This window comes from Glandiceps talaboti, chromosome 17, assembly GCF_964340395.1.
Source record: "Glandiceps talaboti chromosome 17, keGlaTala1.1, whole genome shotgun sequence".
NCBI lineage: Eukaryota > Metazoa > Hemichordata > Enteropneusta > Spengelidae > Glandiceps > Glandiceps talaboti.
In genome coordinates, this window is record NC_135565.1 from 2497642 (window position 1) to 2569730 (window position 72089).

The window sequence follows — 72089 nt, forward strand, 5'->3', positions numbered from 1 at the left end:
GTGTGTCTACATGTGTGTAAGTGTGTGTGTGTGTGTGTGTTTGTGTGTGTGTGTGTGTGTGTGTAAACGACTTAAAGTAAAAAACCGCTAGACCAATTGCTTTGATATTTGGTGGTCATGTTACTTCTGGTGTCTAGTTGGGAAATTGTTCAAGTGAAAATGATTGCATCAGAGATGTGGGTTTGGGTCAAAAAATGTGATTTTTGGTCAAAAAACTTAAACTCCCAAAGTACTGTGCAGATTGGTATGAAATTTAGTGGAAACAATCTTAGATATGAGTAAATTAAGATTTATTCATGACATGATGATTTCCTTAGTAATATGCAAATTAGGGCTAAAAGTGCGTCTTTTTTAGTCAAAAATCTTTAATTCCAAAACTACTGAGCAAATTGGGCTGAAATTTAAGAGGGATGCATCTGTTGGTGTATAGATGAAGAAATATTAAGCATATAATGATCTCATCAGTAATATGCAAATTAGGTGTTAAAATGTAATTTTTGGTCAAAAATTTATATATCAAAAAGTGCTTGGTCATTGAGACTGAGACTTGGTGAGATGTTTCTAGAAGTGTTATTCTGCAGATTTTCTCCAAAATATTTTGACACAATTGACCCTAGCAACCATGACCACGCCCTTAGCAACAACCAAATGGCAGTATATTCTGGTCAAATAACATCATCAGGTAGGCAAGTGAGTAAACATTCAAAAATGTATGGAAATATCCCTAGCAACCATGACCACACCCATAGCAATGGCCAAATGGCCGTGTATTTCACAAAGATAACAGATTAATAGACAGTTGAATAAACATTCATAAAATGTATGCAAATGTCCCTAGCAACAAGACCACACCCATAGCAACAGCCAAATGATCATGTATATTGCAAAGATAATAGCAGGAATTCATACACAAGTGAACAAAAACATACAAAAATGTATGCAAATATATCTAACAACATGACCATGCCCATAGCAACAGCCAAATGGTCGCATATATCGCAAAGATAGCAACAGGTTGGATAGGCAACTGGATAGTCATTCAGCAAATGAACACCTATTGCTAGCATGGACTAGCATATGGATAAATATTTTTAAAAACTGTACAGTTGTGCTACAACACCATTGGCAATATTTTTTTCATTGTGCATGTTGTACACAAAGGCCATTGAAATTTTTGTATCATCCTAATTTTGATGCCTCCAATAAATTCATCATATTGGTACAAGTCTTAATAGTACACTGTATTATCAGTTTAGTCCATCATATTAGTACACGTCTTACTACTAGTACATTGTATTATCTTTGTTTAGGATTTGATGTCCAATCACAGGAAGCACTCCTAGCTCAAACTTATGAAGACTTAGTTCGAAAACATGTGGTAAGTAACTGTATTTTGATTTCAAAAAACATATACAATGTCTGTAGACTACATCATATACAATGTCTGTCTGTAGATTACATCATATACAATGTCTGTAGACTACATCATATACAATGTCTGTAGATTATATCATATACAATGTCTGTAGACTACATCATATAAAATGTCTGTCTGTAGACTACATCATATACAATGTCTGTAGATTACATCATATACAATGTCTGTAGACTACATCATATACAATGTCTGTAGATTATATCATATACAATGTCTGTCTGTAGACTACATCATATACATTGTCTGTAGAGTACATCATATACAATGTCTGTAGATTATATCATATACAATGTCTGTCTGTAGATTACATCATATACAATGTCTGTCTGTAGACTACATCATATACATTGTCTGTAGACTACATCATATACAATGTCTGTAGACTACATCATATACAATGTCTGTAGATTACATCATATACAATGTCTGTCTGTAGATTACATCATATACAATGTCTGTAGATTACATCATATACAATGTCTGTAGACTACATCATATACAGTGTCTGTAGATTACATCATATACAATGTCTGTCTGTAGACTACATCATATACAATGTCTGTCTGTAGACTACATCATATACAATGTCTGTCTGTAGACTACATCATATACAATGTCTGTAGATTACATCATATACAATGTCTGTAGACTACATCATATACAATGTCTGTCTAGACTACATCATATACAGTGTCTGTAGATTACATCATATACAATGTCTGTAGACTACATCATATACAATGTCTGTAGAGTACATCATATACAATGTCTGTAGACTACATCATATACAATGTCTGTAGACTACATCATATACAATGTCTGTCTGTAGACTACATCATATACAATGTCTGTCTGTAGATTACATCATATACAATGTCTGTCTGTAGAGTACATCATATACAGTGTCTGTAGACTACATCATATACAATGTCTGTCTGTAGACTACATCATATACAGTGTCTGTAGATTACATCATATACAGTGTCTGTAGAGTACATCATATACAATGTCTGTAGATTACATCATATACATTATCTGTCTGTAGATTACATCATATACAATGTCTGTCTGTAGATTACATCATATACAGTGTCTGTCTGTAGACTACATCATATACAATGTCTGTCTGTAGACTACATCATATACAGTGTCTGTAGATTACATCATATACAATGTCTGTAGACTACATCATATACAATGTCTGTAGAGTACATCATATACAGTGTCTGTAGACTACATCATATACAATGTCTGTCTGTAGACTACATCATATACAATGACTGTAGACTACATCATATACAGTGTCTGTAGATTACATCATATACAATGTCTGTCTGTAGATTACATCATATACAGTGTCTGTCTGTAGATTACATCATATACAATGTCTGTAGATTACATCATATACAATGTCTGTAGACTACATCATATACAATGTCTGTCTGTAGATTACATCATATACAGTGTCTGTCTGTAGACTACATCATATACAATGTCTGTCTGTAGACTACATCATATACAATGTCTGTAGATTACATCATATACAATGTCTGTAGACTACATCATATACAATGTCTGTCTAGACTACATCATATACAATGTCTGTAGAGTACATCATATACAATGTCTGTCTGTAGACTACATCATATACAGTGTCTGTCTGTAGATTACATCATATACAATGTCTGTCTGTAGACTACATCATATACAATGTCTGTCTGTAGACTACATCATATACAATGTCTGTAGATTACATCATATACAATGTCTGTAGACTACATCATATACAATGTCTGTCTAGACTACATCATATACAGTGTCTGTAGATTACATCATATACAATGTCTGTAGACTACATCATATACAATGTCTGTAGAGTACATCATATACAATGTCTGTAGACTACATCATATACAATGTCTGTAGACTACATCATATACAATGTCTGTCTGTAGACTACATCATATACAATGTCTGTCTGTAGATTACATCATATACAATGTCTATCTGTAGAGTACATCATATACAATGTCTGTCTGTAGACTACATCATATACAATGTCTGTCTGTAGATTACATCATATATAATGTCTGTCTGTAGAGTACATCATATATAATGTCTGTTTGTAGATTACATCATATACAATGTCTGTCTGTAGACTACATCATATACAATGTCTGTAGACTACATCATATACAATGTCTGTAGATTACATCATATACAATATCTGTCTGTAGATTACATCATATACAATGTCTGTAGACTACATCATATACAATGTCTGTAGATTACATCATATACAATGTCTGTAGATTACATCATATACAATGTCTGTCTGTAGATTACATCATATACAATGTCTGTCTGTAGACTACATCATATACAATGTCTGTAGACTACATCATATACAATGTCTGTCTGTAGATTACATCATATACAATGTCTGTCTGTAGACTACATCATATACAATGTCTGTAGATTACATCATATACAATGTCTGTAGATTACATCATATACAATGTCTGTCTGTAGATTACATCATATACAATGTCTGTCTGTAGACTACATCATATACAGTGTCTGTAGATTACATCATATACAATGTCTGTAGATTACATCATATACAATGTCTGTAGACTACATCATATACAATGTCTGTCTGTAGACTACATCATATACAATGTCTGTCTGTAGACTACATCATATACAGTGTCTGTAGATTACATCATATACAATGTCTGTAGATTACATCATATACAATGTCTGTAGATTACATCATATACAATGTCTGTCTGTAGATTACATCATATACAATGTCTGTCTGTAGAGTACATCATATACAATGTCTGTCTGTAGACTACATCATATACAATGTCTGTCTGTAGACTACATCATATACAATGTCTGTAGACTACATCATATACAATGTCTGTAGATTACATCATATACAATGTCTGTAGATTACATCATATACAATGTCTGTCTGTAGATTACATCATATACAATGTCTGTCTGTAGATTACATCATATACAATGTCTGGCTGTAGACTACATCATATACAGTGTCTGTAGATTACATCATATACAATGTCTGTAGACTACATCATATACAATGTCTGTAGACTACATCATATACAATGTCTGTCTGTAGACTACATCATATACAATGTCTATAGACTACATCATATACAATGTCTGTCTGTAGACTACATCATATACAATGTCTGTAGATTACATCATATACAATGTCTGTCTGTAGACTACATCATATGCAATGTCTGTAGATTACATCATATACAATGTCTGTAGATTACATCATATACAATGTCTGTAGACTACATCATATACAATGTCTGTCTGTAGACTACATCATATGCAATGTCTGTAGATTACATCATATACAATGTCTGTAGATTACATCATATACAATGTCTGTAGAGTACATCATATACAATGTCTGTCTGTAGAGTACATCATATACAATGTCTGTCTGTAGATTACATCATATACAATGTCTGTCTGTAGACTACATCATATACAATGTCTGTAGACTACATCATATACAATGTCTGTAGATTACATCATATACAGTGTCTGTCTGTAGATTACATCATATACAATGTCTGTCTGTAGATTACATCATATACAATGTCTGTCTGTAGACTACATCATATACAATGTCTGTAGACTACATCATATACAATGTCTGTAGATTACATCATATACAGTGTCTGTCTGTAGATTACATCATATACAATGTCTGTCTGTAGACTACATCATATACAGTGTCTGTCTGTAGACTACATCATATACAATGTCTGTAGATTACATCATATACAATGTCTGTAGACTACATCATATACAGTGTCTGTCTGTAGAGTACATCATATACAATGTCTGTCTGTAGACTACATCATATACAGTGTCTGTAGATTACATCATATACAATGTCTGTACACTACATCATATACAATGTCTATAGACTACATCATATACAGTGTCTGTAGATTACATCATATACAATGTCTCTAGACTACATCATATACAGTGTCTGTAGAGTACATCATATACAGTGTCTGTAGATTACATCATATACAATGTCTGTACACTACATCATATACAATGTCTGTCTGTACACTACATCATATACAATGTCTGTCTGTAGACTACATCATATACAATGTCTGTCTGTAGAGTACATCATATACAATGTCTGTCTGTAGACTACATCATATACAATGTCTGTAGACTACATCATATACATTGTCTGTCTGTAGAGTACATCATATACAATGTCTGTCTGTAGACTACATCATATACAATGTCTGTCTGTAGATTACATCATATACAATGTCTGTAGACTACATCATATACAATGTCTGTAGATTACATCATATACAATGTCTGTCTGTAGACTACATCATATACAATGTCTGTAGATTACATCATATACAATGTCTGTAGACTACATCATATACAATGTCTGTAGACTACATCATATACAATGTCTGTAGACTACATCATATACAATGTCTGTCTGTAGACTACATCATATACAATGTCTGTCTGTAGACTACATCATATACAATGTCTGTAGACTACATCATATACATTGTCTGTCTGTAGACTACATCATATACAATGTCTGTAGACTACATCATATACAATGTCTGTCTGTAGACTACATCATATACAATGTCTGTAGACTACATCATATACAATGTCTGTAGACTACATCATATACAATGTCTGTCTGTAGACTACATATACTATGTCTGTCTGTAGACTACATCATATACAATGTCTGTAGATTACATCATATACAATGTCTGTCTGTAGACTACATCATATACAATGTCTGTCTGTAGACTACATCATATACAGTGTCTGTAGATTACATCATATACAATGTCTGTCTGTAGACTACATCATATACAGTGTCTGTCTGTAGATTACATCATATACAATGTCTGTCTGTAGAGTACATCATATACAGTGTCTGTAGATTACATCATATACAATGTCTGTAGACTACATCATATACAATGTCTGTCTGTAGATTACATCATATACAATGTCTGTCTGTAGACTACATCATATACAGTGTCTGTAGATTACATCATATACAATGTCTGTAGATTACATCATATACAATGTCTGTAGACTACATCATATACAATGTCTGTCTGTAGACTACATCATATACAATGTCTGTCTGTAGACTACATCATATACAGTGTCTGTAGATTACATCATATACAATGTCTGTAGATTACATCATATACAATGTCTGTAGATTACATCATATACAATGTCTGTCTGTAGATTACATCATATACAATGTCTGTCTGTAGAGTACATCATATACAATGTCTGTCTGTAGACTACATCATATACAATGTCTGTCTGTAGACTACATCATATACAATGTCTGTAGACTACATCATATACAATGTCTGTAGATTACATCATATACAATGTCTGTAGATTACATCATATACAATGTCTGTCTGTAGATTACATCATATACAATGTCTGTCTGTAGATTACATCATATACAATGTCTGGCTGTAGACTACATCATATACAGTGTCTGTAGATTACATCATATACAATGTCTGTAGACTACATCATATACAATGTCTGTAGACTACATCATATACAATGTCTGTCTGTAGACTACATCATATACAATGTCTATAGACTACATCATATACAATGTCTGTCTGTAGACTACATCATATACAATGTCTGTAGATTACATCATATACAATGTCTGTCTGTAGACTACATCATATGCAATGTCTGTAGATTACATCATATACAATGTCTGTAGATTACATCATATACAATGTCTGTAGACTACATCATATACAATGTCTGTCTGTAGACTACATCATATGCAATGTCTGTAGATTACATCATATACAATGTCTGTAGATTACATCATATACAATGTCTGTAGAGTACATCATATACAATGTCTGTCTGTAGAGTACATCATATACAATGTCTGTCTGTAGATTACATCATATACAATGTCTGTCTGTAGACTACATCATATACAATGTCTGTAGACTACATCATATACAATGTCTGTAGATTACATCATATACAGTGTCTGTCTGTAGATTACATCATATACAATGTCTGTCTGTAGATTACATCATATACAATGTCTGTCTGTAGACTACATCATATACAATGTCTGTAGACTACATCATATACAATGTCTGTAGATTACATCATATACAGTGTCTGTCTGTAGATTACATCATATACAATGTCTGTCTGTAGACTACATCATATACAGTGTCTGTCTGTAGACTACATCATATACAATGTCTGTAGATTACATCATATACAATGTCTGTAGACTACATCATATACAGTGTCTGTCTGTAGAGTACATCATATACAATGTCTGTCTGTAGACTACATCATATACAGTGTCTGTAGATTACATCATATACAATGTCTGTACACTACATCATATACAATGTCTATAGACTACATCATATACAGTGTCTGTAGATTACATCATATACAATGTCTCTAGACTACATCATATACAGTGTCTGTAGAGTACATCATATACAGTGTCTGTAGATTACATCATATACAATGTCTGTACACTACATCATATACAATGTCTGTCTGTACACTACATCATATACAATGTCTGTCTGTAGACTACATCATATACAATGTCTGTCTGTAGAGTACATCATATACAATGTCTGTCTGTAGACTACATCATATACAATGTCTGTAGACTACATCATATACATTGTCTGTCTGTAGAGTACATCATATACAATGTCTGTCTGTAGACTACATCATATACAATGTCTGTCTGTAGATTACATCATATACAATGTCTGTAGACTACATCATATACAATGTCTGTAGATTACATCATATACAATGTCTGTCTGTAGACTACATCATATACAATGTCTGTAGATTACATCATATACAATGTCTGTAGACTACATCATATACAATGTCTGTAGACTACATCATATACAATGTCTGTAGACTACATCATATACAATGTCTGTCTGTAGACTACATCATATACAATGTCTGTCTGTAGACTACATCATATACAATGTCTGTAGACTACATCATATACATTGTCTGTCTGTAGACTACATCATATACAATGTCTGTAGACTACATCATATACAATGTCTGTCTGTAGACTACATCATATACAATGTCTGTAGACTACATCATATACAATGTCTGTAGACTACATCATATACAATGTCTGTCTGTAGACTACATATACTATGTCTGTCTGTAGACTACATCATATACAATGTCTGTAGATTACATCATATACAATGTCTGTCTGTAGACTACATCATATACAATGTCTGTCTGTAGACTACATCATATACAGTGTCTGTAGATTACATCATATACAATGTCTGTCTGTAGACTACATCATATACAGTGTCTGTCTGTAGATTACATCATATACAATGTCTGTCTGTAGAGTACATCATATACAGTGTCTGTAGATTACATCATATACAATGTCTGTAGACTACATCATATACAATGTCTGTCTGTAGACTACATCATATACAATGTCTGTCTGTAGACTACATCATATACAATGTCTGTAGACTACATCATATACAATGTCTGTCTGTAGACTACATCATATACAATGTCTGTATGTAGACTACATCATATACAATGTCTATCTGTAGACTACATCATATACAATGTCTGTCTGTAGACTACATCATATACAATGTCTGTAGACTACATCATATACAATGTCTGTAGATTACATCATATACAATGTCTGTAGATTACATCATATACAATGTCTGTCTGTAGACTACATCATATACAATGTCTATAGACTACATCATATACAATGTCTGTAGACTACATCATATACAATGTCTGTAGACTACATCATATACAATGTCTGTCTGTAGACTACATCATATACAATGTCTGTAGATTACATCATATACAATGTCTGTAGATTACATCATATACAATGTCTGTAGACTACATCATATACAATGTCTGTAGACTACATCATATACAATGTCTGTAGATTACATCATATACAATGTCTGTCTGTAGATTACATCATATACAATGTCTGTAGACTACATCATATACAATGTCTGTCTGTAGACTACATCATATACAATGTCTGTAGACTACATCATATACAGTGTCTGTCTGTAGATTACATCATATACAATGTCTGTAGATTACATCATATACAATGTCTGTAGATTACATCATATACAATGTCTGTCTGTAGATTACATCATATACAGTGTCTGTCTGTAGATTACATCATATACAATGTCTGTAGATTACATCATATACAATGTCTGTAGATTACATCATATACAATGTCTGTCTGTAGATTACATCATATACAATGTCTGTCTGTAGATTACATCATATACAGTGTCTGTAGAGTACATCATATACAGTGTCTGTAGACTACATCATATACAATGTCTGTCTGTACACTACATCATATACAATGTCTGTCTAGATTACATCATATACAGTGTCTGTCTGTAGATTACATCATATACAATGTCTGTCTGTAGATTACATCATATACAATGTCTGTCTGTAGATTACATCATATACAGTGTCTGTAGAGTACATCATATACAATGTCTGTCTGTAGACTACATCATATACAATGTCTGTCTGTAGACTACATCATATACAATGTCTGTCTGTAGACTACATCATATACAATGTCTATAGACTACATCATATACAATGTCTGTCTGTAGATTACATCATATACAATGTCTGTAGACTACATCATATACAATGTCTGTCTGTAGACTACATCATATACAATGTCTGTAGAGTACATCATATACAATGTCTGTCTGTAGATTACATCATATACAATGTCTGTACACTACATCATATACAATGTCTGTAGATTACATCATATACAGTGTCTGTCTGTAGATTACATCATATACAATGTCTGTCTGTAGACTACATCATATACAATGTCTGTAGACTATATCATATACAGTGTCTGTCTGTAGACTACATCATATACAATGTCTGTAGATTACATCATATACAATGTCTGTAGACTACATCATATACAGTGTCTGTCTGTAGATTACATCATATACAATGTCTGTCTGTAGACTACATCATATACAATGTCTGTAGATTACATCATATACAATGTCTGTAGACTACATCATATACAATGTCTGTCTGTAGACTACATCATATACAATGTCTGTAGATTACATCATATACAGTGTCTGTAGATTACATCATATACAATGTCTGTAGATTACATCATATACAATGTCTGTAGACTACATCATATACAATGTCTGTCTGTAGATTACATCATATACAGTGTCTGTAGAGTACATCATATACATTGTCTGTCTGTAGATTACATCATATACAATGTCTGTAGACTACATCATATACATTGTCTGTCTGTAGACTACATCATATACAATGTCTGTAGACTACATCATATACAATGTCTGTCTGTAGACTACATCATATACAATGTCTGTAGACTACATCATATACAATGTCTGTAGACTACATCATATACAATGTCTGTCTGTAGACTACATATACTATGTCTGTCTGTAGACTACATCATATACAATGTCTGTAGATTACATCATATACAATGTCTGTCTGTAGACTACATCATATACAATGTCTGTCTGTAGACTACATCATATACAGTGTCTGTAGATTACATCATATACAATGTCTGTCTGTAGACTACATCATATACAGTGTCTGTCTGTAGATTACATCATATACAATGTCTGTATGTAGAGTACATCATATACAGTGTCTGTAGATTACATCATATACAATGTCTGTAGACTACATCATATACATTGTCTGTCTGTAGACTACATCATATACAATGTCTGTAGAGTACATCATATACAATGTCTGTCTGTAGACTACATCATATACAATGTCTGTAGAGTACATCATATACAATGTCTGTCTGTAGACTACATCATATACAATGTCTGTAGAGTACATCATATACAATGTCTGTAGATTACATCATATACAGTGTCTGTCTGTAGATTACATCATATACAATGTCTGTAGAGTACATCATATACAATGTCTGTAGATTACATCATATACAATGTCTGTCTGTAGACTACATCATATACAGTGTCTGTAGAGTACATCATATACAGTGTCTGTAGATTACATCATATACAATGTCTGTCTGTAGACTACATCATATACAGTGTCTGTAGACTACATCATATACAATGTCTGTAGATTACATCATATACAATGTCTGTCTGTAGACTACATCATATACAGTGTCTGTAGACTACATCATATACAATGTCTGTAGACTACATCATATACAATGTCTGTAGATTACATCATATACAATGTCTGTAGATTACATCATATACAATGTCTGTCTGTAGATTACATCATATACAATGTCTGTCTGTAGACTACATCATATACATTGTCTGTAGACTACATCATATACAATGTCTGTAGACTACATCATATACAATGTCTGTAGATTACATCATATACAATGTCTGTAGATTACATCATATACAATGTCTGTCTGTAGACTACATCATATACAATGTCTGTCTGTAGACTACATCATATACAATGTCTGTAGATTACATCATATACAATGTCTGTCTGTAGACTACATCATATACAGTGTCTGTAGACTACATCATATACAATGTCTGTAGACTACATCATATACAATGTCTGTAGATTACATCATATACAATGTCTGTAGATTACATCATATACAATGTCTGTCTGTAGATTACATCATATACAATGTCTGTCTGTAGACTACATCATATACATTGTCTGTAGACTACATCATATACAATGTCTGTAGACTACATCATATACAATGTCTGTAGATTACATCATATACAATGTCTGTAGATTACATCATATACAATGTCTGTCTGTAGACTACATCATATACAATGTCTGTCTGTAGAGTACATCATATACAATGTCTGTAGATTACATCATATACAATGTCTGTCTGTAGACTACATCATATACAGTGTCTGTAGACTACATCATATACAATGTCTGTAGACTACATCATATACAATGTCTGTAGATTACATCATATACAATGTCTGTAGATTACATCATATACAATGTCTGTCTGTAGATTACATCATATACAATGTTTGTCTGTAGACTACATCATATACATTGTCTGTAGACTACATCATATACAATGTCTGTAGACTACATCATATACAATGTCTGTAGATTACATCATATACAATGTCTGTAGATTACATCATATACAATGTCTGTCTGTAGACTACATCATATACAATGTCTGTCTGTAGAGTACATCATATACAGTGTCTGTAGACTACATCATATACAATGTCTGTCTGTAGATTACATCATATACAATGTCTGTAGACTACATCATATACAATGTCTGTAGACTACATCATATACAATGTCTGTAGATTACATCATATACAATGTCTGTCTGTAGACTACATCATATACAATGTCTGTCTGTAGACTACATCATATGCAATGTCTGTAGATTACATCATATACAATGTCTGTAGATTACATCATATACAATGTCTGTCTGTAGACTACATCATATACAGTGTCTGTCTGTAGACTACATCATATACAGTGTCTGTAGATTACATCATATACAATGTCTGTCTGTAGACTACATCATATACAATGTCTGTCTGTAGACTACATCATATACAATGTCTATCTCATGGTTACAACCAATCACTGTTCATTCATGGTTACAACCAATCACTGTTCATTCATGGTTACAACCAGTCACTGTTCATTCATGGTTACAACCAATCACTTCATTTATGGTTACAACCAATCACTGTTCATTTATGGTTACAACCAATCACTGTTCATTTATGGTTACAACCAGTAACTTCATTTATGGTTACAACCAATCACTTCATTTATGGTTACAACCAATCACTGTTCATTTATGGTTACAACCAATCACTGTTCATTTATGGTTACAACCAATCACTGTTCATTTATGGTTACAACCAATCACTGTTCATTTATGGTTACAACCAATCACTGTTCATTTATGGTTACAACCAATCACTGTTCATTTATGGTTACAACCAATCACTGTTCATTTATGGTTACAACCAATCACTGTTCATTTATGGTTACAACCAATCACTGTTCATTTATGGTTAGTTCTGTTTTTCTTATGTATGATTCCCACTACCAGGACTTGTATGTAGACCATGCACAACAGTATATACAAGAAACCGATTTATCAAAACGTATCAAGGACTGGGAAGATAAAATGCTGCCAAAACTTCAAGTTGAGGTAAGTCAGTTTATGTGACCTGTTTTGCCAGTCCAGGTAAACAGACATCATATTTTAAGAAAAGTAAATTCCTAGTCGGTTGAATGTTTTCACAGTAATTCTATAGGTTCCGGTTGATGGCGACACTCTCGTTTCGGGGGGGGGGGGGGGGGGGGGGGGGGGGGGGGGTTGAAAAAGTAGTGTAAGTTGTTATACAGTGTTTTCAATTCATTGTTGACAAAATCTTGTACAACTAGTATTTTAAGAGCTGTCTTTTCCATGATTATAGTACAGTATGTACACAAGCATGGCATTCTGAGAATTATTATTTGTTACATGTACTAGTGTCTCCCACACTTTCGTTAAGGTTTTGGAACCCTGGTAACAATAAAAGCTGTTTCCCAGAGTGTAACAGTGTATCATAATTTTATTTAGGAACTCTGGTGAAATTGACTGGGCATATCAGATAAATGTTACTTACTTTACCACACCATTACAGCTGCTCTACGGTAGCTTCGACTGAATATTTTTTTGTACACCTCAGAACAGTATTGAAATCACCTATGGGTGAATGTACACCCTGAACAGTATTGAAATCACCTGTGGGTGAATGTAGTGAACTAGTGCAGTTTAACAGATTCAAAACCAAGATTAACAGTGACCACTAATTAACAGTGACCACTAATTAACAGTGACCACTAATTAACAGTGACAAGTCTTTTTATAAGTAGCTGACCAGGTTTTAGTGAATATATATTCTTACTTGATGAACAAATATATTTGAATAAAAAAAAATGTATACATACACACTGGTAGGGAACCCTAGTAAAATGACAGCAGAACTCAGGTAGATTTTACCAACTAACCACTCTTAACAAAAACACTGGTAGGGAACCCTGGTAAAATGACTGGGGAACTCAGGTAGATTTTACCAACTAACCACCCTTAACAAAAACACTGGTAGGAAACCCTGGTAAAATGACTGGGGAACTCAGGTAGATTTTACCAACTAACCACCCTTAACAAAAACACTGGTAGGAAACCCTGGTAAAATGACTGGGAAATTCAGGTAGATTTTACCTACTAACCACCCTTAACAAAAACACTGGTAGGAAACCCTGGTAAAATGACTGGGAAACTCAGGTAGATTTTACCTACTAACCACCCTTAACAAAAACACTGGTAGGGAACCCTGGTAAAATGACTGGGGAACTCAGGTAGATTTTACTTACTTGCCACCATTAGCAAAAACACAGAGAGGGAACCCTGGTAAAATGACTGGGGAACTTCATCACTAGATTTTACCTACTTACCACCCATGAAAACATCGTCCAATCTGTTAGCAGTATGTAGTTAACAAAGATATTCAAACTTATGTATTTGACAGGAAGACCATGGTCCGTTTGACATCCATCATTATGGTAGTGTAATCCTAGATGCATTCAATGAAGACAGTGACATGAAATGTATTCCATTTATGGAAATCACAAACAAAAGACAACCCTATGAAATATGCAGACTCTTCCTGGCATCATTACAATTAGTAAGTAACCTACATGAACATTTGCACTCCTATAATCTTGACTTGTCCTGGCTTCATTACAATTAGTAAGTAACCTACATGAACATTTGCACTCCTATAATCTTGACTCTTCCTGGCTTCATTACAATTAGTAAGTAACCTACATGAACATTTGCACTCCTATAATCTTGACTTGTCCTGGCATCATTACAATTAGTAAGTAACCTACATGAACATTTGCACTCCTATAATCTTGACTTGTCCTGGCATCATTACAATTAGTAAGTAACCTACATGAACATTTGCACTCCTATAATCTTGTCTTGTCCTGGCATCATTACAATTAGTAAGTAACCTACATGAACATTTGCACTCCTATAATCTTGACTTGTCCTGGCATCATTACAATTAGTAATGTACAGGAAACTAACAAGACTTTTGCACTCCTATAATCTTGAATAGTGTGTTATGGGATATGTGTTTCATTTATGGAGGGTTTTTTTGAGTGTTCAAAGTCAACTGAGAGTTCAAACAAAACCATTTGATAATTCCGAAACTTTTTGATTTATTATTAAGTTGTGGATGTAATAACATGTTCCAAACAGTATACATAGATTGGATATAACCATTAAAGTTTAACTCGGTAGAATTTTGATGGCAAACCTGGAGTTAATTTAGATGATAACAGTGATTGGTTGCCATATACATACAGTACAGTACAAATGTTTGCATGTGATAGAACAATATGAGGCTTTGTTGCTGTCATGTTGACAAACTTAGACTGGTCAAATGATTTTACTAGCCAACATTATGTAGTAATATAGAAGTGACATGTTTACTTATTTACACAGTGCTGTCATGTTGACAAACTTAGACTGGTCAAATGATATTACGAGCCAACACTATGTAGTAATATAGAAGTGACATGTTTGGGTTTTCAAAGCTTGTCCTTGTCACTTTACATGAAACATTCAATTTTAAGATAACAACACTCTAACGTGTCTGTTTCTTAAGATTACCTGAAGACTAATTTTTTTTTCTCTTTTCACAGGCAAATAATCAGAATATTGACATTGGTCATTTTAATGAGGAAGAAGAAAGTATGGACAATATGCTAGTCATCTTTTTATCTAACCAGAGACATCATGAAAATCTTGCTGAATACATAGCCCCATCACTTCAAGTGTAGACAGGGCATATCTTTTGAAAATAGCAGGAGAGCTAAAAATCACTCTCCTGAAACCATCCAGGTGAGTGGGAGGCGAGTGATTTAATAGCTCTCCTGAAAATAGTCAGGCGAGTGGGAAAAAAAACAATTATCATTTCTATTTGTATTTTCAAATGGCCTGTTGGCTCTGAATAAATAAAATAAAATAAAATAAAAACATCTAAAAAATGTATGCAAAAATATATTTATAAGTATTGCAGTTCGTTTGGTTATTTGTACAACAATTATTATTGCAACAATTTTGTTCAGTCTGTGCACATCAAAATCTTGAAAAAAATATTCAGTTTTTCGTTGTGACTACAAGTAGTACAATAGAAAATGGGTTTTTAATTTCAAATTCTGACTGCTCTTAGTTTTTTTAGAACGTTTTTATAAAAACATCCTACATGAATATCTCCTCCGGAACAACAACTGCGATTTATAGTTGCTACAAAGTACATGCCCAGAGTTCTGACAATAGCTTGGCGATGTTTTGGAGGGCATTGAAGAAACTATCACTTCTATTTCGCTTAAAATACAGCTAATTCAAACTTGAGATTGTTCAAAACTATAATGAATTGACAAAAACTAATGTACCCCAGATGACAAATGCCTCCTGGCGTTGAGCTTTGACGTCAACGTTAAATTGCTTGCTAATTTGACTAATTTGTAACCATTCACTCGATCCGAGACAATAAAACACATAACCCCACCTCGTACCTGCACACGGACGACTGGTGTCGCCAACTAAATTAGTGAGATCCGTTCACGTCTGAGCAGCAGACCTTTGTTTTAGAAATCACGACAAGGCGAAAATTCGAGCAAATATTTTATGTTACAGCAGTCGATAAAGTCATGGAGGTAAAACAGACGTGGTCGGCAGTTGAGTAGATGACAAAAACAATGAAAGTGCGTGTTGGAGATTATGAAATAAAAACCCGGGAATTTCTCTGAAAACTGCATGAGAATAATAAGATAAGATGGGAAAAATATCGACAGATTATTTTTATTTTGTAAAATAATCGATCTTATTTTATTGTCATTCTTTCAATGCCCTCCAAAACATCGCCAGGCTATTGTCGGAACTCTGGGCATGTACTTTGTAGCAACTATAAATTGCAGTTGTTGTTCTGGAGGAGACATTCACATAGGATGGTCTCCAAAAACTAGGCCGATCGGAATTTAAAACTAAAACTCATCGATTGATTGCTGTAAACGAGAACTCCAAACAGTCATCGTATCAATCATAGTTGCGCAATATGCAATGATGCGAAAGTTGGAATCTCCCTGCATACTGAGCTGATCAATATTCATGATATGCCATGACATCATTCATGTCCTGCTTCAAATATGTCACTATTTTTCCCATATAAGGGTAGTACAATGCAAATTTCAGTGTGTGTATATGGTGATGAATGACAGCGTTGACTTCAGCTGGAGATCGACGATTATGAACACGGAAGTGTGCCACGCTCCACCCATGTAATTTTACCGAACAAACATTGATTTTTATGGTAACCACATACTGAAAAATGATATAAAATAACATCAGGTTGGTTGGGGCCCACGCGAGTGGAAAATCGCTCTCGTGGATCTTAATTTGCGCGAGCGGTAGGCGAGCGGAGCGATCGCTCGCCTCAAAAGGCATGCCCTGTATAGACATAATAGTAACCATGGCAACGATATAATTGTCACCTTTTTATCTAAACAATGACATGAAAATCTTGCTGAATACATAGCCCCATCACTTCAAGTGCAGACATAATAGCAACCATGGCAACGATATGCTAGTCGTCTTTTATCTACTAAACAGAGGCATGGAAATCTTACTGAATACAAAGCCCCATCACTTCAAGTATAGACATAATGCTAACCTACACATACACAGTGTGCATACATGCTAGCCTACACATACACAGTGTGCATACATGCTAGCCTACACATACACAGTGTGCATACATGCTAGCCTACACATACACAGTGTGCATATACATGCTAGCCTACACATACACAGTGTGCATACATGCTAGCCTACACATACAGTGTGCATACATGCTAGCCAACACTGTGATATACACAGTGATATTATGCTAGCCTACACATACAACAGTGTGCATACATGCTAGCCAACACTGTGATATACACAGTGATATTATGCTAGCCTACACATACAACAGCAGTGTATATAGAATGAGGCACCTGTTGTGTTTATAAGTGTTTTTATTGCAACTGAACTGATGAGGTGCTGTAGAGCTATAGGAATGGCAAAGTGTCTGTCTGTGTGTCTGTGTCTGTGTCTCTGTGTGTGTGTGTGTGTGTGTGTGTGTGTTTGTATAAACCACTTAAAGTCAAACACTGCTGAACCGACTGCCATGATATTTGTCGGGTGAATTACCTCAGGTGTCTAGTTGAGAAATTGTTCAAATCAAAATGATCTTACCAACAATGTGTGGTTTTGGGTAAAAAAATGTGATTTTTGGTAAAAAAACTTCGACTAAAAATACTGGGCAGACCGTTCTGAAATTTGATGAGAATGTTCTGAAAGGTGTGTAGATTAAGATTTGCTAAAAATGTGTCTTTTTGGTCAAAAATCTTTAATTCCAAAACCACTGAGCAGATTGGGCTGAAATTTAATGGGGATGCATTTAGGGATGTATAGATGAAGAAATATTATTAAGCATTTAATGATCTCATGAGCGATATGCAGAATTAGGTGTAAAAATGTGAATTTTGGTCAAAAACATATCTCGGAAAGTACTTGGTCAATGAGACTGAAATTTGGTGAGATGCTTCTAGCGGTGTTATTCTACAGATTTTGTTCAAAACATTTTGACACAATTGACCCTAGCAACGATGACCAAGCCCTTAGCAACAACCAAATGCCAGTATATTTTGGTAAAATACCAACATCATTTGGTACGCAAGAGAGTAAACATTCAAAAAAAAATGTATGCAAATATCTCAGCACACCCACAGCAACAACCAACTGAATGCACATATTGTAAAGACAACAGGGATTCATAGACAAGTAAATAAACATTCAAAAAATGTATACAAATATACCTAGCAACAAGACCATGCCCATAGCAACAGCCATGTGATGATGATGTATATCGCAAGGATAACATCAGATATTCATAGACAAGTGAATGAACATTCAAAAAATGTATGCAAATATGTCTAGCAACATGACCCTGGCCATAGCAACTGCCAAATGATCACAAAAATAACAACAGGGTTGGATATACAACTGGATAATCATTTAGCAAATGAACACCTATACCTAGCATGGATCAGCATGTAGGTATTACACATTTGTAAAAACTGTACAGTTGTACTGCAATGCCATTACTGCTATTTTTGTTAAGGGTGATGTTACAGTTGGTGAAATCTGCCTTAGTTCCCCAGTCATTTTACCAGGGTTTCCTACCAGTGTTTTTGTTAGGTGTGGTAAGTAGGTAAAATCTACCTGAGTTCCCAGTCATTTTACCAGGGTTCCCTACCAGTGTTTTTTGTTAAGGGTGGTAAGTAGGTAAACTCTACTTGAGTTCTGCTGTCATTTTACCTGGGTTCCTCACCAAATTTATCGTACAATGTATCATAAACTACACCATATTCCGCTTTCTGTTACTGTAGTGTACGTTTATCCTATAAGCTATGTTTTCAGTTAGCTTACACTCTAGTGTACATTTATCCTATAAGCTATGTTTTTTCAGTTAGCTTACACTCTAGTGTACATTTATCCTATAAGCTATGTTTTCAGTTAGCTTACACTCTAGTGTACATTTATCCTATAAGCTATGTTTTTTCAGTTAGCTTACACTGTAGTGTACATTTATCCTATAAGCTATGTTTTCAGTTAGCTTACACTCTAGTGTACATTTATCCTATAAGCTATGTTTTCAGTTAGCTTACACTCTAGTGTACATTTATCCTATAAACTATGTTTTCAGTTAACTTACACTGTAGTGTACATTTATCCTATAAGCTATGTTTTCAGTTAGCTTATACTGTAGTGTACATTTATCCTATAAGCTATGTTTTTTTAGTTAGCTTACACTGTAGTATACATTTATCCTATAAGCTATGTTTTTTCAGTTAACTTACACTCTAGTGTACATTTATCCTATAAGCTATGTTTTCAGTTAACTTACACTCTAGTGTACATTTATCCTATAAGCTATGTTTTCAGTTAGCTTACACTCTAGTGTACATTTATCCTATAAGCTATGTTTTCAGTTAGCTTACACTCTAGTGTACATTTATCCTATAAGCTATGTTTTTTCAGTTAGCTTACACTGTAGTGTACATTTATCCTATAAGCTAGGTTTTCAGTTTGGTTACACTGTAGTGTACATTTATCCTATAAGCTATGTTTTCAGTTTGGTTACACTAGTGTACATTTATCCTATAAACTATGTTTTCAGTTAACTTACACTGTAGTATACATTTATCCTATAAGCTATGTTTTCAGTTAACTTACACTGTAGTGTACATTTATCCTATAAGCTATGTTTTCAGTTAGCTTACACTGTAGTGTACATTTATCCTATGACCTACGTTTTCAGTTAGCTTACACTGTAGTGTACATTTATCCTATAAGCTATGTTTTCAGTTAACTTACACTGTAGTGTACATTTATCCTATAAGCTATGTTTTCAGTTAGCTTACACTGTAGTGTACATTTATCCTATAAGCTATGTTTTCAGTTAGCTTACACTGTAGTGTACATTTATCCTATAAGCTATGTTTTCAGTTAACTTACACTGTAGTGTACATTTATCCCATAAGCTATGTTTTCAGTTAGCTTACACTGTAGTGTACATTTATCCTATAAGCTATGTTTTCAGTTAACTTACACTGTAGTGTACATTTATCCTATAAGCTATGTTTTTCAGTTAGCTTACACTCTAGTGTACATTTATCCTATAAGCTATGTTTTCAGTTAGCTTACACTGTAGTGTACATTTATCCTATAAGCTATGTTTTCAGTTAGCTTACACTGTAGTGTACATTTATCCTATAAGCTATGTTTTCAGTTAGCTTACACTGTAGTGTACATTTATCCTATAAGCTATGTTTTCAGTTAACTTACACTGTATTGTACGTTTATCCTATAAGCTAGGTTTTTAGTTTGGTTACACTGTAGTGTACATTTATCCTATAAGCTATGTTTTCAGTTAACTTACACTGTATTGTACATTTATCCTGTAAGCTATGTTTTTTCAGTTAGCTTACACTCTAGTGTACATTTATCCTATAAGCTATGTTTTCAGTTAGCTTACACTGTAGTGTACATTTATCCTATAAGCTATGTTTTCAGTTAGCTTACACTGTAGTGTACATTTATCCTATAAGCTATGTTTTCAGTTAGCTTACACTGTAGTGTACATTTATCCTATAAGCTATGTTTTCAGTTAGCTTACACTGTAGTGTACATTTATCCTATAAGCTAGGTTTTCAGTTTGGTTACACTGTAGTGTACATTTATCCTATAAGCTATGTTTTCAGTTTGGTTACACTGTAGTGTACATTTATCCTATAAGCTATGTTTTCAGTTTGGTTACACTGTAGTGTACACATATCCTATAAGCTATGTTTTCAGTTAACTTACACTGTAGTGTACATTTATCCTATAAGCTATGTTTTTTCTGTTAACTTACACTGTAGTGTACATTTATCCTATAAGCTATGTTTTTTCAGTTAGCTTACACTCTAGTGTACATTTATCCTATAAGCTATGTTTTCAGTTAGCTTACACTCTAGTGTACATTTATCCTATAAGCTATGTTTTCAGTTAGCTTACACTCTAGTGTACATTTATCCTATAAGCTATGTTTTTTCAGTTAGCTTACACTGTAGTGTACATTTATCCTATAAGCTATGTTTTCAGTTTAGTTACACTGTAGTGTACATTTATCCTATAAGCTGTTTTTCCAGTTAGCTTACACTCTAGTGTACATTTATCCTATAAGCTATGTTTTCAGTTAGCTTACACTGTAGTGTACATTTATCCTATAAGCTATGTTTTTTCAGTTAGCTTACACTATAGTGTACATTTATCCTATAAGCTATGTTTTTTCAGTTAGCTTACACTATAGTGTACATTTATCCCATAAGCTATGTTTTTTCAGTTAGCTTACACTGTAGTGTACATTTATCCCATAAGCTATGTTTTTTAAGTTAGCTTACACTGTAGTGTACATTTATCCTATATGCTATGTTTTTTCAGTTAGCTTACACTGTAGTGTACATTTATCCTATAAGCTATGTTTTTTCAGTTAGCTTACACTGTAGTGTACATTTATCCTATAAGCTATGTTTTCAGTTAACTTACACTATAGTGTACATTTATCCTATAAGCTGTTTTTTCAGTTAGCTTACACTATAGTGTACATTTATCCTATAAGCTATGTTTTCAGTTAACTTACACTCTAGTGTACATTTATCCTATAAGCTATGTTTTCAGTTAGCTTACACTCTAGTGTACATTTATCCTATAAGCTATGTTTTCAGTTAGCTTACACTCTAGTGTACATTTATCCTATAAGCTATGTTTTTTCAGTTAGCTTACACTGTAGTGTACATTTATCCTATAAGCTAGGTTTTCAGTTTGGTTACACTGTAGTGTACATTTATCCTATAAGCTATGTTTTCAGTTTGGTTACACTAGTGTACATTTATCCTATAAACTATGTTTTCAGTTAACTTACACTGTAGTATACATTTATCCTATAAGCTATGTTTTCAGTTAACTTACACTGTAGTGTACATTTATCCTATAAGCTATGTTTTCAGTTAGCTTACACTGTAGTGTACATTTATCCTATGACCTACGTTTTCAGTTAGCTTACACTGTAGTGTACATTTATCCTATAAGCTATGTTTTCAGTTAACTTACACTGTAGTGTACATTTATCCTATAAGCTATGTTTTCAGTTAGCTTACACTGTAGTGTACATTTATCCTATAAGCTATGTTTTCAGTTAGCTTACACTGTAGTGTACATTTATCCTATAAGCTATGTTTTCAGTTAACTTACACTGTAGTGTACATTTATCCCATAAGCTATGTTTTCAGTTAGCTTACACTGTAGTGTACATTTATCCTATAAGCTATGTTTTCAGTTAACTTACACTGTAGTGTACATTTATCCTATAAGCTATGTTTTTCAGTTAGCTTACACTCTAGTGTACATTTATCCTATAAGCTATGTTTTCAGTTAGCTTACACTGTAGTGTACATTTATCCTATAAGCTATGTTTTCAGTTAGCTTACACTGTAGTGTACATTTATCCTATAAGCTATGTTTTCAGTTAGCTTACACTGTAGTGTACATTTATCCTATAAGCTATGTTTTCAGTTAACTTACACTGTATTGTACGTTTATCCTATAAGCTAGGTTTTTAGTTTGGTTACACTGTAGTGTACATTTATCCTATAAGCTATGTTTTCAGTTAACTTACACTGTATTGTACATTTATCCTGTAAGCTATGTTTTTTCAGTTAGCTTACACTCTAGTGTACATTTATCCTATAAGCTATGTTTTCAGTTAGCTTACACTGTAGTGTACATTTATCCTATAAGCTATGTTTTCAGTTAGCTTACACTGTAGTGTACATTTATCCTATAAGCTATGTTTTCAGTTAGCTTACACTGTAGTGTACATTTATCCTATAAGCTATGTTTTCAGTTAGCTTACACTGTAGTGTACATTTATCCTATAAGCTAGGTTTTCAGTTTGGTTACACTGTAGTGTACATTTATCCTATAAGCTATGTTTTCAGTTTGGTTACACTGTAGTGTACATTTATCCTATAAGCTATGTTTTCAGTTTGGTTACACTGTAGTGTACACATATCCTATAAGCTATGTTTTCAGTTAACTTACACTGTAGTGTACATTTATCCTATAAGCTATGTTTTTTCAGTTAACTTACACTGTAGTGTACATTTATCCTATAAGCTATGTTTTTTCAGTTAGCTTACACTCTAGTGTACATTTATCCTATAAGCTATGTTTTCAGTTAGCTTACACTCTAGTGTACATTTATCCTATAAGCTATGTTTTCAGTTAGCTTACACTCTAGTGTACATTTATCCTATAAGCTATGTTTTTTCAGTTAGCTTACACTGTAGTGTACATTTATCCTATAAGCTATGTTTTCAGTTTAGTTACACTGTAGTGTACATTTATCCTATAAGCTGTTTTTCCAGTTAGCTTACACTCTAGTGTACATTTATCCTATAAGCTATGTTTTCAGTTAGCTTACACTGTAGTGTACATTTATCCTATAAGCTATGTTTTTTCAGTTAGCTTACACTATAGTGTACATTTATCCTATAAGCTATGTTTTTTCAGTTAGCTTACACTATAGTGTACATTTATCCCATAAGCTATGTTTTTTCAGTTAGCTTACACTGTAGTGTACATTTATCCCATAAGCTATGTTTTTTAAGTTAGCTTACACTGTAGTGTACATTTATCCTATATGCTATGTTTTTTCAGTTAGCTTACACTGTAGTGTACATTTATCCTATAAGCTATGTTTTTTCAGTTAGCTTACACTGTAGTGTACATTTATCCTATAAGCTATGTTTTCAGTTAACTTACACTATAGTGTACATTTATCCTATAAGCTGTTTTTTCAGTTAGCTTACACTATAGTGTACATTTATCCTATAAGCTATGTTTTTTTCAGTTAGCTTACACTGTAGTGTACATTTATCCTATAAGCTATGTTTTTTCAGTTAGCTTACACTATAGTGTACATTTATCCTATAAGCTATGTTTTTTCAGTTAGCTTACACTATAGTGTACATTTATCCTATAAGCTATGTTTTCAGTTAACTTACACTGTAGTGTACATTTATCCTATAAGCTATGTTTTTTCAGTTACCTTACACTATAGTGTACATTTATCCTATAAGCTATGTTTTCAGTTAACTTACACTGTAGTGTACATTTATCCTATAAGCTATGTTTTTTCAGTTAGCTTACACTATAGTGTACATTTATCCTATAAGCTATGTTTTTTCAGTTAGCTTACACTGTAGTGTACATTTATCCTATAAGCTAGGTTTTTTCAGTTAGCTTATAGGTTAGGTAAATATAGGTTATTATTCGTCACATGACTGTGTCCAATGTTGTTTTTATTATGATAAATTGATTTATGACAACTTTGAATGGTTATTGTTGATGACATCATATATACCAATATTAAGTAGAAGTCGTATATTGATATAAAAATCTACCAAGGCCAAACCATCGTATAATACACAAGCCAAGCCATCATATAATACACAAGCCAATCCATCGTATAATACACAAGCCAAGCCACAATAAAAAAAAATTGATACCCTTATTGTGCTAACACAAGTCCATGTCTTTGGTTGTGTGGTACAAGACTTTTGAGCCAAAAACACTTAAAATCATTGGGTTTTTTCCCTGATATGCCATAAATTGTGGTTGTGAACTGTGAATTTTAGTATAGTTGTCTTCAACATTTCTTCTTCATTCCATTAGAAAATAGTTGTATACAAATTGAGGTAAATAGTGACAGGGCTCTTTATGGTAAGTAGTGACGGCTCTTTATGGTAAGTAGTGAAAGGGCTCTTTATGGTAAGTAGTGACAGGGCTCTTTATAGTAAGTAGTGACGGGGCTCTTTATGGTAAGTAGTGACAGGGCTCTTTATGGTAAGTAGTGACAGGGCTCTTTATGGTAAGTAGTGACAGGGCTCTTTATGGTAAGTAGTGACAGGGCTCTTTATGGTAAGTAGTGACAGGGCTCTTTATGGTAAGTAGTGACAGGGCTCTTTATGGTAAGTAGTGACAGGGCTCTTTATAGTAAGTAGTGACAGGGCTCTTTATGGTAAGTTGTGACAGGGCTCTTTATGGTAAGTAGTGACAGGGCTCTTTATGGTAAGTAGTGACAGGGCTCTTTATGGTAAGTAGTGACAGGGCTCTTTATGGTAAGTAGTGAAAGGGCTCTTTATGGTAAGTAGTGACAAAGCTCTTTATGGTAAGTAGTGACAGGGCTCTTTATGGTAAGTAGTGACAGGGCTCTTTATGGTAAGTAGTGACAGGGCTCTTTATGGTAAGTAGTGACAGGGCTCTTTATAGTAAGTAGTGACAGGGCTCTTTATGGTAAGTAGTGACAGGGCTCTTTATGGTAAGTAGTGACAGGGCTCTTTATGGTAAGTAGTGACAGGGCTCTTTATAGTAAGTAGTGACAGGGCTCTTTATGGTAAGTAGTGACAGGGCTCTTTATGGTAAGTAGTGAAAGGGCTCTTTATGGTAAGTAGTGACAGGGCTCTTTATGGTAAGTAGTGACAGGGCTCTTTATGGTAAGTAGTGACAGGGCTCTTTATAGTAAGTAGTGACAGGGCTCTTTATGGTAAGTAGTGACAGGGCTCTTTATGGTAAGTAGTGACAGGGCTCTTTATAGTAAGTAGTGACAGGGCTCTTTATGGTAAGTAGTGACAGGGCTCTTTATGGTAAGTAGTGAAAGGGCTCTTTATGGTAAGTAGTGACAGGGCTCTTTATGGTAAGTAGTGACAGGGCTCTTTATGGTAAGTAGTGACAGGGCTCTTTATGGTAAGTAGTGACAGGGCTCTTTATGGTAAGTAGTGACAGGGCTCTTTATAGTAAGTAGTGACAGGGCTCTTTATGGTAAGTAGTGACAGGGCTCTTTATGGTAAGTAGTGACAGGACTCTTTATGGTAAGTAGTGACAGGGCTCTTTATGGTAAGTAGTGAAAGGGCTCTTTATGGTAAGTAGTGACGGCTCTTTATGGTAAGTAGTGACAGGGCTCTTTATGGTAAGTAGTGACGAGGCTCTTTATGGTAAGTAGTGACGAGGCTCTTTATGGTAAGTAGTGAAAGGGCTCTTTATGGTAAGTAGTGACAGGGCTCTTTATGGTAAGTAGTGACGAGGCTCTTTATGGTAAGTAGTGAAAGGGCTCTTTATGGTAAGTAGTGACAGGGCTCTTTATGGTAAGTAGTGACAGGGCTCTTTATGGTAAGTAGTGACAGGGCTCTTTATGGTAAGTAGTGACAGGGCTTTTTATGGTAAGTAGTGACGGCTCTTCATGGTAAGTAGTGACAGGGCTTTTTATGGTAAGTAGTGACAGGGCTTATTATGGTAAGTAGTGACAGGGCTTTTTATGGTAAGTAGTGACAGGGCTTTTTATGGTAAGTAGTGAAAGGGCTCTTTATGGTTAGTAGTGACAGGGCTCTTTATGGTAAGTAGTGACAAAGCTCTTTATGGTAAGTAGTGACAAAGCTCTTTATGGTAAGTAGTGACAACTCTTTGTGGTAAGTAGTGACAGGGCTTTTTATGGTAAGTAGTGAAAGGGCTCTTTATGGTAAGTAGTGAAAGGGCTCTTTATGGTAAGTAGTGACAGGGCTCTTTATAGTAAGTAGTGACAGGGCTCTTTATGGTAAGTAGTGACAGGGCTCTTTATGGTAAGTAGTGACAGGGCTCTTTATGGTATTTGTACTGGGCAGAATATTTACAAAATTATAAAGTTCCTTCTGAAAATATGTGTAGAACACATACTAACGATACCCCATCTTGGAGAATAGTAAAGTCATGGCATACCTGTATAACACATACTGACGTTGCCCCATCTTGGAGAATAGTAAAGTCGTGTCATACCTGTATAACGCATACTGACGATGCCCCATCTTGGAGAATAATAAAGTCGTGGCATACCTGTATAACACATACTGACGATGCCCCATCTTGGAGAATAGTAAAATCGTGGCATACCTGTATAACACATACTGACGTTGCCCCATCTTGGAGAATAGTAAAATCGTGTCATACCTGTATAACACATACTGACAATGCCCCATCTTGGAGAATAGTAAAGTCATGTCATACCTGTATAACACATACTGACAATGCCCCATCTTGGAGAATAGTAAAGTCATGGCATACCTGTATAACACATACTAACGATGCCCCATCTTGGAGAATAGTAAAGTCATGTCATACCTGTATAACACATACTGACAATGCCCCATCTTGGAGAATAGTAAAGTCATGTCATACCTGTATAACACATACTGACAATGCCCCATCTTGGAGAATAGTAAAGTCATGGCATACCTGTATAACACATACTAACGATGCCCCATCTTGGAGAATAGTAAAGTCATGTCATACCTGTATAACACATACTGACGATGCCCCATCTTGGAGAATAGTAAAGTCATGGCATACCTGTATATAAACACATACTGACAATGCCCCATCTTGGAGAATAGTAAAGTCGTGGCATACCTGTATAACACATACTGACAATGCCCCATCTTGGAGAATAGTAAAGTCATGTCATACCTGTATAACACATACTGACAATGCCCCATCTTGGAGAATAGTAAAGTCGTGTCATACCTGTATAACACATACTGACAATGCCCCATCTTGGAGAATAGTAAAGTCATGTCATACCTGTATAACACATACTGACGTTGCCCCATCTTGGAGAATAATAAAGTCGTGTCATACCTGTATAACACATACTGACGTTGCCCCATCTTGGAGAATAGTAAAGTCGTGTCATACCTGTATAACACATACTGACAATACCCCCATCTTGGAGAATAGTAACGTCGTGTCATACCTGTATAACACATACTGACAATGCCCCATCTTGGAGAATAGTAAAGTCGTTGCATACCTGTATAACACATACTAACAATGCCCCATCTTGGAGAATAATAAAGTCGTGGCATACCTGTATAACACATACTGACGATGCCCCATCTTGGAGAATAGTAAAGTCATGGCATACCTGTATAACACATACTGACGATGCCCCATCTTGGAGAATAGTAAAGTCATGGCATACCTGTATAACACATACTAACGTTGCCCCATCTTGGAGAATAGTAAAGTCATGGCATACCTGTAAATTACATACTAACAATGCCCCATCTTGGAGAACAGTAACGTCTTGGCATACCTGCTGTAAAGTAGTATTTGTTGTAACTGTAATCCCATTTTCAGTCTTCAAAGCCATGCATAACATTACAACATGCATTTCAAACACAAGACAGCTTGGTTGGGTGTATATAAGGAGGCTTTGTTTGTAACAGACGACTTTTTGACAACATATTTGGCATTCCCAACATAAATAATATTGTCATATTTATAACTGAATACCTGGAGTGATCTATAGACAATTCAGTGTATACTGACCACAAGAAGAAACTGAATATTTTTCACCCATGAGCTCAAAACTCTGTACATAAGGTTTTTTCTGGTAGCCCAATGTTACCACCTAGTATCCAATTGACAATAGCGAATTAGCTCCAATGTTGTGTCTCACCTGTGGGGGCAATGTTTATATACCATTATCCATATAAAACATATCAATTGAATAAATCTTAGGGTCACTATATATACCTTCCCTACAAATCAAAGTTCTTCAATTCCCTCCAAACTTTACCCTATGAAAGCTTGTTGGTTGTTGCTGTTTTCAAGGAAATCGAAAATCTTTTTATTTCCAAGATGTTTACAGCACATTGTTGATTTCTTTGAAAACAAGACAATGGAGCACCAAATCTCCTATTATCTCATAGTTGCTAGTGTCCATATTGGATTATTAGTATGGTATAATTTTGATATTTTAAACATTTCTATTACTCATTTTCCTCTTGATTTGAACCGAGTAGTTTGAACAAAGTAACAGAAAACGGTTTACAGGTAGAACAGTTTTATTTTCAATGTATGTACAATGTAAATATGAACACTTTACTTTACAATACTGAGTTTACTTTGTGTCTATCACTTCGAGGAAATTACTTCATAGATTAAGTGAATACTTTACAAAACTGGGTTTATTTTGTGTCTCTTCTTGAGTTGAAACTACTCTCCTCAGTGTAATAACCTACACTAAATGATAAATACCATGAACACAGGTAATGGTTGAAAGACTTTTGTCCTAGACAGTGACTTCACTCCATTCATTAAATTCATCAAACTCATCATTGTATAAATATGTCCTACAGTAATCTCTTTGTTCTGGTTGTTTATTGTCAATTTGTACATTATTCAAATCTGACCCTTGTCTCTGTCCATTGCTATTTTCAACTGTTTTTTCAGTGTTATGTATTGGACCAGTAAATTCTGCCCCATGTCCATTGTTGCTTGCAACACATTCCTCCCCTCCATGTGATGGAGAAGTGCAATCTCTAAGTCCAGTATTGCTTGCAATACATATTTCTGTACTATGTGGCAAATTAGTAGAAATAGACTCAATACACTGTCCACCATTGTTGGCAATAGTTCTTTTAGACTTCAAGTTTTTCCTGCGTTTCTTTTTAACAAGTTTACTTGAGTCAGATTTTGATCGCCTTCTTGGGCGAATGTTATCATTTTGGTGATCACGAGTCACTGATTCAGATGCTGCCCTAGTTCGATGATAGTCATCTGACTTGTGTTCACAATCAATACTGTCAGACCCTCGATAATTCATCGAATTTGTACGGTTTTGTTGGACATTGCAGTTTTCAGTTTTATCTGGCCTACACTGGTTGTTTGCAGGTTCATGCTGGTTTGTTTCATGTAGCGTGTTGTGTTGTATCCCATTGGACTGACACTCAGATGTCACTTCTTCACTTCTATCTGTCGCATCTACACCGACTGTCTCCGAAACGACAGACGTGTGAAAAGAATAAGTCACGTCGCAACTGTCAATTAATGGGTGCCATTGAGATGACCCCTGTGAACCCCCAGATGTTCTACACCCATTGTATCTGTCATTTTGTATATTTATTTGTGATTGATCATTGTTAACATTTGCCTGTACTGGATGACGTTCACGTCTCGAGTGTCTGTCAGAATCTCGTGGGAAATCACCGTCTTCTCTTGCCATGTGAACAATCCGAAGTGTAACGTCTGGTACACTATCATTGTCATCCTCCTCTGGATGCTCTTCTATAGCAGGTACGTGTGTAAAGGAGGCGTGGTCTGAGGGTCTTCGATAATAAGGATAAGAAAAGACGGGGCTGTATCTTGGATGCCCTAAACCCTGATCACCCTGCGTGATATCTGGTAAACTATAAGCATGACGAGGTCCATTTGCTGGAAGTGCATGCTGGGTAATGTCACTACTTGATGCATTATCAATTCCCTGCATTGATAGCTGTCCTGACGAGTTACTTCTCTGTGCCATTGCGGTCATAGCAGATAGATTGTTTACTGATAGTTCCATCATCTCTCTGTTTGTTACCGGTGATCCTTGGTATCTTCTGTAATGTCGAAGTGATTCCGGGTCTATTGCTGGATTTAAGCAAGCTGTCAGGTTAAACATATAGGTATGAGTTTATTAATACAAGAATAATTCATATTATACATACCCTAACTATAAATACCCCAACTATAAATACCCCAACTATAAATACCCTAGCTATAAATACCCTAACTATAAATACCCTAACTATAAATACCCTAACTATAAATACCCTAACTATAAATACCCTAACTATAAATACCCTAACTATAAATACCCTAGCTATAAATACCCTAGCTATAAATACCCTAACTATAAATACCCTAGCTATAAATACCCTAGCTATAAATACCCTAACTATAAATACCCTAACTATAAATACCCTAACTATAAATACCCTAGCTATAAATACCCTAGCTATAAATACCCCAACTATAAATACCCTAGCTATAAATACCCTAGCTATAAATACCCTAGCTATAAATACCCTAACTATAAATACCCTAGCTATAAATACCCTAGCTATAAATACCCTAGCTATAAATACCCTAGCTATAAATACCCTAACTATAAATACCCTAGCTATAAATACCCTAACTATAAATACCCCAACTATAAATACCCCAACTATAAATACCCCAACTATAAATACCCCAACTATAAATACCCTAGCTATAAATACCCTAGCTATAAATACCCCAACTATAAATACCCTAACTATAAATACCCTAGCTATAAATACCCTAACTATAAATACCCCAACTATAAATACCCCAACTATAAATACCCTAACTATAAATACCCTAGCTATAAATACCCCAACTATAAATACCCTAACTATAAATACCCTAACTATAAATACCCCAACTATAAATACCCTAACTATAAATACCCTAACTATAAATACCCTAACTATAAATACCCTAGCTATAAATACCCTAACTATAAATACCCTAACTATAAATACCCTAACTATAAATACCCTAACTATAAATACCCTAACTATAAATACCCCAACTATAAATACCCTAACTATAAATACCCTAACTATAAATACCCTAACTATAAATACCCTAGCTATAAATACCCTAACTATAAATACCCTAACTATAAATACCCTAACTATACATACCCTAACTATAAATACCCTAACTATAAATACCCTAACTATAAATACCCTAGCTATAAATACCCCAACTATAAATACCCTAGCTATAAATACCCTAACTATAAATACCCTAACTATAAATACCCTAACTATAAATACCCCAACTATAAATACCCCAACTATAAATACCCCAGCTATAAATACCCCAGCTATAAATACCCTAACTATACATACCCTAGCTATAAATACCCTAACTATAAATACCCCAACTATAAATACCCCAACTATAAATACCCTAGCTATAAATACCCTAACTATAAATACCCTAACTATAAATACCCTAACTATAAATACCCCAACTATAAATACCCCAACTATAAATACCCTAGCTATAAATACCCTAACTATAAATACCCTAACTATAAATACCCCAACTATAAATACCCTAACTATAAATACCCTAACTATAAATACCCTAACTATAAATACCCTAGCTATAAATACCCCAACTATAAATACCCTAACTATAAATACCCTAACTATAAATACCCTAACTATAAATACCCTAACTATAAATACCCTAACTATAAATACCCTAACTATAAATACCCTAACTATAAATACCCTAGCTATAAATACCCTAACTATAAATACCCTAGCTATAAATACCCTAGCTATAAATACCCTAACTATAAATACCCTAGCTATACATACCCTAGCTATAAATACCCCAACTATAAATACCCCAACTATAAATACCCTAGCTATAAACACCCTAACTATAAATACCCTAACTATAAATACCCTAACTATAAATACCCTAGCTATACATACCCTAGCTATAAATACCCTAACTATAAATACCCTAACTATAAATACCCTAGCTATAAATACCCTAACTATAAATACCCCAACTATAAATACCCCAACTATAAATACCCCAACTATAAATACCCCAACTATAAATACCCTAACTATAAATACCCTAGCTATAAATACCCTAACTATAAATACCCCAACTATAAATACCCCAACTATAAATACCCCAGCTATAAATACCCTAACTATAAATACCCTAACTATAAATACCCCAACTATAAATACCCCAACTATAAATACCCCAACTATAAATACCCCAACTATAAATACCCTAACTATAAATACCCCAACTATAAATACCCTAACTATAAATACCCTAACTATAAATACCCTAGCTATAAATACCCCAACTATAAATACCCCAACTATAAATACCCTAGCTATAAATACCCTAGCTATAAATACCCTAGCTATAAATACCCTAACTATAAATACCCTAGCTATAAATACCCTAGCTATAAATACCCTAGCTATAAATACCCCAACTATAAATACCCCAACTATAAATACCCTAGCTATAAATACCCTAGCTATAAATACCCTAGCTATAAATACCCTAACTATAAATACCCTAACTATAAATACCCTAACTATAAATACCCTAGCTATAAATACCCTAGCTATAAATACCCTAACTATAAATACCCCAACTATAAATACCCCAACTATAAATACCCTAACTATAAATACCCTAACTATAAATACCCTAACTATACATACCCTAACTATAAATACCCTAACTATAAATACCCTAACTATAAATACCCTAGCTATAAATACCCTAGCTATAAATACCCTAGCTATACATACCCTAGCTATAAATACCCCAACTATAAATACCCCAACTATAAATACCCTAGCTATAAACACCCTAACTATAAATACCCTAACTATAAATACCCTAACTATAAATACCCTAGCTATACATACCCTAGCTATAAATACCCTAACTATAAATACCCTAACTATAAATACCCTAGCTATAAATACCCTAACTATAAATACCCTAACTATAAATACCCCAACTATAAATACCCCAACTATAAATACCCCAACTATAAATACCCTAGCTATAAATACCCTAGCTATAAATACCCCAACTATAAATACCCCAACTATAAATACCCTAACTATAAATACCCTAGCTATAAATACCCTAACTATAAATACCCCAACTATAAATACCCCAACTATAAATACCCTAACTATAAATACCCTAGCTATAAATACCCTAACTATAAATACCCTAACTATAAATACCCTAGCTATAAATACCCCAACTATAAATACCCCAACTATAAATACCCTAGCTATAAATACCCTAGCTATAAATACCCTAGCTATAAATACCCTAACTATAAATACCCTAGCTATAAATACCCTAGCTATAAATACCCTAGCTATAAATACCCCAACTATAAATACCCCAACTATAAATACCCTAGCTATAAATACCCTAGCTATAAATACCCTAGCTATAAATACCCTAACTATAAATACCCTAACTATAAATACCCTAACTATAAATACCCTAACTATAAATACCCTAACTATAAATACCCTAGCTATAAATACCCTAGCTATAAATACCCTAACTATAAATACCCCAACTATAAATACCCTAGCTATAAATACCCTAACTATAAATACCCTAACTATAAATACCCTAGCTATAAATACCCTAGCTATAAATACCCCAACTATAAATACCCCACCTATAAATACCCCAGCTATAAATACCCTAGCTATAAATACCCTAGCTATAAATACCCTAACTATAAATACCCTAACTATAAATACCCTAACTATAAATACCCCAACTATAAATACCCCAGCTATAAATACCCTAGCTATAAATACCCTAACTATAAATACCCTAACTATAAATACCCTAACTATAAATACCCTAACTATAAATACCCTAACTATAAATACCCTAACTATAAATACCCTAGCTATAAATACCCTAACTATAAATACCCCAACTATAAATACCCTAGCTATAAATACCCTAACTATAAATACCCTAACTATAAATACCCTAGCTATAAATACCCTAGCTATAAATACCCCAACTATAAATACCCCACCTATAAATACCCTAGCTATAAATACCCTAGCTATAAATACCCTAGCTATAAATACCCTAACTATAAATACCCTAACTATAAATACCCTAGCTATAAATACCCTAACTATAAATACCCCAGCTATAAATACCCTAGCTATAAATACCCTAACTATAAATACCCTAACTATAAATACCCTAACTATAAATACCCCAACTATAAATACCCTAACTATAAATACCCTAGCTATAAATACCCTAACTATAAATACCCCAACTATAAATACCCCAACTATAAATACCCTAACTATAAATACACTAACTATAAATACCCCAACTATAAATACCCCAGCTATAAATACCCTAGCTATAAATACCCTAACTATAAATACCCTAACTATAAATACCCTAACTATAAATACCCTAACTATAAATACCCTAACTATAAATACCCTAACTATAAATACCCTAACTATAAATACCCTAGCTATAAATACCCTAACTATAAATACCCTAGCTATAAATACCCTAACTATAAATACCCTAACTATAAATACCCTAACTATAAATACCCTAACTATAAATACCCCAACTATAAATACCCCAACTATAAATACCCTAGCTATAAATACCCTAACTATAAATACCCCAACTATAAATACCCCAACTATAAATACCCTAGCTATAAATACCCTAACTATAAATACCCTAACTATAAATACCCTAGCTATAAATACCCTAGCTATAAATACCCCAACTATAAATACCCTAACTATAAATACCCTAACTATAAATACCCCAGCTATAAATACCCTAACTATAAATACCCTAGCTATAAATACCCTAACTATAAATACCCTAGCTATAAATACCCTAGCTATAAATACCCTAGCTATAAATACCCAAGCTATAAATACCCTAACTATAAATACCCTAACTATAAATACCCTAACTATAAATACCCTAACTATAAATACCCCAACTATAAATACCCTAGCTATAAATACCCTAACTATAAATACCCTAACTATAAATACCCTAACTATAAATACCCCAACTATAAATACCCCAACTATAAATACCCCAACTATAAATACCCCAACTATAAATACCCTAACTATAAATACCCTAACTATAAATACCCTAACTATAAATACCCTAGCTATAAATACCCTAACTATAAATACCCTAACTATAAATACCCTAACTATAAATACCCTAGCTATAAATACCCCAACTATAAATACCCTAGCTATAAATACCCTAACTATAAATACCCTAACTATAAATACCCTAACTATAAATACCCTAGCTATAAATACCCTAACTATAAATACCCTAACTATAAATACCCTAACTATAAATACCCTAGCTATAAATACCCTAGCTATAAATACCCTAACTATAAATACCCCAACTATAAATACCCCAACTATAAATACCCTAACTATAAATACCCTAACTATAAATACCCTAACTATAAATACCCTAACTATTAATACCCTAACTATAAATACCCTAGCTATAAATACCCTAGCTATAAATACCCTAACTATAAATACCCCAACTATAAATACCCCAACTATAAATACCCCAACTATAAATACCCCAGCTATAAATACCCTAGCTATAAATACCCTAGCTATAAATACCCCAGCTATAAATACCCCAGCTATAAATACCCCAACTATAAATACCCCAACTATAAATACCCCAACTATAAATACCCCAACTATAAATACCCTAGCTATAAATACCCCAGCTATAAATACCCCAACTATAAATACCCCAACTATATATACCCTAACTATAAATACCCCAACTATAAATACCCCAACTATAAATACCCCAACTATAAATACCCCAGCTATAAATACCCCAGCTATAAATACCCTAACTATAAATACCCCAACTATAAATACCCCAGCTATAAATACCCCAGCTATAAATACCCCAACTATAAATACCCCAACTATAAATACCCTAACTATAAATACCCTAGCTATAAATACCCTAGCTATAAATACCCCAACTATAAATACCCTAGCTATAAATACCCTAGCTATAAATACCCTAACTATACATACCCTAACTATAAATACCCTAACTATAAATACCCTAGCTATAAATACCCTAACTATAAATACCCTAACTATAAATACCCTAACTATAAATACCCTAGCTATAAATACCCTAGCTATAAATACCCCAACTATAAATACCCCAACTATAAATACCCCAGCTATAAATACCCTAACTATAAATACCCTAGCTATAAATACCCTAGCTATAAATACCCTAGCTATAAATACCCTAACTATAAATACCCTAACTATAAATACCCTAGCTATAAATACCCCAGCTATACATACCCTAGCTATACATACCCTAACTATAAATACCCTAGCTATAAATACCCCAACTATAAATACCCCAGCTATACATACCCTAGCTATAAATACCCTAACTATAAATACCCTAACTATAAATACCCTAACTATAAATACCCTAACTATAAATACCCTAACTATAAATACCCTAGCTATACATACCCTAGCTATAAATACCCCAACTATAAATACCCCAACTATAAATACCCTAGCTATAAATACCCTAACTATAAATACCCCAACTATAAATACCCTAGCTATAAATACCCCAGCTATACATACCCTAGCTATAAATACCCTAACTATAAATACCCCAACTATAAATACCCCAACTATAAATACCCTAACTATAAATACCCCAACTATAAATACCCTAACTATAAATACCCTAACTATAAATACCCTAGCTATAAATACCCTAACTATAAATACCCTAGCTATAAATACCCTAACTATAAATACCCTAACTATAAATACCCCAACTATAAATACCCTAACTATAAATACACTAACTATAAATACCCTAGCTATAAATACCCTAACTATAAATACCCTAACTATAAATACCCCAACTATAAATACCCCAACTATAAATACCCTAACTATAAATACACTAACTATAAATACCCTAGCTATAAATACCCTAACTATAAATACCCCAACTATAAATACCCCAACTATAAATACCCCAACTATAAATACCCCAACTATAAATACCCCAACTATAAATACCCTAACTATAAATACCCCAACTATAAATACCCTAGCTATAAATACCCTAGCTATAAATACCCTAACTATAAATACCCCAACTATAAATACCCTAGCTATAAATACCCTAGCTATAAATACCCTAACTATAAATACCCTAACTATAAATACCCTAACTATAAATACCCTAACTATAAATACCCTAGCTATAAATACCCTAACTATAAATACCCTAGCTATAAATACCCTAACTATAAATACCCCAACTATAAATACCCCAACTATAAATACCCCAACTATAAATACCCTAGCTATAAATACCCTAACTATAAATACCCTAACTATAAATACCCTAGCTATAAATACCCTAACTATAAATACCCCAACTATAAATACCCCAACTATAAATACCCCAACTATAAATACCCCAGCTATAAATACCCCAGCTATAAATACCCTAACTATACATACCCTAACTATAAATACCCTAGCTATAAATACCCTAGCTATAAATACCCTAGCTATAAATACCCTAACTATAAATACCCTAACTATAAATACCCTAACTATAAATACCCTAGCTATAAATACCCTAGCTATAAATACCCTAACTATAAATACCCTAACTATAAATACCCTAGCTATAAATACCCTAACTATAAATACCCTAGCTATACATACCCTAACTATAAATACCCTAACTATAAATACCCTAACTATAAATACCCCAACTATAAATACCCCAACTATAAATACCCTAACTATAAATACCCTAGCTATACATACCCTAACTATAAATACCCTAACTATAAATACCCTAACTATAAATACCCCAACTATAAATACCCCAACTATAAATACCCTAACTATAAATACCCTAGCTATACATACCCTAACTATAAATACCCTAACTATAAATACCCCAACTATAAATACCCTAGCTATAAATACCCTAGCTATAAATACCCCAACTATAAATACCCCAACTATAAATACCCTAACTATAAATACCCTAGCTATAAATACCCTAGCTATACATACCCTAGCTATAAATACCCTAACTATAAATACCCTAACTATAAATACCCTAGCTATAAATACCCTAGCTATACATACCCTAGCTATAAATACCCTAGCTATAAATACCCTAGCTATAAATACCCTAACTATAAATACCCTAACTATAAATACCCTAACTATAAATACCCTAACTATAAATACCCTAACTATACATACCCTAACTATAAATACCCTAACTATAAATACCCCAACTATAAATACCCTAGCTATAAATACCCTAACTATAAATACCCTAACTATAAATACCCTAACTATAAATACCCTAACTATAAATACCCCAACTATAAATACCCTAGCTATAAATACCCTAACTATAAATACCCTAACTATAAATACCCTAGCTATAAATACCCTAGCTATAAATACCCTAACTATAAATACCCTAACTATAAATACCCTAACTATAAATACCCTAACTATAAATACCCTAGCTATACATACCCTAACTATAAATACCCTAGCTATAAATACCCCAACTATAAATACCCTAGCTATAAATACCCTAGCTATAAATACCCCAACTATAAATACCCCAACTATAAATACCCTAACTATAAATACCCTAGCTATAAATACCCTAACTATAAATACCCTAGCTATAAATACCCTAGCTATAAATACCCTAACTATAAATACCCCAACTATAAATACCCCAACTATAAATACCCTAGCTATAAATACCCTAGCTATAAATACCCTAGCTATAAATACCCTAACTATAAATACCCTAGCTATACATACCCTAGCTATAAATACCCTAGCTATAAATACCCTAACTATAAATACCCTAGCTATAAATACCCTAGCTATAAATACCCCAACTATAAATACCCTAACTATAAATACCCTAACTATAAATACCCTAACTATAAATACCCTAACTATAAATACCCCAACTATAAATACCCTAGCTATAAATACCCTAGCTATAAATACCCTAACTATAAATACCCTAACTATAAATACCCTAGCTATAAATACCTTAACTATAAATACCCTAACTATAAATACCCTAACTATAAATACCCTAGCTATAAATACCCTAGCTATAAATACCCTAGCTATAAATACCCTAGCTATAAATACCCTAACTATAAATACCCTAGCTATAAATACCCTAGCTATAAATACCCTAGCTATAAATACCCTAGCTATAAATACCCTAACTATAAATACCCCAACTATAAATACCCTAACTATAAATACCCTAGCTATAAATACCCTAGCTATAAATACCCCAACTATAAATACCCCAACTATAAATACCCCAGCTATAAATACCCTAACTATAAATACCCTAGCTATAAATACCCTAGCTATAAATACCCTAACTATAAATACCCTAGCTATAAATACCCCAGCTATACATACCCTAGCTATAAATACCCTAACTATAAATACCCTAGCTATAAATACCCCAACTATAAATACCCTAACTATAAATACCCCAACTATAAATACCGTAGCTATAAATACCCCAGCTATACATACCCTAGCTATAAATACCCTAACTATAAATACCCCAACTATAAATACCCCAACTATAAATACCCTAACTATAAATACCCCAACTATAAATACCCTAACTATAAATACCCTAGCTATAAATACCCTAACTATAAATACCCTAGCTATAAATACCCTAACTATAAATACCCTAACTATAAATACCCCAACTATAAATACCCTAACTATAAATACACTAACTATAAATACCCTAGCTATAAATACCCTAACTATAAATACCCTAACTATAAATACCCCAACTATAAATACCCCAACTATAAATACCCTAACTATAAATACCCTAACTATAAATACCCTAACTATAAATACCCTAACTATAAATACCCTAGCTATAAATACCCTAACTATAAATACCCTAGCTATAAATACCCTAGCTATAAATACCCTAACTATAAATACCCTAGCTATAAATACCCTAACTATAAATACCCTAACTATAAATACCCCAGCTATAAATACCCTAACTATAAATACCCTAACTATAAATACCCCAGCTATAAATACCCTAGCTATAAATACCCTAGCTATAAATACCCTAACTATAAATACCCCAGCTATAAATACCCTAGCTATAAATACCCCAACTATAAATACCCTAACTATAAATACCCTAACTATAAATACCCCAACTATAAATACCCCAACTATAAATACCCTAGCTATAAATACCCTAACTATAAATACCCTAGCTATAAATACCCTAACTATAAATACCCCAACTATAAATACCCTAGCTATAAATACCCTAACTATAAATACCCCAACTATAAATACCCTAACTATAAATACCCTAACTATAAATACCCTAACTATAAATACCCCAACTATAAATACCCTAGCTATAAATACCCTAACTATAAATACCCCAACTATAAATACCCTAACTATAAATACCCTAGCTATAAATACCCTAACTATAAATACCCCAACTATAAATACCCTAACTATAAATACCCTAACTATAAATACCCTAGCTATAAATACCCTGACTATAAATACCCTAACTATAAATACCCTAGCTATAAATACCCTAGCTATAAATACCCTAACTATAAATACCCTAACTATAAATACCCTAGCTATAAATACCCTAACTATAAATACCCTAGCTATAAATACCCTAACTATAAATACCCTAACTATAAATACCCCAACTATAAATACCCCAACTATAAATACCCTAGCTATAAATACCCTAACTATAAATACCCTAACTATAAATACCCTAACTATAAATACCCTAACTATAAATACCCCAGCTATAAATACCCTAACTATAAATACCCTAACTATAAATACCCTAGCTATAAATACCCTAGCTATAAATACCCTAACTATAAATACCCTAGCTATAAATACCCTAACTATAAATACCCTAACTATAAATACCCTAGCTATAAATACCCTAACTATAAATACCCTAACTATAAATACCCTAACTATAAATACCCTAACTATAAATACCCTAACTATAAATACCCTAGCTATAAATACCCTAACTATAAATACCCCAACTATAAATACCCCAACTATAAATACCCCAACTATAAATACCCTAGCTATAAATACCCTAACTATAAATACCCTAACTATAAATACCCTAGCTATAAATACCCTAACTATAAATACCCCAACTATAAATACCCCAACTATAAATACCCCAACTATAAATACCCCAGCTATAAATACCCCAGCTATAAATACCCTAACTATACATACCCTAACTATAAATACCCTAGCTATAAATACCCTAGCTATAAATACCCTAACTATAAATACCCTAACTATAAATACCCTAACTATAAATACCCTAGCTATAAATACCCTAGCTATAAATACCCTAACTATAAATACCCTAACTATAAATACCCTAGCTATAAATACCCTAACTATAAATACCCTAGCTATACATACCCTAACTATAAATACCCTAACTATAAATACCCTAACTATAAATACCCCAACTATAAATACCCCAACTATAAATACCCTAACTATAAATACCCTAGCTATACATACCCTAACTATAAATACCCTAACTATAAATACCCTAACTATAAATACCCCAACTATAAATACCCCAACTATAAATACCCTAGCTATAAATACCCTAGCTATACATACCCTAACTATAAATACCCTAACTATAAATACCCCAACTATAAATACCCTAGCTATAAATACCCTAGCTATAAATACCCTAACTATAAATACCCCAACTATAAATACCCCAACTATAAATACCCTAGCTATAAATACCCTAGCTATAAATACCCTAGCTATAAATACCCTAACTATAAATACCCTAGCTATACATACCCTAGCTATAAATACCCTAGCTATAAATACCCTAACTATAAATACCCTAGCTATAAATACCCTAGCTATAAATACCCCAACTATAAATACCCTAACTATAAATACCCTAACTATAAATACCCTGACTATAAATACCCTAACTATAAATACCCCAACTATAAATACCCTAGCTATAAATACCCTAGCTATAAATACCCTAACTATAAATACCCTAACTATAAATACCCTAGCTATAAATACCCTAACTATAAATACCCTAGCTATAAATACCCTAGCTATAAATACCCTAACTATAAATACCCCAACTATAAATACCCCAACTATAAATACCCCAACTATAAATACCCTAGCTATAAATACCCTAACTATAAATACCCTAACTATAAATACCCTAACTATAAATACCCTAACTATAAATACCCTAACTATAAATACCCCAACTATAAATACCCTAGCTATAAATACCCTAGCTATAAATACCCTAACTATAAATACCCCAACTATAAATACCCCAACTATAAATACCCTAGCTATAAATACCCTAGCTATAAATACCCTAGCTATAAATACCCTAACTATAAATACCCTAACTATAAATACCCCAACTATAAATACCCCAACTATAAATACCCTAGCTATAAATACCCTAGCTATAAATACCCTAACTATAAATACCCTAACTATAAATACCCTAGCTATAAATACCCTAACTATAAATACCCTAACTATAAATACCCTAGCTATAAATACCCTAACTATAAATACCCCAACTATAAATACCCCAACTATAAATACCCCAACTATAAATACCCTAGCTATAAATACCCTAACTATAAATACCCTAACTATAAATACCCTAACTATAAATACCCTAGCTATAAATACCCTAGCTATAAATACCCTAACTATAAATACCCTAACTATAAATACCCTAACTATAAATACCCCAACTATAAATACCCTAGCTATAAATACCCTAGCTATAAATACCCTAACTATAAATACCCCAACTATAAATACCCTAGCTATAAATACCCTAACTATAAATACCCTAACTATAAATACCCTAGCTATAAATACCCTAACTATAAATACCCCAACTATAAATACCCCAACTATAAATACCCTAGCTATAAATACCCTAACTATAAATACCCTAACTATAAATACCCTAACTATAAATACCCTAACTATAAATACCCCAACTATAAATACCCTAGCTATAAATACCCTAACTATAAATACCCCAACTATAAATACCCTAGCTATAAATACCCTAACTATAAATACCCTAACTATAAATACCCTAACTATAAATACCCCAACTATAAATACCCTAACTATAAATACCCTAACTATAAATACCCTAGCTATAAATACCCTAACTATAAATACCCTAACTATAAATACCCTAGCTATAAATACCCTAACTATAAATACCCTAACTATAAATACCCTAGCTATAAATACCCTAACTATAAATACCCCAACTATAAATACCCTAGCTATAAATACCCTAACTATAAATACCCTAGCTATAAATACCCTAACTATAAATACCCTAGCTATAAATACCCTAACTATAAATACCCTAGCTATAAATACCCTAACTATAAATACCCTAACTATAAATACCCTAGCTATAAATACCCTAACTATAAATACCCTAACTATAAATACCCTAGCTATAAATACCCCAACTATAAATACTCCAACTATAAATACCCTAGCTATAAATACCCTAACTATAAATACCCTAACTATAAATACCCTAGCTATAAATACCCTAACTATAAATACCCCAACTATAAATACCCCAACTATAAATACCCCAACTATAAATACCCCAGCTATAAATACCCCAGCTATAAATACCCTAACTATACATACCCTAACTATAAATACCCTAGCTATAAATACCCTAGCTATAAATACCCTAACTATAAATACCCTAACTATAAATACCCTAACTATAAATACCCTAGCTATAAATACCCTAGCTATAAATACCCTAACTATAAATACCCTAACTATAAATACCCTAGCTATAAATACCCTAACTATAAATACCCTAGCTATACATACCCTAACTATAAATACCCTAACTATAAATACCCTAACTATAAATACCCTAACTATAAATACCCCAACTATAAATACCCTAACTATAAATACCCCAACTATAAATACCCCAACTATAAATACCCTAACTATAAATACCCTAGCTATACATACCCTAACTATAAATACCCTAACTATAAATACCCTAACTATAAATACCCCAACTATAAATACCCCAACTATAAATACCCTAACTATAAATACCCTAGCTATACATACCCTAACTATAAATACCCTAACTATAAATACCCCAACTATAAATACCCTAGCTATAAATACCCTAGCTATAAATACCCTAACTATAAATACCCCAACTATAAATACCCCAACTATAAATACCCTAGCTATAAATACCCTAGCTATAAATACCCTAGCTATAAATACCCTAACTATAAATACCCTAGCTATACATACCCTAGCTATAAATACCCTAGCTATAAATACCCTAACTATAAATACCCTAGCTATAAATACCCTAGCTATAAATACCCCAACTATAAATACCCTAACTATAAATACCCTAACTATAAATACCCTGACTATAAATACCCTAACTATAAATACCCCAACTATAAATACCCTAGCTATAAATACCCTAGCTATAAATACCCTAACTATAAATACCCTAACTATAAATACCCTAGCTATAAATACCCTAACTATAAATACCCTAGCTATAAATACCCTAGCTATAAATACCCTAACTATAAATACCCCAACTATAAATACCCCAACTATAAATACCCCAACTATAAATACCCTAGCTATAAATACCCTAACTATAAATACCCTAACTATAAATACCCTAACTATAAATACCCTAACTATACATACCCTAACTATAAATACCCTAGCTATAAATACCCTAACTATAAATACCCTAACTATAAATACCCTAGCTATAAATACCCCAACTATAAATACCCTAACTATAAATACCCTACCTATAAATACCCCAACTATAAATACCCCAGCTATAAATACCCCAACTATAAATACCCTAACTATAAATACCCTAGCTATAAATACCCTAGCTATAAATACCCTAACTATAAATACCCTAGCTATAAATACCCTAACTATAAATACCCCAACTATAAATACCCTAACTATAAATACCCTAGCTATAAATACCCTAACTATAAATACCCCAACTATAAATACCCTAGCTATAAATACCCTAGCTATAAATACCCTAACTATAAATACCCTAGCTATAAATACCCTAACTATAAATACCCCAACTATAAATACCCTAACTATAAATACCCTAACTATAAATACCCTAACTATAAATACCCCAACTATAAATACCCTAGCTATAAATACCCTAGCTATAAATACCCTAACTATAAATACCCCAACTATAAATACCCCAACTATAAATACCCTAGCTATAAATACCCTAGCTATAAATACCCTAGCTATAAATACCCTAACTATAAATACCCTAACTATAAATACCCTAACTATAAATACCCCAACTATAAATACCCTAGCTATAAATACCCTAGCTATAAATACCCTAACTATAAATATCCTAACTATAAATACCCTAGCTATAAATACCCTAACTATAAATACCCTAACTATAAATACCCTAGCTATAAATACCCTAACTATAAATACCCCAACTATAAATACCCCAACTATAAATACCCCAACTATAAATACCCTAGCTATAAATACCCTAACTATAAATACCCTAACTATAAATACCCTAACTATAAATACCCTAGCTATAAATACCCTAGCTATAAATACCCTAACTATAAATACCCTAACTATAAATACCCTAACTATAAATACCCCAACTATAAATACCCTAGCTATAAATACCCTAACTATAAATACCCCAACTATAAATACCCTAGCTATAAATACCCTAACTATAAATACCCTAACTATAAATACCCTAACTATAAATACCCCAACTATAAATACCCCAACTATAAATACCCTAGCTATAAATACCCTAACTATAAATACCCTAACTATAAATACCCTAACTATAAATACCCTAACTATAAATACCCTAACTATAAATACCCTAACTATAAATACCCCAACTATAAATACCCCAACTATAAATACCCTAGCTATAAATACCCTAACTATAAATACCCTAGCTATAAATACCCTAACTATAAATACCCCAACTATAAATACCCTAGCTATAAATACCCTAACTATAAATACCCCAACTATAAATACCCTAACTATAAATACCCTAACTATAAATACCCTAACTATAAATACCCCAACTATAAATACCCTAGCTATAAATACCCTAACTATAAATACCCCAACTATAAATACCCTAACTATAAATACCCTAGCTATAAATACCCTAACTATAAATACCCCAACTATAAATACCCTAACTATAAATACCCTAACTATAAATACCCTAGCTATAAATACCCTGACTATAAATACCCTAACTATAAATACCCTAGCTATAAATACCCTAGCTATAAATACCCTAACTATAAATACCCTAACTATAAATACCCTAGCTATAAATACCCTAACTATAAATACCCTAGCTATAAATACCCTAACTATAAATACCCTAACTATAAATACCCCAACTATAAATACCCCAACTATAAATACCCTAGCTATAAATACCCTAACTATAAATACCCTAACTATAAATACCCTAACTATAAATACCCTAACTATAAATACCCTAACTATAAATACCCCAGCTATAAATACCCTAACTATAAATACCCTAGCTATAAATACCCTAGCTATACATACCCTAACTATAAATACCCCAACTATAAATACCCCAACTATAAATACCCTAACTATAAATACCCTAGCTATAAATACCCTAACTATAAATACCCCAACTATAAACACCCTAACTATAAATACCCTAACTATAAATACCCTAACTATAAATACCCTAACTATAAATACCCTAACTATAAATACCCTAACTATAAATACCCTAACTATAAATACCCCAACTATAAATACCCTAACTATAAATACCCTAGCTATAAATACCCTAACTATAAATACCCTAACTATAAATACCCTAACTATAAATACCCTAGCTATAAATACCCTAACTATAAATACCCTAACTATAAATACCCCAACTATAAATACCCTAGCTATAAATACCCTAACTATAAATACCCTAACTATAAATACCCTAACTATAAATACCCTAACTATAAATACCCTAACTATAAATACCCCAACTATAAATACCCTAACTATAAATACCCCAACTATAAATACCCTAACTATAAATACCCTAACTATAAATACCCTAACTATAAATACCCTAACTATAAATACCCTAACTATAAATACCCTAACTATAAATACCCTAACTATAAATACCCTAACTATAAATACCCCAACTATAAATACCCTAACTATAAATACCCTAGCTATAAATACCCTAACTATACATACCCTAACTATAAACACCCTAACTATAAATACCCTAACTATAAATACCCTAGCTATAAATACCCTAACTATAAACACCCTAACTATAAACACCCTAACTATAAATACCCTAACTATAAATACCCCAGCTATAAATACCCCAGCTATAAATACCCCAACTATAAATACCCCAACTATAAATACCCTAACTATAAATACCCTAGCTATAAATACCCTAACTATAAATACCCCAACTATAAATACCCTAACTATAAATACCCCAGCTATAAATACCCTAACTATAAATACCCTAACTATAAATACCCCAGCTATAAATACCCCAACTATAAATACCCTAACTATAAATACCCCAGCTATAAATACCCTAACTATAAATACCCTAGCTATAAATACCCTAGCTATACATACCCTAACTATAAATACCCCAACTATAAATACCCCAACTATAAATACCCTAACTATAAATACCCTAGCTATAAATACCCTAACTATAAATACCCTAGCTATAAATACCCTAGCTATAAATACCCTAACTATAAACACCCTAACTATAAATACCCTAACTATAAATACCCCAGCTATAAATACCCCAGCTATAAATACCCCAACTATAAATACCCCAACTATAAATACCCTAACTATAAATACCCTAGCTATAAATACCCTAGCTATAAATACCCTAACTATAAATACCCTAACTATAAATACCCTAGCTATAAATACCCTAACTATAAATACCCTAACTATAAATACCCTAACTATAAATACCCTAACTATAAATACCCTAACTATAAATACCCTAGCTATAAATACCCTAACTATAAATACCCCAACTATAAATACCCCAACTATAAATACCCCAACTATAAATACCCTAGCTATAAATACCCTAGCTATAAATACCCTAACTATAAATACCCCAACTATAAATACCCCAACTATAAATACCCCAGCTATAAATACCCCAGCTATAAATACCCCAGCTATAAATACCCTAACTATACATACCCTAACTATAAATACCCTAGCTATAAATACCCTAGCTATAAATACCCTAACTATAAATACCCTAACTATAAATACCCTAACTATAAATACCCTAACTATAAATACCCTAACTATAAATACCCCAACTATAAATACCCCAACTATAAATACCCTAACTATAAATACCCTAGCTATACATACCCTAACTATAAATACCCTAACTATAAATACCCCAACTATAAATACCCTAGCTATAAATACCCTAGCTATAAATACCCTAACTATAAATACCCCAACTATAAATACCCCAACTATAAATACCCTAGCTATACATACCCTAGCTATAAATACCCTAGCTATAAATACCCTAACTATAAATACCCTAGCTATAAATACCCTAGCTATAAATACCCCAACTATAAATACCCTAACTATAAATACCCTAACTATAAATACCCTGACTATAAATACCCTAACTATAAATACCCCAACTATAAATACCCTAGCTATAAATACCCTAGCTATAAATACCCTAACTATAAATACCCTAACTATAAATACCCTAGCTATAAATACCCTAACTATAAATACCCTAGCTATAAATACCCTAGCTATAAATACCCTAACTATAAATACCCCAACTATAAATACCCCAACTATAAATACCCCAACTATAAATACCCTAGCTATAAATACCCTAACTATAAATACCCTAACTATAAATACCCTAACTATAAATACCCTAGCTATAAATACCCTAACTATAAATACCCCAACTATACATACCCTAGCTATAAATACCCTAACTATAAATACCCTAACTATAAATACCCCAACTATAAATACCGTAACTATAAATACCCTAACTATAAATACCCTAACTATAAATACCCTAACTATAAATACCCTAACTATAAATACCCTAACTATAAATACCCTAACTATAAATACCCTAACTATAAATACCCCAACTATAAATACCCTAACTATAAATACCCCAACTATAAATACCCTAGCTATAAATACCCTAGCTATAAATACCCTAACTATAAATACCCCAACTATAAATACCCCAACTATAAATACCCTAGCTATAAATACCCTAACTATAAATACCCTAACTATAAATACCCTAACTATAAATACCCTAACTATAAATACCCTAACTATAAATACCCCAACTATAAATACCCTAGCTATAAATACCCTAGCTATAAATACCCTAACTATAAATACCCCAACTATAAATACCCCAACTATAAATACCCTAGCTATAAATACCCTAGCTATAAATACCCTAGCTATAAATACCCTAACTATAAATACCCTAACTATAAATACCCTAACTATAAATACCCCAACTATAAATACCCTAGCTATAAATACCCTAGCTATAAATACCCTAACTATAAATACCCTAACTATAAATACCCTAGCTATAAATACCCTAACTATAAATACCCTAGCTATAAATACCCTAGCTATAAATACCCTAACTATAAATACCCCAACTATAAATACCCCAACTATAAATACCCCAACTATAAATACCCTAGCTATAAATACCCTAACTATAAATACCCTAACTATAAATACCCTAACTATAAATACCCTAGCTATAAATACCCTAGCTATAAATACCCTAACTATAAATACCCTAACTATAAATACCCTAACTATAAATACCCCAACTATAAATACCCTAGCTATAAATACCCTAGCTATAAATACCCTAACTATAAATACCCCAACTATAAATACCCTAGCTATAAATACCCTAACTATAAATACCCTAACTATAAATACCCTAGCTATAAATACCCTAACTATAAATACCCCAACTATAAATACCCCAACTATAAATACCCTAGCTATAAATACCCTAACTATAAATACCCTAACTATAAATACCCTAACTATAAATACCCTAACTATAAATACCCTAACTATAAATACCCCAACTATAAATACCCTAGCTATAAATACCCTAACTATAAATACCCCAACTATAAATACCCTAGCTATAAATACCCTAACTATAAATACCCTAACTATAAATACCCTAACTATAAATACCCCAACTATAAATACCCTAACTATAAATACCCTAACTATAAATACCCTAGCTATAAATACCCTAACTATAAATACCCTAACTATAAATACCCTAGCTATAAATACCCTAACTATAAATACCCTAACTATAAATACCCTAGCTATAAATACCCTAACTATAAATACCCCAACTATAAATACCCTAGCTATAAATACCCTAACTATAAATACCCTAGCTATAAATACCCTAACTATAAATACCCTAGCTATAAATACCCTAACTATAAATACCCTAACTATAAATACCCTAGCTATAAATACCCTAACTATAAATACCCTAACTATAAATACCCTAGCTATAAATACCCTAACTATAAATACCCTAACTATAAATACCCTAACTATAAATACCCTAGCTATAAATACCCCAACTATAAATACCCTAGCTATAAATACCCTAACTATAAATACCCCAACTATAAATACCCTAGCTATAAATACCCTAACTATAAATACCCTAGCTATAAATACCCTAACTATAAATACCCTAGCTATAAATACCCTAGCTATAAATACCCTAACTATAAATACCCTAGCTATACATACCCTAACTATAAATACCCCAGCTATAAATACCCCAACTATAAATACCCTAACTATAAATACCCTAACTATAAATACCCTAGCTATAAATACCCTAACTATAAATACCCTAGCTATACATACCCTAACTATAAATACCCCAACTATAAATACCCCAACTATAAATACCCTAACTATAAATACCCTAACTATAAATACCCTAACTATAAATACCCTAGCTATAAATACCCTAACTATAAATACCCTAGCTATACATACCCTAACTATAAATACCCCAGCTATAAATACCCCAACTATAAATACCCCAACTATAAATACCCTAGCTATAAATACCCTAACTATAAATACCCTAACTATAAATACCCTAGCTATAAATACCCTAACTATAAATACCCTAACTATAAATACCCTAGCTATAAATACCCTAACTATAAATACCCTAACTATAAATACCCTAACTATAAATACCCTAACTATAAATACCCTAACTATAAATACCCTAGCTATAAATACCCCAACTATAAATACCCTAGCTATAAATACCCCAACTATAAATACCCCAACTATAAATACCCTAACTATAAATACCCTAGCTATAAATACCCTAGCTATAAATACCCTAACTATAAATACCCTAGCTATAAATACCCTAACTATAAATACCCTAACTATAAATACCCTAGCTATAAATACCCTAACTATAAATACCCTAACTATAAATACCCTAACTATAAATACCCTAACTATAAATACCCTAACTATAAATACCCTAGCTATAAATACCCCAACTATAAATACCCTAGCTATAAATACCCCAACTATAAATACCCTAGCTATAAATACCCTAGCTATAAATACCCTAGCTATAAATACCCTAGCTATAAATACCCTAGCTATAAATACCCTAGCTATAAATACCCTAACTATAAATACCCTAACTATAAATACCCTAGCTATAAATACCCTAACTATAAATACCCTAACTATAAATACCCTAACTATAAATACCCTAGCTATAAATACCCTAACTATAAATACCCTAACTATAAATACCCTAGCTATAAATACCCTAACTATAAATACCCTAACTATAAATACCCCAACTATAAATACCCCACCTATAAATACCCCAGCTATAAATACCCCAGCTATAAATACCCTAACTATAAATACCCTAGCTATAAATACCCTAACTATAAATACCCTAACTATAAATACCCCAACTATAAATACCCTAGCTATAAATACCCTAACTATAAATACCCCAGCTATAAATACCCTAGCTATAAATACCCCAACTATAAATACCCTAGCTATAAATACCCTAACTATAAATACCCTAGCTATAAATACCCTAACTATAAATACCCCAACTATAAATACCCTAGCTATAAATACCCCAACTATAAATACCCTAGCTATAAATACCCCACCTATAAATACCCCAGCTATAAATACCCTAGCTATAAATACCCTAACTATAAATACCCTAACTATAAATACCCTAACTATAAATACCCTAACTATAAATACCCTAGCTATAAATACCCTAACTATATATACCCTAACTATAAATACCCTAACTATAAATACCCTAGCTATAAATACCCTAACTATAAATACCCTAGCTATAAATACCCCAACTATAAATACCCCAACTATAAATACCCCAACTATAAATACCCCAACTATAAATACCCTAGCTATAAATACCCTAGCTATAAATACCCTAGCTATAAATACCCTAACTATAAATACCCTAGCTATACATACCCTAGCTATAAATACCCTAGCTATAAATACCCTAACTATAAATACCCTAGCTATAAATACCCTAGCTATAAATACCCCAACTATAAATACCCTAACTATAAATACCCTAACTATAAATACCCTAACTATAAATACCCCAACTATAAATACCCTAGCTATAAATACCCTAGCTATAAATACCCTAACTATAAATACCCTAACTATAAATACCCTAGCTATAAATACCCTAACTATAAATACCCTAACTATAAATACCCTAACTATAAATACCCTAACTATAAATACCCTAGCTATAAATACCCTAGCTATACATACCCTAGCTATAAATACCCTAACTATAAATACCCTAACTATAAATACCCTAGCTATAAATACCCTAACTATAAATACCCCAACTATAAATACCCCAACTATAAATACCCCAACTATAAATACCCCAGCTATAAATACCCTAACTATAAATACCCTAACTATAAATACCCTAACTATAAATACCCTAGCTATAAATACCCTAACTATAAATACCCTAACTATAAATACCCCAACTATAAATACCCTAGCTATAAATACCCTAGCTATAAATACCCTAACTATAAATACCCCAACTATAAATACCCCAACTATAAATACCCTAGCTATAAATACCCTAGCTATAAATACCCTAGCTATAAATACCCTAACTATAAATACCCTAACTATAAATACCCTAACTATAAATACCCTAACTATAAATACCCCAACTATAAATACCCTAGCTATAAATACCCTAGCTATAAATACCCTAACTATAAATACCCTAACTATAAATACCCTAGCTATAAATACCCTAACTATAAATACCCTAACTATAAATACCCTAGCTATAAATACCCTAACTATAAATACCCCAACTATAAATACCCCAACTATAAATACCCCAACTATAAATACCCTAGCTATAAATACCCTAACTATAAATACCCTAACTATAAATACCCTAACTATAAATACCCTAGCTATAAATACCCTAGCTATAAATACCCTAACTATAAATACCCTAACTATAAATACCCTAACTATAAATACCCCAACTATAAATACCCTAGCTATAAATACCCTAGCTATAAATACCCTAACTATAAATACCCCAACTATAAATACCCTAGCTATAAATACCCTAACTATAAATACCCTAACTATAAATACCCTAGCTATAAATACCCTAACTATAAATACCCCAACTATAAATACCCCAACTATAAATACCCTAGCTATAAATACCCTAACTATAAATACCCTAACTATAAATACCCTAACTATAAATACCCTAACTATAAATACCCCAACTATAAATACCCTAGCTATAAATACCCTAACTATAAATACCCCAACTATAAATACCCTAGCTATAAATACCCTAACTATAAATACCCTAACTATAAATACCCTAACTATAAATACCCCAACTATAAATACCCTAACTATAAATACCCTAACTATAAATACCCTAGCTATAAATACCCCAACTATAAATACCCTAGCTATAAATACCCTAACTATAAATACCCCAACTATAAATACCCTAACTATAAATACCCTAACTATAAATACCCTAACTATAAATACCCTAGCTATAAATACCCTAACTATAAATACCCTAACTATAAATACCCTAGCTATAAATACCCTAACTATAAATACCCCAACTATAAATACCCTAGCTATAAATACCCTAACTATAAATACCCTAGCTATAAATACCCTAACTATAAATACCCTAACTATAAATACCCTAGCTATAAATACCCTAACTATAAATACCCTAGCTATAAATACCCTAACTATAAATACCCTAACTATAAATACCCTAGCTATAAATACCCTAACTATAAATACCCTAACTATAAATACCCTAGCTATAAATACCCTAACTATAAATACCCCAACTATAAATACCCTAGCTATAAATACCCTAACTATAAATACCCTAGCTATAAATACCCTAACTATAAATACCCTAGCTATAAATACCCTAACTATAAATACCCTAACTATAAATACCCTAACTATAAATACCCCAACTATAAATACCCTAACTATAAATACCCTAGCTATAAATACCCTAACTATAAATACCCTAACTATAAATACCCTAGCTACAAATACCCTAACTATAAATACCCTAGCTATAAATACCCTAGCTATAAATACCCTAACTATAAATACCCTAACTATAAATACCCTAACTATAAATACCCTAGCTATAAATACCCTAACTATAAATACCCTAGCTATAAATACCCCAACTATAAATACCCTAGCTATAAATACCCTAGCTATAAATACCCTAACTATAAATACCCCAACTATAAATACCCCAACTATAAATACCCTAGCTATAAATACCCTAACTATAAATACCCTAGCTATAAATACCCTAACTATAAATACCCTAGCTATAAATACCCCAACTATAAATACCCTAGCTATAAATACCCTAGCTATAAATACCCTAACTATAAATACCCCAACTATAAATACCCCAACTATAAATACCCTAGCTATAAATACCCTAGCTATAAATACCCTAGCTATAAATACCCTAACTATAAATACCCTAACTATAAATACCCTAACTATAAATACCCCAACTATAAATACCCTAGCTATAAATACCCTAGCTATAAATACCCTAACTATAAATACCCTAACTATAAATACCCTAGCTATAAATACCCTAACTATAAATACCCTAACTATAAATACCCTAGCTATAAATACCCTAACTATAAATACCCCAACTATAAATACCCCAACTATAAATACCCCAACTATAAATACCCTAGCTATAAATACCCTAACTATAAATACCCTAACTATAAATACCCTAACTATAAATACCCTAGCTATAAATACCCTAGCTATAAATACCCTAACTATAAATACCCTAACTATAAATACCCTAACTATAAATACCCCAACTATAAATACCCTAGCTATAAATACCCTAGCTATAAATACCCTAACTATAAATACCCCAACTATAAATACCCTAGCTATAAATACCCTAACTATAAATACCCTAACTATAAATACCCTAGCTATAAATACCCTAACTATAAATACCCCAACTATAAATACCCCAACTATAAATACCCTAGCTATAAATACCCTAACTATAAATACCCTAACTATAAATACCCTAACTATAAATACCCTAACTATAAATACCCCAACTATAAATACCCTAGCTATAAATACCCTAACTATAAATACCCCAACTATAAATACCCTAGCTATAAATACCCTAACTATAAATACCCTAACTATAAATACCCTAACTATAAATACCCCAACTATAAATACCCTAACTATAAATACCCTAACTATAAATACCCTAGCTATAAATACCCTAACTATAAATACCCTAACTATAAATACCCTAGCTATAAATACCCTAACTATAAATACCCTAACTATAAATACCCTAGCTATAAATACCCTAACTATAAATACCCCAACTATAAATACCCTAGCTATAAATACCCTAACTATAAATACCCTAGCTATAAATACCCTAACTATAAATACCCTAACTATAAATACCCTAGCTATAAATACCCTAGCTATAAATACCCTAGCTATAAATACCCTAACTATAAATACCCTAACTATAAATACCCTAGCTATAAATACCCTAACTATAAATACCCTAACTATAAATACCCTAGCTATAAATACCCTAACTATAAATACCCCAACTATAAATACCCTAGCTATAAATACCCTAACTATAAATACCCTAGCTATAAATACCCTAACTATAAATACCCTAGCTATAAATACCCTAGCTATAAATACCCTAACTATAAATACCCTAGCTATACATACCCTAACTATAAATACCCCAGCTATAAATACCCCAACTATAAATACCCTAACTATAAATACCCTAACTATAAATACCCTAGCTATAAATACCCTAACTATAAATACCCTAGCTATACATACCCTAACTATAAATACCCCAACTATAAATACCCCAACTATAAATACCCTAACTATTAAATACCCTAACTATAAATACCCTAACTATAAATACCCTAGCTATAAATACCCTAACTATAAATACCCTAGCTATACATACCCTAACTATAAATACCCCAGCTATAAATACCCCAACTATAAATACCCCAACTATAAATACCCCAACTATAAATATCCTAACTATAAATACCCTAGCTATACATACCCTAACTATAAATACCCTAACTATAAATACCCTAGCTATAAATACCCTAACTATAAATACCCTAACTATAAATACCCTAACTATAAATACCCTAACTATAAATACCCTAACTATAAATACCCTAGCTATAAATACCCCAACTATAAATACCCTAGCTATAAATACCCCAACTATAAATACCCCAACTATAAATACCCTAACTATAAATACCCTAGCTATAAATACCCTAACTATAAATACCCTAACTATAAATACCCTAACTATAAATACCCTAACTATAAATACCCTAACTATAAATACCCTAACTATAAATACCCTAACTATAAATACCCTAACTATAAATACCCTAACTATAAATACCCTAACTATAAATACCCTAACTATAAATACCCTAGCTATAAATACCCCAACTATAAATACCCTAGCTATAAATACCCCAACTATAAATACCCTAACTATAAATACCCTAACTATAAATACCCTAGCTATAAATACCCTAACTATAAATACCCTAGCTATAAATACCCTAACTATAAATACCCTAGCTATAAATACCCTAACTATAAATACCCTAACTATAAATACCCTAGCTATAAATACCCTAACTATAAATACCCTAACTATAAATACCCTAACTATAAATACCCTAGCTATAAATACCCTAACTATAAATACCCTAACTATAAATACCCTAACTATAAATACCCTAGCTATAAATACCCTAACTATAAATACCCTAACTATAAATACCCTAGCTATAAATACCCTAACTATAAATACCCTAACTATAAATACCCTAACTATAAATACCCTAGCTATAAATACCCTAACTATAAATACCCTAACTATAAATACCCTAGCTATAAATACCCTAACTATAAATACCCTAACTATAAATACCCTAACTATAAATACCCTAGCTATAAATACCCTAACTATAAATACCCTAACTATAAATACCCTAACTATAAATACCCTAGCTATAAATACCCTAACTATAAATACCCTAACTATAAATACCCTAGCTATAAATACCCTAACTATAAATACCCTAACTATAAATACCCTAACTATAAATACCCTAGCTATAAATACCCTAACTATAAATACCCTAACTATAAATACCCTAGCTATAAATACCCTAACTATAAATACCCTAACTATAAATACCCTAGCTATAAATACCCTAGCTATAAATACCCTAGCTATAAATACCCTAACTATAAATACCCTAACTATAAATACCCCAACTATAAATACCCCACCTATAAATACCCCAGCTATAAATACCCCAGCTATAAATACCCTAACTATAAATACCCTAGCTATAAATACCCTAACTATAAATACCCTAACTATAAATACCCCAACTATAAATACCCTAGCTATAAATACCCTAACTATAAATACCCCAGCTATAAATACCCTAGCTATAAATACCCCAACTATAAATACCCTAGCTATAAATACCCTAACTATAAATACCCTAGCTATAAATACCCTAACTATAAATACCCCAACTATAAATACCCTAGCTATAAATACCCCAACTATAAATACCCCAGCTATAAATACCCCAACTATAAATACCCTAGCTATAAATACCCTAACTATAAATACCCTAACTATAAATACCCTAACTATAAATACCCTAGCTATAAATACCCTAACTATAAATACCCTAACTATAAATACCCCAACTATAAATACCCTAGCTATAAATACCCTAGCTATAAATACCCTAACTATAAATACCCCAACTATAAATACCCCAACTATAAATACCCTAGCTATAAATACCCTAGCTATAAATACCCTAGCTATAAATACCCTAACTATAAATACCCTAACTATAAATACCCTAACTATAAATACCCTAACTATAAATACCCCAACTATAAATACCCTAGCTATAAATACCCTAGCTATAAATACCCTAACTATAAATACCCTAACTATAAATACCCTAGCTATAAATACCCTAACTATAAATACCCTAACTATAAATACCCTAGCTATAAATACCCTAACTATAAATACCCCAACTATAAATACCCCAACTATAAATACCCCAACTATAAATACCCTAGCTATAAATACCCTAACTATAAATACCCTAACTATAAATACCCTAACTATAAATACCCTAGCTATAAATACCCTAGCTATAAATACCCTAACTATAAATACCCTAACTATAAATACCCTAACTATAAATACCCCAACTATAAATACCCTAGCTATAAATACCCTAGCTATAAATACCCTAACTATAAATACCCCAACTATAAATACCCTAGCTATAAATACCCTAACTATAAATACCCTAACTATAAATACCCTAGCTATAAATACCCTAACTATAAATACCCCAACTATAAATACCCCAACTATAAATACCCTAGCTATAAATACCCTAACTATAAATACCCTAACTATAAATACCCTAACTATAAATACCCTAACTATAAATACCCCAACTATAAATACCCTAGCTATAAATACCCTAACTATAAATACCCCAACTATAAATACCCCAGCTATAAATACCCTAACTATAAATACCCTAACTATAAATACCCTAACTATAAATACCCCAACTATAAATACCCCAACTATAAATACCCTAACTATAAATACCCTAGCTATAAATACCCCAACTATAAATACCCTAGCTATAAATACCCTAACTATAAATACCCTAGCTATAAATACCCTAACTATAAATACCCTAACTATAAATACCCTAGCTATAAATACCCTAACTATAAATACCCCAACTATAAATACCCTAGCTATAAATACCCTAACTATAAATACCCTAGCTATAAATACCCTAACTATAAATACCCTAACTATAAATACCCTAGCTATAAATACCCTAACTATAAATACCCTAGCTATAAATACCCTAACTATAAATACCCTAACTATAAATACCCTAGCTATAAATACCCTAACTATAAATACCCTAACTATAAATACCCTAGCTATAAATACCCTAACTATAAATACCCCAACTATAAATACCCTAGCTATAAATACCCTAGCTATAAATACCCTAGCTATAAATACCCTAACTATAAATACCCTAGCTATAAATACCCTAACTATAAATACCCTAACTATAAATACCCTAACTATAAATACCCCAACTATAAATACCCTAACTATAAATACCCTAGCTATAAATACCCTAACTATAAATACCCTAACTATAAATACCCTAGCTATAAATACCCTAACTATAAATACCCTAGCTATAAATACCCTAGCTATAAATACCCTAACTATAAATACCCTAACTATAAATACCCTAACTATAAATACCCTAGCTATAAATACCCTAACTATAAATACCCTAGCTATAAATACCCCAACTATAAATACCCTAGCTATAAATACCCTAGCTATAAATACCCCAACTATAAATACCCTAACTATAAATACCCTAGCTATAAATACCCTAACTATAAATACCCTAGCTATAAATACCCTAACTATAAATACCCTAACTATAAATACCCTAGCTATAAATACCCCAACTATAAATACCCTAGCTATAAATACCCTAGCTATAAATACCCCAACTATAAATACCCTAACTATAAATACCCTAGCTATAAATACCCTAACTATAAATACCCTAGCTATAAATACCCTAACTATAAATACCCTAGCTATACATACCCTAACTATAAATACCCCAGCTATAAATACCCCAACTATAAATACCCTAACTATAAATACCCTAACTATAAATACCCTAGCTATAAATACCCTAACTATAAATACCCTAGCTATACATACCCTAACTATAAATACCCCAACTATAAATACCCCAACTATAAATACCCTAACTATAAATACCCTAACTATAAATACCCTAACTATAAATACCCTAGCTATAAATACCCTAACTATAAATACCCTAGCTATACATACCCTAACTATAAATACCCCAGCTATAAATACCCCAACTATAAATACCCCAACTATAAATACCCCAACTATAAATACCCTAACTATAAATACCCTAGCTATACATACCCTAACTATAAATACCCTAACTATAAATACCCTAGCTATAAATACCCTAACTATAAATACCCTAACTATAAATACCCTAGCTATAAATACCCTAACTATAAATACCCTAACTATAAATACCCTAGCTATAAATACCCCAACTATAAATACCCTAGCTATAAATACCCCAACTATAAATACCCCAACTATAAATACCCTAACTATAAATACCCTAGCTATAAATACCCTAGCTATAAATACCCTAACTATAAATACCCTAACTATAAATACCCTAACTATAAATACCCTAGCTATAAATACCCTAGCTATAAATACCCTAGCTATAAATACCCTAACTATAAATACCCTAACTATAAATACCCTAACTATAAATACCCTAACTATAAATACCCTAACTATAAATACCCTAACTATAAATACCCCAACTATAAATACCCTAACTATAAATACCCTAGCTATAAATACCCTAGCTATAAATACCCTAACTATAAATACCCTAACTATAAATACCCTAACTATAAATACCCTAGCTATAAATACCCTAGCTATAAATACCCTAACTATAAATACCCTAACTATAAATACCCTAACTATAAATACCCCAACTATAAATACCCTAGCTATAAATACCCTAACTATAAATACCCTAACTATAAATACCCTAACTATAAATACCCTAGCTATAAATACCCTAACTATAAATACCCTAACTATAAATACCCTAACTATAAATACCCTAGCTATAAATACCCTAACTATAAATACCCTAACTATAAATACCCTAACTATAAATACCCTAGCTATAAATACCCTAACTATAAATACCCTAACTATAAATACCCCAACTATAAATACCCTAGCTATAAATACCCTAACTATAAATACCCTAACTATAAATACCCTAACTATAAATACCCTAACTATAAATACCCTAGCTATAAATACCCTAACTATAAATACCCTAACTATAAATACCCTAACTATAAATACCCTAGCTATAAATACCCTAACTATAAATACCCTAACTATAAATACCCTAACTATAAATACCCTAGCTATAAATACCCTAACTATAAATACCCTAACTATAAATACCCCAACTATAAATACCCTAGCTATAAATACCCTAACTATAAATACCCTAACTATAAATACCCTAACTATAAATACCCTAACTATAAATACCCTAGCTATAAATACCCTAACTATAAATACCCTAACTATAAATACCCTAACTATAAATACCCTAACTATAAATACCCTAACTATAAATACCCTAGCTATAAATACCCTAACTATAAATACCCTAACTATAAATACCCCAACTATAAATACCCTAGCTATAAATACCCTAACTATAAATACCCCAACTATAAATACCCTAGCTATAAATACCCTAACTATAAATACCCTAACTATAAATACCCTAACTATAAATACCCTAACTATAAATACCCCAACTATAAATACCCTAACTATAAATACCCTAACTATAAATACCCTAACTATAAATACCCTAGCTATAAATACCCCAACTATAAATACCCTAACTATAAATACCCTAACTATAAATACCCTAACTATAAATACCCTAACTATAAATACCCTAGCTATACATACCCTAGCTATAAATACCCTAGCTATAAATACCCTAACTATAAATACCCCAACTATAAATACCCCAACTATAAATACCCTAGCTATAAATACCCTAGCTATAAATACCCTAACTATAAATACCCCAACTATAAATACCCCAACTATAAATACCCTAGCTATAAATACCCTAGCTATAAATACCCCAACTATAAATACCCTAACTATAAATACCCTAACTATAAATACCCTGACTATAAATACCCTAACTATAAATACCCTAACTATAAATACCCTGACTATAAATACCCTAACTATAAATACCCTAACTATAAATACCCTGACTATAAATACCCTAGCTATAAATACTCTCTGTGACTATAGTTGGTCACTATGTATCTGAGTTAGTATTCCGACTATGTAAAAAAACTTACAAAAACACTTTTGATAAAATTATAGATATAGTTATATTTATATTTAACAAACTGTTTTGTTGTTATTAATTGTTGTTGTTGTTGTTGTTTACCATACTGTATTCACAAATGATACAGTTCTGTAATAAAGTTATTATTATTATATACATAACTTTAATAGTCCTGCTTGCAGACAGAGTAAGTTGGGGTTTGAGTTTGACAATGTCCCTCTCCTTTCTGCTTTTGTTACGACATTGGCAGAATAAATTCCGCTACTGCACTACTCTGTCTTCAAGCAGGACTAACGTAACTATACTTACACGGTGTGACCATAGTTGATGACTGTGTATCTGAGTTTAAGTACACTAGCTAACATAACTATACTTACTCTGTGTAACCATAGTTGATGACTGTGTCTGAGTTACTACGTACACTAGCTAACATAACTATACTTACACGGTGTAACCACAGTTGATGACTGTGTCTGAGTTACTACGTACACTAGCTAACATAACTATACTTACACGGTGTAACCACAGTTGATGACTGTGTCTGAGTTACTACGTACACTAGCTAACATAACTATACTTACACGGTGTAACCATAGTTGATGACTGTGTGTCTGAGTTACTATGTACACTAGCTAACATAACTATACTTACACGGTGTAACCACAGTTGATGACTGTGTCTGAGTTACTACGTACACTAGCTAACATAACTATACTTACACGGTGTGACCATAGTTGATGACTGTGTATCTGAGTTACTACGTACACTAGCTAACATAACTATACTTACACGGTGTAACCATAGTTGATGACTGTGTGTCTGAGTTACTACGTACACTAGCTAACATAACTATACTTACACGGTGTGACCATAGTTGATGACTGTGTATCTGAGTTACTACGTACACACTAGCTAACATAACTATACTTACACGGTGTGACCACAGTTGATGACTGTGTATCTGAGTTACTATGTACACTAGCTAACATAACTATACTTACTCTGTGTAACCACAGTTGATGACTGTGTATCTGAGTTTAAGTACACTAGCTAACATAACTATACTTACACTGTGTGACCATAGTTGATGACTGTGTGTCTGAGTTACTACGTACACTAGCTAACATAACTATACTTACTCTGTGTAACCATAGTTGATGACTGTGTATCTGAGTTACTACGTACACTAGCTAACATAACTATACTTACACGGTGTAACCATAGTTGATGACTGTGTCTGAGTTACTACGTACACTAGCTAACATAACTATACTTACACGGTGTAACCATAGTTGATGACTGTGTATCTGAGTTACTACGTACACTAGCTAACATAACTATACTTACACGGTGTAACCATAGTTGATGACTGTGTCTGAGTTACTACGTACACTAGCTAACATAACTATACTTACTCTGTGTAACCATAGTTGATAACTGTGTGTCTGAGTTACTACGTACACTAGCTAACATAACTATACTTACACGGTGTAACCACAGTTGATGACTGTGTGTCTGAGTTACTACGTACACTAGCTAACATAACTATACTTACACGGTGTGACCATAGTTGATGACTGTGTATCTGAGTTACTACGTACACTAGCTAACATAACTATACTTACACGGTGTAACCATAGTTGATGACTGTGTGTGTGAGTTACTACGTACACTAGCTAACATAACTATACTTACACGGTGTGACCATAGTTGATGACTGTGTATCTGAGTTACTACGTACACTAGCTAACATAACTATACTTACACGGTGTGACCATAGTTGATGACTGTGTGTCTGAGTTACTACGTACACTAGCTAACATAACTATACTTACACGGTGTGACCATAGTTGATGACTGTGTGTCTGAGTTACTACGTACACTAGCTAACATAACTATACTTACACGGTGTAACCATAGTTGATGACTGTGTATCTGAGTTTAAGTACATTAGCTAACATAACTATACTTACACGGTGTAACCATAGTTGATGACTGTGTATCTGAGTTACTACGTACACTAGCTAACATAACTATACTTACTCTGTGTGACCACAGTTGATGACTGTGTGTCTGAGTTACTACGTACACTAGCTAACATAACTATACTTACACTGTGTGACCATAGTTGATGACTGTGTATCTGAGTTTAAGTACACTAGCTAACATAACTATACTTACTCTGTGTAACCATAGTTGATGACTGTGTCTGAGTTACTACGTACACTAGCTAACATAACTATACTTACTCTGTGTGACCACAGTTGATGACTGTGTGTCTGAGTTACTACGTACACTAGCTAACATAACTATACTTACTCTGTGTAACCACAGTTGATGACTGTGTATCTGAGTTACTACGTACACTAGCTAACATAACTATACTTACACGGTGTAACCATAGTTGATGACTGTGTGTCTGAGTTACTATGTACACTAGCTAACATAACTATACTTACACGGTGTAACCATAGTTGATGACTGTGTATCTGAGTTACTATGTACACTAGCTAACATAACTATACTTACACGGTGTAACCACAGTTGATGACTGTGTGTCTGAGTTACTACGTACACTAGCTAACATAACTATACTTACTCTGTGTAACCATAGTTGATGACTGTGTATCTGAGTTACTATGTACACTAGCTAACATAACTATACTTACACGGTGTAACCATAGTTGATGACTGTGTATCTGAGTTTAAGTACACTAGCTAACATAACTATACTTACACGGTGTAACCACAGTTGATGACTGTGTATCTGAGTTTAAGTACACTAGCTAACATAACTATACTTACACGGTGTAACCACAGTTGATGACTGTGTATCTGAGTTTAAGTACACTAGCTAACATAACTATACTTACACGGTGTAACCACAGTTGATGACTGTGTATCTGAGTTTAAGTACACTAGCTAACATAACTATACTTACTCTGTGTAACCACAGTTGATGACTGTGTATCTGAGTTACTACGTACACTAGCTAACATAACTATACTTACTCTGTGTGACCACAGTTGATGACTGTGTATCTGAGTTTAAGTACACTAGCTAACATAACTATACTTACACGGTGTAACCATAGTTGATGACTGTGTATCTGAGTTACTACGTACACTAGCTAACATAACTATACTTACTCTGTGTAACCATAGTTGATGACTGTGTATCTGAGTTTATACTAGGTACACTAGCTAACATAACTATACTTACTCTGTGTAACCATAGTTGATGACTGTGTATCTGAGTTTATACTAGGTACACTAGCTAACATAACTGTACTTACTCTGTGTAACCATAGTTGATGACTGTGTATCTGAGTTTATACTAGGTACACTAGCTAACATAACTATACTTACGCGGTGTGACCATAGTTGATGACTGTGTATCTGAGTTACTACGTACACTAGCCCTTACATTTCCTGCATAGTTTGGTAACGTCATCACCGGTAATCGTTGATCCAAACTTTCTCTTGAATATGACCTGTTGCGACTTGATACATATAACATCTGAAATATAAGGAAAATAGTGTCTGATGTTAGCACTGTGTGAAAGTCATAAATACTGATATTAACATTTCACTAAGCTAACGTGACAAGTTGACTCATACCCAATACTGCAAGCATTGAGTGCTATTACTATGCCAGTAAACTCAATCATCAAGACTAGATAACGGTGGTAGTGTCATCAGCCAATCAGTGGCCACATTGTAATATAAAGGCATAATTGGGATATTTTGACCACTATTTCAAATAATTGTATAACGACCCCTGATTTTTAGCACAACTAAACTGAAGTTCAGTAGTGCTGGACGTAGGCATGGTGAAGTGCGTGCGTGCGTGTGTGTGTGTGTGTGTGTGTGTGTGTGTAAAGTCAAAACCGCCATACCTATTGTTGTTGTATTTGGTGGGGACATTATTTAGGGCGTGTAGATAGGAACTTGTTCAAATGAAAATGATTGCATCAGAGATGTGTGTTTTGGGTCAAAAAATGTGATTTTTGGTCAAAAAACTTCATTTCTAAAAGTACTGGGCAGATTGGCCTGAAATTTGGTGGAGGCGAGTAAATTAAGATTTGTTCATGACACGATGATTCCATCAGTAATATGCAAATTAGGGCTAAAATGTGTCTTTCTGGTCAAAAATCTTTAATTTCAAAGCTACTCAGTAGATTGACCTAAAATTTAATGTGGATGCATCTGGGGGGAGTATAGATGAAGAAATATTAAGCATATAATGATCTCATCAGTGATGTGCAAATTAGGTGTAAAAATGTAAAATGTAAAAATGTGAATTTTGGTCAAATATTTATATCTCATAAAGTACTTGGTCAGTGGGAATGAAACTGATGTTTCTAGAAGTGTTATTCTGCAGATTGTCTTCAAAACATTTTAACACAATTGGCCCTAGCAACCATGACCACGCCCTTAGCAACAACCAAAAGGCAGTATATTTTGGTCAAATAACAACCTCATCTGGTAGGCAAGTGAGTAAATATTTTTAAATGTATGCAAATTTCCCTAGCAACCATGACCACTCCCATAGCAACAGCCAAACGGCGGCGTATGAATAAACATTCAAAAAATGTATGCAAATATATCAAGAAACAAGACCACACCCATTGCAACAGCCAAATGATCACCTAAAGATAACATCAGGGATTCAAAGACAAGTGAATAATAAATATATCTAGCAACATGATCACGCCCATTTTAACGGGCAAAGATAGCTACAGGGTTGGATAGGCAACTGGGTGGTCATTCAGCAAATGAACACCTAGCATGGAACAGCATGTGGATAAACATTTTAAAAAACGGTACAATTGTGCTACAATGCCATTGGCGCTATTTTTACTAAACCTTCTAATCAAAATCTATAAGTTGACCTCCAGAAACCATAAACTCTTTATAGTCATACCAGTGTTGCTACTCCTTCAGTCAAAATTTCAAGCTAAGGGTAAGCGACCTTTTTTGAGTATATGTACCTATTGTATTTTTTTCTTGATTTTAACCGAGCATGGCAAGGAGGTTTCTTTAACAAAGTAACAGCAAAAGTTTCGAGATTTTATTTCCGAATCGCATTCTAGTATATTTCACCGTCAATCCAAAAATAAATCTTTGACATTTCCTACCTGTCGATCACCTAGTCTTTGTGCCCTTTCCTTGTCCCATTTCAAAGTTAGACTACTAAAGACTACAGAAGTTGTGGCAAATCCAGCTTCAATTGTCCCTGTTATAATTAGTAAGACATTAACCACTAACAAAGCATTCTGAAAGCAAACAAAGTACTCACATGTTATTTTTTATGGGACCAGTGTTTTTTTCTTGTAAGTTGCTCAATGTATAATGTATACCATATTCGCAGAGGAGACGATTTGCTACTCTTCAAGTGTTTTGGTTGACAATGTTCACTGTCTAAGGTTTATAATTATCATTGTAAACCTGTGATGATTGGTTGGACTAAAATATACTTCAGTTATTCTTGTCCTGGTTTTCTTATTGATTGGTCAATTAATATTGTAACCAAACCTAGTATCGACTGGCCAATTAACTTTGTAACCAAATCAAGAGTTGATTGGCCAATTATCTTTATAACCAAACCAATGTTGATTAATATATTGGCCAACTTTGTAACCAAGTCAAGTGTCGATTAGCCAACTTTGTAACCCATCCAGTATTGATTGGCCGACTTTGTGTTCAAACAGTCACGATTGACGAACGTTTTTACCAACTCAATGTTGATTGGCCGACTGTGTTAATCTAGATTTGATTGGTCAGCTATTTCAGTCAACTTTGTCAAAATTTGTCTACAGACTTTCGAATTCCATCTATCATCTTTACGAACCACATATAATTTTGCTTGTCAAACTTGAGACAAATGATATAGAACTGGGATTAAAGAGATTAAAGTAACTCACTGGATTAATTCCACATGATCCATCATTATTCTCAACGTCAGTACCACAATTCCAGTTGTAAGGATTAGTCAAAGTATTGAGAGAAAAGCATGCATCTAGTAATAGAATGACAGACGCGATGGCCGACACTGCAGACATCAGGATAAAAATAATAACCTGTAGGGAAAAATGAAAGAATGGCCAAGGCCTTGTTATATGTTTACGTGTCCTTACCCACCCCCATTCTCATCGATCCCCGGCTCCACCCACCCCCATATCTCATCGATCCCCGACTCCACCCACCCTCATTCTCATCGATCCCCGGCTCCACCCACCCCCATATCTCATCGATCCCCGACTCCACCCACCCTCATTCTCATCGATCCCCGACTCCACCCACCCCCATTCTCATCGATCCCCGACTCCACCCACCCTCATTCTCATCGATCCCCGACTCCACCCACCCTCATTCTCATCGATCCCCGACTCCACCCACCCCCATTCTCATCGATCCCCGACTCCACCCACCCTCATTCTCATCGATCCCCGACTCCATCCCTATTCACAAAAGGGCTTAGCGACTGTAATATCACTCCGATGGCCATTTACAATGTTTAATATTTTTTGTCATCCAATTGCAAAGAATCTACTCTTCCAGATGACTTGTATTTTTATTTCATTCAAACCATGGAATTCAAAGGGACTGTGTACATGCCCAATTTACAAACTATGGAAGGGACTGTGTACATGCCCAATTTACAAACTATGGAAGGGACTGTGTATACATGCCCGATTTACTTACTATGGAATTGACGGTGTACATGCCCAATTTACAAACTATGGAAGGGACTGTCTACATGCCCAATTTACAAACTATGGAAGGGACTGTCTACATGCCCAATTTACAAACTATGGAAGGGACGGTGTACATGCCCAATTTACAAACTATGGAAGGGACTGTGTACATGCCCAATTTACAAACTATGGAAGGGACTGTCTACATGCCCAATTTACAAACTAT

General features: G+C 33.0%; 1 long non-coding RNA gene across 1 annotated transcript; it reads left to right on the forward strand.

Annotated features, from left to right (window-relative positions):
- Positions 1 to 1332: 1332 nt before the first annotated feature.
- LOC144448543 (uncharacterized) lies at positions 1333 to 15324 on the forward strand. Its single transcript, XR_013482109.1, has 3 exons — positions 1333 to 1378; positions 13746 to 13847; positions 15214 to 15324. It is a non-coding gene; the product is annotated as an uncharacterized LOC144448543 (long non-coding RNA).
- Positions 15325 to 72089: the final 56765 nt, after the last annotated feature.